This window comes from Clarias gariepinus, chromosome 8, assembly GCF_024256425.1.
Source record: "Clarias gariepinus isolate MV-2021 ecotype Netherlands chromosome 8, CGAR_prim_01v2, whole genome shotgun sequence".
NCBI classification, from domain to species: domain Eukaryota; kingdom Metazoa; phylum Chordata; class Actinopteri; order Siluriformes; family Clariidae; genus Clarias; species Clarias gariepinus.
Window position 1 is genome coordinate 3,002,246 of NC_071107.1, and position 72,089 is coordinate 3,074,334.

Genomic DNA, 72,089 nt, shown 5'->3' on the forward strand with positions numbered 1-72,089 from the left:
AACTGATGTTCAACTGTTATTGAATAAATGACCCCAGAGGAATGTACTGTAGCAAAAACCTCAAAACAACAAAATATCACACAATAAATTGTGGTGAATTGCACAGAAGAGAAATATTACTGTATATATGTTAGATTTTGTAAAATGAATCTGATGATAAAAACAATGTCAAATGTGCTAATTAGTAAGTACAATTTTTTTTGTGGATCAGTAATAGTTTTTTAAATAATTATTTTTAATTACTCCACTAACAATGGAGTGCATACAAAATTAATATTTCAACAGTATGCTTTTTCTACTTGGCCGAAGTTAATATGTAGATGACATATTCATATCCCATAAGCCCATGAAAAATGCACCACACACTTAAAAGCAACTGAGAGTCTAAAGAAAGACTTGTTCCCTCCTCTGAGATGGACTTTGACTACTTTCAGCTGACAAGAATGGATATTTTCAGTGCCAGTGCCCTAAACTAACCCCCCCTGCCTCTCTTCTATACGTACATATTTTGGGAAAGAAGATGGATGGAGTGGTTTGATGGTGAAACATTATCTCCTATTTTAAATCTTATGCCTCACAAGCATTCTTCTAATGTAATAAGTGCTGAATAATTTAGTAGTCCCCCAAAGATCAGGGATCCTCGTCGCTGTACGGTCTGATGGCTCTCTGAAGTGAGCAATGCACTCAGGTCTACTCTGCATACATGGAAAATAGAGAACCGAAGCTGACAAGGCCTGTAAAGTGAGCATCTGTGCTGTCTGATGGGTCTAAAAAAAGGACAATGTTGTTGTGAAATAAGCAAAAAGGGGAAAAATTAAAATATTTTGCTTCACAGACCTCTTTGAATGGTATTATATAAGCTATAACAATGTACTGGTTGGTCATTATTTAATTTGTAAGATGTAATAAATATTAGTATAAAATATAAAAATTTATTACATATTATTATATACAGTATATATCATCTGTCTTTTTGTTCAATTCATAGTTTAATATGTTTCAGCAAAACTCGATAAATGTTATAGACAACTCTATATAGACTGTTATAGACATGTCATCTCTAACTCATAAGGTTGTCTATGACAAAACCAATGTATATCCCTTCCATAAAATAGGACATTATGTGATTTGGATGGCGTGGTGTAAACACTTTCATGAAGCAGAGAAATAATGTAACAAAATGTCCATGTGCATGATTGATTTATGTACAAGAGACATAAGATGCACACTCTGTGGGTAAACAGTGCATACCTATGATAGTGAGGTGTCATTATGTACTATTGTGAAATTAAAACTGGCTAAGGAGGAGGCTGATGATGCTGTAAACTTTTTTTTTTTTTTTTTTTTTACTATTAAAAATGTTCTGTGCATAATTAAATAACCACAAACACAACTGCGGGCAGATGTATTCATTGTGACAAAACTGTGGGAGATTAAATACAACATTTATACAAAATTCCAACTTACATCAGCCAAACAATTTCAACAAAATACTTTGCCATTTTTGCTTTTTGCATTTGAAAAATGAAAAAAAAAAAAAAAAAAAAATATATATATATATATATATATATATATATATATATATAGAGAGAGAGAGAGAGAGAGAGAGAGAAAGAGAGAGTTTTTTTTTCTTCTTGAAACTGCAAAACTGGAGTTATCTCATTTTGCTGTAAAACCTTTCATGTATCCTAGCTACATTATTTTATTACACCTGTGAATGTATTTTATGCCCGCCTTCTCAGTCAGCGCTGATGATATGCTGCATAAATCTGAAACTGCACTATAAAGAATTGACAAGCTAAAACAACCAAGCAGGTTGCCTGGTGGTCATCAGGTTGATAGACAGATATTGATGATAATTAGAATAATCAGAAATGCATTTTAAAATGGAAAAAAGTGCTTATAATTAAGTAGCAGCATACTTACCTACTTTCCTCACTAGTCTCTTACGGACGTATAAAACAAAACTAAAGAAAAAACAGAAACCTCTAAACATGATCAAAAATGCAAAAGAAAAAAAAATACCTTAGCAAACCTTAGCAAATTATTATATATTCATAGGAGATTATATATATATATATATATATATATATATATATATATATATATATATATATATATATATATATTATCTCCTATAGTTAACATAAACCAAATGCTTTTAATAAACTCAATCCTAGTCTGACTGTATGGTGATATTCCAATTTATCAATATCTCACTGATGCAGAGAAAACACCTTAATGTCAGATCATCCACCTGACTCCACTAATGTATTATCACATTCCTTCGTCAATTAGCAGTGGATCTGTACTGTATGTATGTATGTATGTATGTATATATACTATTATTGCACATCTTGTCTGTTTGGAGCAACATAATTTCCTTTTGGGGTAAGTAAAGCACCTTTGGGATATTTAGACTGCTCTCCATCTCTAAAATTCTCTATTTGACACTAACTGTACTGTATATCAATATTATCAAGCTATGTTTCTATTTAGGACATTTAGCAGCAAATACTTTTATCTCATCATATATCTCAGACGCTGGTGGTCGAGGGTCTTGCTGGCATCCGCAGGTCGATTCGATTTATACTGCGATTCCTTAAATGATTTCGTGATTTTTTTTTTACAAATCCAAATTTTTCAGATCTTGTTGCAGCTTTAAACAAACTTTAGAAATAACTATCACTCCTACCACACAGGATACAGTGCTGTCTGTCAGTGTGTAAATAGTTTAGAGTGCACCACCTGTAGGATTATAGAAGAATGGAACCATTTTCCCGCCTTTAACGCCAACATACTGTAAAATTTATTAAATTAAAATGTAATTTTAGAAAAAAAATCAATTATGGAGTAAATTTTGCCAATACAGGAATTGCCACACACACAAAAATGTGATGCGTACTGTACTGTAACCAGTAAACCAGTTGTTTTGTCATCTCTCCAGAACACATTCATTTCCTTTTCTTGATTCTGTAAACCCATTGCAGCAAAGTGGGTGGGACTGTGATATCTTTAATTTGTAGGTTAAGCATTATGTAGCTCTGAAATAGAACTTTACAGTTTATTTATTTTTTTATTGTTACAAAAATGTCAAAATATCTTGGGCAATAGTATAGGCTAGGGTGACTGTTTGTTATAAAATGCTTTTTTTCTTGTGTTGGCATGATTAAATTATCATAATGCATTATATATAAAATACAATATCAATAAATATAAAAAAATGATTTACCTAAAGAATTTCCTACTGTATTTGATAAATGAAAATAGATTCATTCTTTATAGAGAAATAGAAAGAATGTTTATTGTAGAAACAAATATATATATAAATGCTTATCCAAGCAGCACTAAGGATCCGTTTTTCCTCTCTTGTGCTTGTCTTCTTTGCATAATGTATGCTATAAAAGCACAATTTAATATATTTATAATCTACTTTAACCTTCTACATGCCTCAGTGAAAGCAAAGAGGACACCAAATTAGCCCATATTGACCATCAAACACAAATCCCACCAAGACTTGTGAGCTATTTGTGCTGCTGCTTTGAGGGACACTTCCAATTTTTATGGACTACACTTGAGACAGTCGAGCTTTAGAGTTTAATATGGGCCGACGGTCGGCTCGGGGAAAGAAAGCATAAAGCCTCTGGTGTAAATGTTTAAAAGCAGGCTGACTCCTACAAAGGTCCAGTCCCAGAATTATCTCACATTAAAAAAGAAAATCTGGTCATAGACCTCTCTAAGAGGTTTAAAAATGAGCCCTGGTGTGTATACCATGGTGTGTGTGTGTGTGTGTGTGTGTCTAATAGACCACCATGCTGCACAGAAATGGCTTCTTTTTTGGGTTCAGCCACTTGGCAATTTCCAGACATGCTCATCAGAGACAAAATAAATGGAGCAGCGTTTAAAAGGGAAGATTGCTAACAGGGTCACGCTGCAATACCTGAAAACACTGTTAAAATATTAAAGATAATACACAAATTCAATTAGGGGGAAATTGTGGAGAGGCAACTGGAAAAGCAGGCTTCTGTGGTTCGCCACATCTCGAGAAAGACCATCAACTCAGCAGCTTTTTTTTTTTTCTGTAACGGTGCTGTTTTCTCTGAGCTCATGTGACGCATCTGCACACACTAGGATTTTTAGGCATCAGTTCAGATAATGATGGTGGATGGTGTTGCAGTAAAATGAAACATACAGTACCTCCGTCTCCTGCTCTAGTCAGGCAAAACATCTAGCATAAGTATTCACCACCTTTTTTTTACGCAATCTATTATTATTATATTATCATATAATTTTAATCTATCCACTTATCCTTTGTAGGGGCACGGGGGAACCTGAACCATACAGTATACAGATGTTACTCATGCGGTATTCTGGTTTTACCGTCACGCCTCACGGTGGCGACATTTGGGTTTGTGCGTTTGCTGGCTTCTACCGCTAAGTGGCACTATATAACTATAGACTAACGCCTCGGGTATCAGTTTATTCTCTCAAGAATTAATGAGCCGCGCGCCGTTAGAGCTGCACATAGTAGCGGATAAAATCAAGTGAAACTTTGTGGTTAAACGAATTCATAATCACAGTATTAAATTTACAGTACAAATGTAGAATTTAAATTAAATTAAATCTTATTAGGATCGAATTTAAGCAAAGTAAACGTTAACAAAGTGAGCCTTTAGATTTTATCATGTGTAATTAGAAAAGCTACGCATGTATGTTTTTCATCATCTTATATTTTGTGTTCTTTAATTTTGTAGTAGATTTATTAACTGAAATAAACGAAAATAAATTACCATAAAAATTAAAACATTGTCAGGCCGTGCTACTGCGTCAGCAGATGTCGATGTGTTTTTGTGTTATTATAAGAATTAAATGCAGTAGGCTTTTATGATCATCATAATGTTCTTTAATAAATAATAAAAACATTTTAACAAATTACATTTTCACATCCCAGCACCCCCCGTTGCGCTGTACCACTGCCGGCAAAAACCTTATAAAATACAAGTGAAACGTTAAACGAATTTATCATCACAGTACTAAAATTACAGTACAAATTTAGAACTTAAATATAGGCGTTTCTTAGTTCCATCGAATTTAAGCAAATGTTATGTTTAAGTAAATGTTAACACAGTGAGCCTTTATATTTTATCATGTGTAACACTCGCGTAGCCAGAAAATTCTGGCTGTGTGTATCAGAAAATGTGGGTGAGTCACAGGTGTTGTCAGATTGATGAGCAAGAACTATATAATAAACCTATATAAGCTACATAGCCTTTTATTTAAGTGCACGCACAATGATGACAAAACGTTATGATGTTGTAAAATAATGAAAGCAAACAGGGATACATTCAATCAACCTACAGAGCATGTTTTTGGACTGTGGGAGTACCTTAAGGAAATCTGCCAGCATAGGGAGAACATGTAAACTCCACAGGACCAGAGGTGAGATTTGAGCCCCCAACCTTGGAGATGAGAGGAAACTAATTAGATTAGATTAAATTAGATTCGTTAGACAACCAACCAAGAGGACATGGGTAAATTGTAACATGATGCTACCACCACCGTGCATTAATTCATCGATGATAAGCGGTTATGTTTTATTTGCAACACTTTCAAACATCAGACAAAAGACAGCATCAATTCAACATGCTAGAGATGTGAAAGACTAGGACACGAAGCTAAGATTCGAAGCATCAGCAAACTAGCATCCGGATAGGAGTCTCCTACAAGGACAAATCCCTTCCCTGCCAGCAGACATCATAATCACCATTATAACCCTTTTCTGTCTATTTGTCTCTGAAAATACAGGCTCCCTGATATATAATAAATATATATAAAAAATAAATTTTCAGCCGATTTTGGTTCTATACAAGAACTGGCCACTAAAGGCAATATAGGGTAGCGGTAAATGGATCAGCGTAACCACTGCTTTTTTAAAGCTAGTTGTTGCAATATATTAAAACTTAGATAATAAAAAATAAAGATAATAAACACTCAAATATTGGCTCTTTTACCACTCTCTTCTCTCATCATGCTTGAGGAATATGATTCTTAGCTTAGCCTCATGTCATAAACTCAGGAATCTGACGAATTCCACAAACACTGCATCTTTATTCCTACAATCCCACGATCCCCTCCTTCAACATTTCTCCCTTTCCATCACTATCCCAGTTGGAGAGTCTAATGAGCTAACAAACTCAACTCCACCCTTTAGTTGTCTCCTAATGAGGCCACTCATCCTGACGTCGCAGCCGTGGCCCCATTAAACCTCCCAGGAGCCTCGGCTCCTCTGTTGATTCTAAACGGAGGCATGCAATTACTGGTGTATCCCTTTTTTGTATGAACAAACAAGAGAGAGAGAGAGAGAGAAAGAGAAATCGAGAGCGATAGAGAGTAAGAGCGAGGGAGGAAACACCAGTTTTGACATCTCTGGGAATTTCACAAGCATGGCTAATCGAAAGTGATCAGCGGAAGAGTTTAATATTTAACTAGCCCGCGACGCGGCCCAAAGTTTCTAATGAAATTATAACTCATGCTTGAAAAGCAAAAGTGTATGTGTTGTGGGGGGCGTAAATAATTCAGGCGGCCCATATCTTCTCGCTTTTCTGTTCGGGCGAAGACAAGCAGCACTCGTGAGCTTTTAAAAGAGGAGGAGGAAGTGGAAAGATGGGAGGCTGTGACAAAACATGAACAACGGCTTCCAAATTAAAGAGACACTCCATCTGAAGGGTAACGTCGTCGTAATTAATTTATTCATTAAAAAAAAAAAAAAAAACAACCAAAGTACATTGCTAAAGCACGGACTAACCACAGCTCCTTTAGCTGGTCTACCAGTTCCTTTTTTTTTTTTTTTTACATGCATATGTTTAGTATTCAATTACCCCGAAATCAATTAATTAGCTCTTTTTTTGAGAGGTCAGGATGATGAGTCCACTATCCTATGAGGGCTGGTGAAATATTTAGGCTGACGGCATTCATATTAATGGTAACATTACACATACGTCTCCTCGCCCCCCAAAATTCAATTAGAATTCAACTCAACGTTGATGTCAGCGCCACGTCAGGCATATAAATGTACCATGGCTTCGGGTGATAGTGTCTATTTTCATACATTATTTTTCAGATAGCTTAGCTTTTGGCTTTAGCTTTTTGACCTCCCTTGCGGCGTTATTCCAACAGAAAGAGAAGAAGAATTACATATTTGATGGGAACTAATTAGACCGGCCCTTTACCTGTGGGGCGCTTCAGGTGCTGAGTTATTGGAGATGTTCTACTCAGTATTCAACTTCATGGGGAGAATTTTTTTTTTATTTTACGGGAAAGAGAAAGAGAGAGAGAGAGAGTGAGCAACAGTCTTGTATTGAATAATGTGCACAAAAAAATACAATATTTACCAAGCATCTTTATTTCCTCCAACGAGGAAACGAGGACGAGTGTTTGCTTTTCCACCAAAGTGCAGTACATACGTGTGCTTTGTCTTTGCTGGGACAAATAGCTTTCAATTATAGATTAAAAAAAATGATGATAGATCGGTATTCTTAGGTTTGCTGTTAAAAATAAGTATATGCTTCGAGGCAGTGATACTGTACATCAGTATTCCGACTTCAAACATCATTACAGAATTACAAGCTGCTCAAAGAGTTATTTAAAAATGTAGATGTGGCTTAAACCAATGTATTTGTGCACAATGTTAGCTAAAGAGAGGAGCGGATCAGCATCATGAGGAGGTCAAAGAATCTTCTATAGACAGAATACAGAATCACTATACTTATTTTAGTATGCAATATGAATAAGTTTATATTAATATAATTATAAATGCACAGTCTAGGGGCAGTACAGACTGGAACAACAGGTCTAAATTGAGGGAAGTTAGTAGAAAATTCAATTAGTATTTATCACACGAGCACACACACACACAATCATACACAGTATGACATGCAGTGAAATGTTTATTACTATACCCTTTTCTTCCCTAAATATACTATTATATGATTTAATGCAAAAATACAAGAAATATAAGAAGTTGGGTAGCAGCAGCAGTATAGTTTTAAACACGCAGTTTATGATAATAAAAAGCAAAATTATAATTACTGTATATATAGCATAAAGTGCTATAAGACAGTTTGTTTCCTCTCTTTTCTTTCCTTTTTGAGTAGGATCAAATTATTCTTCTTTATCACATTCCCAAACAGTTAAAGAGATCTGAAATGACTGGAATTGGGTTTAGAACTGTCCAACCTGTTATTAAAACCTGGAAGGATAGTGCTGAACCTTCAACTTTCTGGGAGAAATGTGTTCAGAAAAAAAAATAAAAATCAAGAATGGAGATCACTTAAATGCTTAGTAATGATGTATGGTTTAAAAAACAAAACAAAAAAAACAAAAACAAATGCTGACAGTAGAAGAGAACTCACAGGATTGGGGCTAAACAGCCGTGCAGCTACTTGTGAGATTCAAGATTCAAAGAATCTTATTAATCCCAGAGTGAAATTGCTTAATTAAAATTAATTTTAGATGAATTAGGAAATATTAGTCTAACTAACAAGTTGCTCACGTCTAGGCTCAGCAATGTTATGTGGCAATAAAATCAAGCCAGCTAACAACCTGAACGTACTGAATGACCAGGTTATCACATCTATGGAGTTTTTTCTTCTCTCCAGGATACAACTTGTTAAATTTGTGGTTCCTGAAAGCATGAGGAATCCTTTTTAAACATTATTTGGCCATCACAATGCGCACTAAAATGCTTTTTGGCTGGACAGTGTACAACATTTAAACCACATAACATTAACACACAAAAAAAGTCGAGTTTTTGCCATGTTCAAGAAAACGTTGTCATTCAGATGTCACAAGTTCTCACAACGACCATACGTAGGTCCATATTCCACAATGACGCAAGACAGCATTAAGTTTATATAGTATTATTATTCTTACCATGTTAATGGCATGCATGCAGCAGGTTATCAGCACAACTACAGTATGTCATGTTCAGAGAATTACGTACAAATATGCAATTCAGCTTCTTACACCATCACTTCATGTTGAAAAGCATTGCACATGTCGCGTTATTTATTGTACACCAACCAGCCGGACATGGTGACAATGTAGTAAGTATGTGATATACTTGTGAGCACCTGCTAGGAGCGTAGTGCCATCTGATAACTCGGTTTGATCTATTTGGACCTGGTGAATGCAGACAACACACTCACTGAGACCATGACAAGGACGTGGCTGTGAAGTAGTATGAACTCGATAAATGCACATTTTCCTTTTTTCATTCTCCATGCATTCTTTAGTATGTTTAGGACGCCGTGGGAAGTTCATGGCCTTCGTCACAGTGTGACGGGCCTTAGCAGGGAAGGTTGTAAAACAGGGGCTGAGAGAACCGGGACATAGTAGCAGTAGTAGTAGACCGGCACCTGATTTGGACCAATCTGTAGAAATGTTAGATTGTTCCAAGATTGAGCTTTGAATCATCAATTGATAAAATCAATACCCAATAAGTGGCTTAAGAGAAGAAACGTTGCCACCTTTGTGTTCTTCCAAATACCAACCCCTTCAAGCACATTCTGTCTGAATCGAGGTGGCATGGCATGGTGACTCAGTTACGTAAGCAGCAGTACTAGAACTTAGATAGAAAGAGGCCCAGATTTAAATGATCCTAGTTAAGAAACCTCTGGTCACCCTGGCGGCATGAGGAACATGAGGAACATGAGGAACATGAGGAACATCCGCTCAGGAAGCAACATATTTCAGTTCTGAATACATTGAATAAATTAAATGTTGACAAACCATTGCACTTAAGACACTAGCTTTAAATAAAGCCCTGTAGTTGTGTCTGGTCTGTTGGTGGAGATTTAGTCATGTAGTCTTTAAAACAGCGCTGTGGTTGAACCGGATCAAATGAGGAAATGTCTAGTTATGATCTTTATTTCCATTTCTTAAGTTCTTTACAAAACTTATACTTGATCATTCAAGAAAAGTCACAAATCCACAAGGTTCACACACCCACTTTCCGCCTAAAGTTAAAGTTTCTAATTGTTCTGATGGTGGTGAAAAAAAAAAAAAAAAACAGAATACCTTTCAAGAAACTTCTGATTTGGGCCTGCTGATTAAAGAGCGCAAGTGATACTTCAGTGACAAGGCAGCCATTATTAATTCATCGCAAACAGTGGAATTTGGGGGGTTACTTTGAAAAATGTTCAATACTGGCATCCCGTAATAAAAAAAAAAAAAAAAAAAAAGCAGTGGGGGGAGTCTAATTCATTAACATTTCATTGGCAAATCCACTTTCATATGAACTATCTGTAATATACAGCTGTCACAATCAAACAGGTGTCCAGAAAAGAGAGTTTGACAAGCGAATAAAGGGACGGGGAATATGTCAGCGGTGGCGCTCGCTGTTTCTTCTCTCTGTCATGTTGCCAAAGCCCAGTGTTAAGCAGAAACCGTCACAAAGGAACAGCGATGCTTGAGGCAGTGACATGAAAAAGGAAAAGGAAAAAAAAAAAAGTTCATGTCCTCCTTACTGTGACAGAAGTCTCTGAGTAATCTTGTAAGGCATGAGAGGATTGTTCAAAGGAGAACATTTCTCCAGTTTTGGGATCTTTCGGGAGCAGAGGATGTGCCCAGCTCATAATTGTGTAATCGCGTGCTCGGCTCCGTCCCTCAGCTCCGTGCAACTTCTTTTACTTTCACCTTGAAAGTAAGCATCAACTCTTGAAAGGGTGTGAGTGGATGCGAAGGGAACAGGAAAGAGACACAGGGAGGAAGAGCTTGTGAGGCTGCATGGCACCATTCTAACAAAAAGCCGATTTAACATCTCAGGAGTTCAACAGGAAAGTTTTTTTTTTTTTTTTAATTAATATTGTTAATTTTCTCAACTGAAACCTTGTGGCACTTGTTTTTGTAAAACTGAAGGTGCATTAACTTCCAGAAATCCACATGGTCCTAGTGTGCCTAATGGTAGGCCCTGAACGCTTCAGACTGTATAAAATTTAACACTCAAGTGATTATAATGTTTCAAGAACAGTGAGTATTTCTCCTTCTTCTTATGGAACAACATCTTTCCATCGGGTCTTTGCCACTTATCTTGGATCTTTTTCCACCTTTCAGGACACTTCCCGTTTTCACTTCCTCCAGGCTCTCTCTCTCTCATGTCCCTTTTCCGCATCCCAAAGCCCTTTCCTAGTCCCTTTTCCACTTCTTTCCACTTTTGTTTTCCACTTGGTCCTATCTCACTTCCTTCTGAAACCTTTCTCCTCCACACAGGACTTTTTTTTCTCCAGGGCTTTTCCATATATCATGCACCCTTCCCTTTCCCACTTCCTGGAAGCCCATTCCCACATACTGTACCATATTCATCCCCTATTTACTTCTTTCTGACTATTTCTCACTTCCTTTCGTCTCTTTCCTACAGTACTTCCCACTGGTGATTTCTCTATTCCTTCTGACACTTGCCTACAGACTCTTTCCCTCCAAGTTTTTTTTCCCCCTAACATCCTCTCCTTTCACTTCCTTCTGACTCACACTGAGAAAAATAGACATTGCAAGTTGGATGCTTTTGAGATGAAATGCTATGGAAAGATTCTAAAAATTGGCTGAGGTGACAAATGAAAGAATCCGAAGAAATCTCGGGCAAGAAAATTTTATCACGCGTCTTTGCGAGATGGGAGAGGAAAGATTAATCAGATTGATGTTGGAGCATCAAAAACAGCAATTGGAAACAGCTAGTAGGAAGACCAGCAAGAAGATAGATTGATGCATACTGTAATCTTTAATTCCTTAGGACAAAATATGAACTGACTATTTCAATCACATTTGTTTACCTCCACTGCCTTTGTATGTGATGTAATCCAAGCTAGAGCTTGTAAGTTCACACTAGCATGGAATGTGCAACTATTAAATATTTTTGTAATCAGTCCAGATTTTAGAATTTTGAAAAAAAAAAAAAAATTTATACACTAATGCTCAAAAGTTTTGGATCACTTGCAAATTTCTTTGTTTTTGTTTAGTGATTTACACTGTATATACACTACTGTTCAAAAGTTTTAGAACACTTTCTATCTCCATATCGTCCTGATCAACCATCGTTCCTGATTTTTATTTCTTTCTACATTGTAAAGGAATGCTGAAGGCGTCCAAAAAAGTGCATTAATCTCCTTTGAACAGTTAATGGTGAGATGTTTCTGCTACTTCTGCTCTGTAAAGACTTCATAACGCCTCTAATCTGATGTGCTGGTTGTTAATTGGTCATTTTTCAGGCTGATAACTCTAAATGAACTTCTCGTCTGGGGCAAAGGTAGGTTTTGGTCTCGCCCTCCTGGGACGGCCTTCATGAGAGCCAGTTTCATTATGGTGCTTGACGGATTTTGCGAATGCACTTGACGATACTGTTCTTGCAAGAACTATTACAGAAAGGCCGACCTCTGTGTCTTAAAATAACAACTAACTGTCGTTTTTGTTGTTGTTACGTAATTACCTAATTCCATTTGTGTTATTTTATAGTTTTGAAATCCCCAGTATTGTTGTAGAATGTAGAAAATAAATCACTAAACAAAAAAAAAGAAATTTGCAAAAGACCCCAAACTTTAGAGCTATATATATATATATATATATGAAATAACACATATGGAATTAGGTAATATGTATAAACAAAAAACAACAACAACAACATTCAGTTGTTATTTTAAGACACGGAGGTCAGCCTTTCTAGAACAGTTCTTGCAAGAATCAAATACTGATCGCACCCAATATTAATTTAGTTTCGCGTTTCACAGTTCATTTTAGTTTCATGCTTTTTATATACCGTATATTTTATCTATGCAGTACATATGCTGTATATACTAATCCACATTTCTTCCTCCGTCGTTCTTTCAGTGCGGGGCTGGTTCTCAGGTGGGTATCACGGGTGCATCAGCAGGAAGCCGATACGCTCTCATGCCTGTTGGGCAGGAATAATTCTGACTGTATATCATTAGCGTCTGAGTTTTTTTTTTCTAATTAGCACAAGGCCAGAATAATGAATCCAGCTCCATTAATCAAAAGGTAATATATGTAAAAGCATTGTATTTAGCCTTCGGTGAGGCTGCAGAAGGTAGACAGGAGAAAAATCAAAGAAGAAGAAAGAAAGAGAACGAAAAAAGAGAGAGAGAGAAAGAGAGAGAAAGTACATTTAGCTCGGAGAGCATTGCTTTAATATTCTTTTATACACATCACTTCCTTTTATTGAACATACAGCGATGGTACATTAGCACTCGTACAGGTGAAAGGCAAAATAGGAAAAGTAAATAGAGGTGAATGGAGATTATTTGCCTCTAATGAGTTAAATTTTGTTTTTTAGGCTATTAAAGTCTTTTTTTTTAGCTTTTAATGCATGTCGTTCTATACAGAGTTGAAGTAAGACATCATATGCCACAGACGGAGCACTTAACACCCACAGAGGTTGCAAATAAAGACTAAAAAAACCTTCTTTTAAACATCCATCTTTTTCCCACTTTTCAAACACTCCCCCGAAAGTTCACCTGACTCATGACTCGAGTGTAGCGCCTACAAATGAGCTTCTCTGTGCTCAGGACTTGTTCACTGTTCTTGCATGCACTTAAATCATGGCACCTGCTGTATAACGACCTGGCTCCCTGACTCTGTTCTGCACACTGAGGTTAGCCATCCTCACACCTCATACTCTCTATAAATAATCCGGCATAAAAGAAAATGTTGTTGCCTCGTAGACAGAATTATGGCGTGATCGTCGGCTTTCGCTAACTATATATTTTACTCTCTCACTCACTCATGCTCTATAATGGTCTATCCTGTATACAGGGTTGTGGGGGGCCTGGAGCCTATCATAGGAGACCTTGGGCATGAGGCGGGGTACAACTTAGACGGTTTGCCAATCAGTCGCTGGGGACACACATATACACATACACACACTTACATGCTTATTCACACATTACGACCAATTTGAGACCGCCAATTAGCCTAATCTGCATGTTTTTAGACTGTGGGAGGATCTACTTGTACAGTACTTGGAGGAAAACTTCCAAGCACAGAGAGAACATGTAAACTCCATGCACACAGATCCTGAGCAGAGAATCAAACCCAGACCCTAAAGTTGCAAAGTGACAGTGTTAACCACATTGCAGGAACTTGGCTGAGAGTTATTGCCAAGTCCCTCGTACAGTCCCGACCTCACTCCAAGCCATTTACACATGTTTGGGTTATTAAAGGAGTTCCTGGGAGGCCAGGGTTTCAGATGTGAAATGTGCAGTCAACTTTTTACCTTAATGGTGTCCGAGAGCTATTGAAACTCTGTAAAAAGTGCATTAGTGTAGCAGGGAATTATATACAGTAGAGTAATAAAGGGAGTTTTACTCTCAGAACTGTGTTCGGTTTAACTTTTTTGACTGGTAATGACAAAATTATTTTGTGATGCTTTTGGGAAAATTGAATTGAATTGAAACCAAGGAAGCACATGCAATCAAACAGAAAGCATGGATCTGCACAATATTTTATCTGTGTAGTTGAAATTAAGTATATTTTTTATCATATTTAACAAAACAGTTTGATACACGAACAAAAAGGCGTCTCTGAGTTTCAGTTGCTAAACAGCACGGAGGTTTATGTAGGTCACAGGGTGCAGATTGAGCGAGCACATGGCATTCAGGTGACGTGTCTTTTTTTCAGAACTGCCACAACAATCATGACTACTGACTGCTGATCTCTGGCTTTTTTCATACATTTGCACCTCTGCGGCTAAAGTGGAAATAATTGCACGCTCTGTGTATCTATGGCAATCTCTCACTCACACACTCATGCATGTCTCTGCTCCGGCTTGTATGGTGGCACCAAATTTTGAAATGCAATGTAAAAGTAAAGTTTGCGAAAGCTGCAAATGCATTTATTAAAAGATGAGTTTGAGATGAGAGGATGGTCACGACGGCAAGATTTTAATTTTCCGAAAAAAAAAAAGGATTAGAAATACATTCATAATGTGCTATAGTATAATGCATTCATATGATATGATGTATATAAATGCATTAATGAAAAGTTTATAGTAATGGTTAAAAATTGTTATAAAAGTGGTTGGAACACATTATTGTGATATTACCGTTTCTTGTGGTTAGCACTGTCGCCTTGTACCTGCAGGTCCTGGGTTCAAATCCTGCATTAAGTCTTTTTATGAAGTTCATTAAAAAAAGAAAATAGAGAGGAACCATCCATTGTCATTATGACTTGACTGTAATTATGGTATAATTTTTTAGAATAATGTTTAATTATCATATCTACTGTACATTAATCATGCCCTGGAAATGATAAAGCGTTGAGATTTCCTCGGTAAAGCTGCCACTTGTTATCTTTCCAGTTAGATTAATTTTTTTTCTCTGTTTTTTCAAGCTTTTGATTAATTTTCCGTAACAGCAGCTTTGACTTTAATTCTAGTCAAAGATTTTTTTTCCCATTTATTTTTAATCAACTATTTGTTGTAAGGGGATGTAGGAAGGAGTCTCCAGTGTCAGTTCTTTGTGACACTCAGCAACTTTTACTTTTTTAACTTTTAAAGGAAAGTTATTTATCCGTTAACAATAAAGAAATAAAAGAGCCTAGTGTGTGGAATGACTCTGTATATTGGCTTTCACGTAAACTAACTTGTAATTTTAAACAGTTAAAAAGCAAAAAGTGTCAAAATTTATTTATATTTTGTTTGCATTAAAGAACTGTAGCTAATGGTTTAGGAATATTTTAGAAAATATTCATATTAAAATTCAAAATGGGCCATATTACACCATGCTGTTATCGATTATTTTTTATTCTATTCTTGTTTTTTTTACTTGTACTTTAAAATTAAACAATAATTAGGTCTGTAATAAACATTAACCTGCAATGTCAAATAAAATATAAAATGAAGACTTCAGTGTTTATGATGCAATGTAACAGGAGTAATTAGCTGTTTTACATAAGCATAACATCAAACACAAAGCAGAATAAATAAAAACAAATTATCTATGGAACTAAATTGTCTATGGAAGACCACTAACCAGAATATATTGAACTTTTTGTACATTTTAATAATTTTATTTACATTTTAGTTTTAGCTGCAAAAGCTTTGTTATATAAAAACAAAAACAAACAAACAAACAAACAAACAAAAACATGTAGTGTCTTTCTTTCTCTCTTTAAGATAAATCATGAATTGCTGCATGAAATTCCAGTCGTGTGTATGTGTGTGTAAGTGTGTGTGTGTGTGTGTGTGTGTAAGAGAGAGAGAGAGAGAGAGAGAGAGAAAAGGAATATGCCAAAGAAACGATGACAGGAGACAGGAAGTGCACCCTGTATATCTTATTTTGTCTCATCAGTTGCATTTAACACTTTAACAAGCTGCCTGGAGGAACATATTAAATGCTGGTACTGTACATTCCCCTCCTTCACGTCCCGTCCTGTCCTGGTTGTTTTCTTATATGCACAGTGAAAGATTATGTTAAGACACACACACACACACTTAAAATTTCACCTTTCCTGATTTTATTCACGCACATGAGCATTTGAACTGATTCACTAAAGATGAAAGTCTTTTCAGACATGAGATCATGGTCTTTTGGTTGCTTTATGGGAGGAATTAATTGTGGATTTAAATTGTATTTTTAATAACAATCATAAAAAAAAATATTTGTGGAAAATAAAAATATGTAAATAACTGAATTACGATTTTGTCTAACTATCTATCTATCTATCTATCTATCTATCTATCTATCTATCTATCTATCTATCTATTTATCTATCTATCAGCATTGCATTATATCCTTTTATAGGTTCTCCATAGAGTATGACATCATGGATGAAAGTACCTACAGTAGCTTTTACTCGGGCAAGATCCCATAATTATCAATTATACCCTCAAAGATCCTGTGAAAAACCATCTCAAACATACACTTCCAGTTAAAAGTTTGCACACCCCTTCTAACTCCATGGTCTTTCCTGATTTTTGTTTTCTGCTACTTCTGCTTTGTAAAGTCTTCGTAACAGCTCTCATCTCAGCTGCTGCTTGCTGGTGATTTCTGAAGCTGGTAACTCTAACTGAACTTCTCCAGCAGATGTACAGTAGGTTTTGGTCTTTCTATCCTGGGAGGGTCTTCATGAGAGACGGTTTCATCATGGTGCTTGATGGGTTTTGTAAATGCACTTGACACAATACTGTTCTTGCAAAAACTGATCCATAACAGCTTCATGTCTTAACATAACATCCGACTGTTGCTGCTGCTGTTATTTATGATGTTGCTACTTAATGACCTTATACAATATGTGTTATTTCATAGGTTTTAAATCTCCGGCATTGATCTAAAATCTAGACAATAAATCACTGAACAAAAAACATTGAATAGAGGGTGTGTCCAAACTTTTGACTGGCACTGTATTTAAGCTTTCTGGTATCGAGGAGAAGATGATGATTTAAATCCATCTGCTTTAAATCAAAAGCTTATTAAGATACTAATGTCTTAAAAAAAAGCCTAATCTCAGAATTTTTTTGATTATTTCTTTTTCACGAACAGTACATTTCGTTAGTAAGAGTCGTCGTCCAACCGATTTATGTTTCCCCCCAACATTTTTAGGGAGATTGTCCGGGTCCCCTTTTCTGAATTCTGCCTGTTATAAAGAATTTGAAGGGGAAATAGTTTCGCTGTAATTCTTCATGATGGATGTTGTCTGGCCTCAAGATGGCGCTGTAATCCTTTAATTCCTGAGGAAGAAGGCCACAAATCACACTCAGTCTGTCTGTGATTAAACACATTACTTTTCTCTTCACTCATTTCTTAAGGAAGGAGGAATTCCTGGAGAAATGTGTCAGTCTGTTTTTACTCAGCAACAGTTTAATTCCTGACCGTTTCCCCCAGCTTTATTTCACAGCACTTTAATTATGATGTACTGCCACTTTGTGATAATAAACTTACACACACAATAATAATTTTATAACATTATATATTTAGCATAACATTCGATCATTAAATTAAATAGGATTATATAAAATGTAATTAGTTAATTACCTGGTAAAGAAGTTGTGCTCACCTGACCATCACAGCCATATCTGCTTGTTGAACACGCCATAACAGAATTCTTCCACCTTTCCTTGTTATATTGCGCTCTGCTCTTTTTGGGAAGGCTTTCCGCTAGATTTTGGAGTGTGTCTTTTGGGATTTGTCCCCATTCATCTACAAGAGAGCATTACTGAGCTCAGGCACTGATATCTGGATGTCGAGGAGGCTCCGATTCCAGTTCATCCCAAAGGTGCTCGGTGGAGTTGAGCTCAGTCGGGGCTGTATGCAGGACGTTTGAGATCTTCCACTCTAAACTTAATACACCACGTCTTCATGGAGCTCGCTTTGCCAATCTCACAGGGGAGCATCGTCGTGCTGGGAGAGGTTTTGGCTTCTTAGTCGGAGGTAAATTGTATTGCTAGAGTGTACAAAGACGGGGCAAAACAAACACAGGCAATAAAAAGGCAACAGTTTGCGGAAGAACCACAAATGGGTGTGAAGGTCAGGTGTCAATATATTTTTGCTCATTTAATGTACTTATAGAGTTTAAGAGAAGCCTTCTGGAAGATGCTGAGAGTATAGAAAGCTTCCTAAGGAATAATGATTTTTCAGATATTGAAACATAAAATTCATTATATGTTATTTAACATTAACAAAGAAAAAATTATGAATTCTAATATAAAATAAGAGACAATAGAAAACAAATAAAGATCTTCTACAAGAAGGGGTGCACAAACTTTTGACTGGTACTGTCAAAAAAAACAAACAGCATCAGCGTTTGTAGTAAGATAGATCACTTGGGGAATTGTTTGAAAGAGAGAGAGAGAGAGAGAAAGAGAGAGAGAGAGAGCACTTCACTGTGAATAAAAGCAGTCGGTTGAAGGAAGCAATATGAGATCGATACGCTTGCTTTGCCTCTAAGATGAACACATTCACACTACAACAAGAGTGTATAAAAGTCCTACTGTATGTCCATCAATGTGAACGTACTTATATCCACACACAAACACACACACTAGTCATAAGTGTGACCAACCATAACATTAAATCCATTTGCAGAATATTGTGTAGGTCCCCCTTGTGGCACCAAAACAGCTGTCACCCATTGAAACCTGGACTCCACAAGACCTCTAAAAGGTGTGCGTGGTATCTGGAACCAAGGAATAAGTTGTGAAGCGATGTGGTTCAGACTTCAGCACATCCCATAGTTGCTTGATCCAATTGCGATCTGGGGAATTTGGAGGACAATGTCAACACTTAAGACTCTTTGTCATGTTCCTCAAACTGTTCCTGAACAATGCGTGCAGCATGGCAGAACGTATAATCCTGCTCAAAGAGCACACTCCCATCAGGTAACACTGTCTCCATGAAGCAGTCAAGAAACAAGAATTGGCTAAGAATTGTTTAGAAACAATGTTCAAGTAAGAGGTATGTTTCGAAGTAACATCCATGAATCCATATACGCCATGACCCTAGGTTACCCAGGAGAACATCGCCCAGAGCATCACACTGCTATTACAGGCTCATCTTAGTCCCATAGTGCATTCTGGTACCATCGCTTCCCCAGTTAAGCAATTCAAACACACCAGCCATCCACTTGATGTAAAGGAAAATGCAATTCATCAGATCAGGCCACCTTTCTTCCATAGTCCAGTTCGGGTGCTCACGTGCATATTGTAGGTGTTTTTGGTGGAGGACACGAGTCACCTAAGAGGTCTACTGCTACACAGCATCATATGCAACAAACTGTAATTACAATTGTATATTCCGATGCTTTTTGATGTAATGTCACCATTCACTTCTTGAACAATTTGTGCTACAGGATCTGTCTTGTGGAATTTGATGAGAAAGCTTCCATTCCATATCAATAAGATGAGATAAGATAAAGATAAAGCAACAATAAGATAAGATAAAGATAAGATAATACTTTATTAATCTTGGAGGAAATTCCCATTGGTCCCATGACCTTGTCATTGGTTTACTGGTTGTCCTGCCTTGGATCACTTTCTAATTGGATCATCTACTAATCAATTGCATAGCTACTAAAAGCGCTATGCAATTAAAATTAAATTGAATTGAAATTTACAGATTGTTTCAGTCGAACAAATCACTGCAATGTTTAACTCTGACTGCTGTCATGTGTCGAAGAAAACAGGGTCGCAAGGCTAAGCTTGTGTTTTCACACAAGAGAAGAGTGTCACTTCTTCATGGGAGTGAAAACCAGAGGGCAGAGGTCAAACCCATTATGGCATCAAAAAGGACGGTGACATTCGTTCAGCTGAGGCTGACGAGGCGCATTGTTGCCATGGAAACCGAGGGCAGAGGGAGTTACAGTTACGTGGCCTTCTCTCTTTTACTTTGATATCCTTGTGTGCGATGCCTTTGGTTTGGAATGGGCGTCAAATTCTGTAGCCGCAAATCAGGGTTTAAGGAAAAATATCGAATTTAGAAAAGGCAGATAAATCCTTCCCTTCCTTCCTTCCGCTCTTCCTTCCTCGGAGAAACCCGTAGCTAATCAGACCATGGAGAGTAAATGAAATAAAACACATCTATGAAAGTCTGAAAAGTCTTTCCTTTGCACTAAGCCTCCAGGTGAATAATTTACATAATGTAAATGCATGTTATTAACCACAGTAGATGATCTACCACAGAAGCCAAAACAATTTCTAAATAAATAAATAGTCGGTATCCGGGCCGTGGTTCCCTAGTTGATGACCCGATGTAATGAAAATATGCACCGAGTAAACAGTATCTATCTATCTGTTTAATTACCACACTGGGTAATTAATCAAGAATATAAAAGATAAAACGGTCCATAAAGAATCAGGGTGTATGAATAAGCTGATCCTTATAAACAATCCCCCAGTAGCAGAGTACATGGAAGACATATATAAAATCTAATAAGCCTCTGTCTGTAAAAATGGACTCCGTTCTCTCGGTATGTCTACATCTACGTACATCACGGACGATGCTGCTGCAGCCATTCAGACAGATGAGTGTTGTTGTGGTTCAGGCACAGAGCAGGATCTGAAACACAGAGAGAATCCATATTACATGTGTTAGCATGCTGTAGCGTCAGCTCCAGCTCAGACCATCAATTATGAATAGAGATATACATGTACAGCTGACCAAGATATGCAGCTACCGAGCACCGTGTCACAGGATAGATTAAAAGCATTCCACCTGTGAAACCTAAAATATTATACGTTCATAATTATTAATTTAATTCATGTATTTATTTTGCTTTGACAAGGAATCTGTCACCTGTTTCCTCAATAATGGTTTTTAAGGAATCTGAATTAAAGATAATCGAAGCTGATTCACTGGAGCCTTGGTTGAGGTGCCAATCTATTGCTGGACACACACCCATATACACACACTCATTCACACACTACAGGCAATTTGGGAACACCATTTAGGCTAATCTGCATGTCTTTGGACTATGGGAGGGACCAGAGCACCCAAAGGCAATCCAACCAAGCAGAGAACAAGAACACAGACCCTGAGGTGGGAATCGAACCCGAACCGTGGAGGTACAAGGTGACAGGGCTAACCACCAAGCCGCCATACTGCCCAGCTATTAGTTGTGGCTGCAGTCGTACAGTAGGCATGAGGGCACATCCCGAGCACAACAGCATGGACTTAAGCATGATTATTGCTGTTATATAGGCCTATCAGTTCCCCAAACAATTTATTATTAACAGATTTTGGTTTGTTTGTTTATTTAACCAGTTATTTTGCGCCACCAACACTTAACCTTCTATGCCTGGCCTAGAACTAACTGGCCACGACTGGCCGACCTGGCGACCGATGAGTGTAATTAATAGAGGTGAAGGTACTGTGGTTTCAAATTCTTACCGGTACCCTGAAGTGAAAAGGAGGGAGGAATAAACCATGCAGGAGGTGGAAAGTGCTTTAAATCTTGTTTCTTTTTACATTTTTGCTTATTTCACTTTAAAATATTAGCTCTGTTAACTTCTGGGTTCTGGGGATAAATCCCAAAGAGTGTTAAATGGAAAGCTAGTGGACTTTTTATGGTGTACAAACCCTTGTTCAGCACACCAAGTAGTTCCCTTGATTAGGGATTTGGGATTCAGTCTTGTGTTTAATGCTAGGTAGCTTTGAAGTTTTTTTATTTCTCATTATACACTGTTCATGATTTGTTAATAGTAACTAATATAATAAACAGTATTAGCATATGCAGCTGTGATCCTGTTTGAACTGTATGTCCTTTCATGTTTGCGTATTTGCACTTAGAGTGTGTAATACTGTATATAATAATGCTCTCTTACTCAAAAGTTCCATGCGTTTGCCCTCTAGAGATGCCTGCGCTCAGTCGTGCAGGTGTTTACACTTCGAGCTGATATGGCGTCTGATATACCTGTGCATGCTGAATAACAATAAGAGCTGTCACCGTGATGGAATCCTAATAGGCAGGAAAGCACCAGAGAGGTTAACTTCCTCCATCGCCTGAGCCAGGGGAATACTTTTCCTTCTGCGCTACATATTGCCTGATCTTTTTTTCACATAGACGTACTAAAGAGACATTCCTGCTTTATAGGCAGCCATTTAAATATAGAAAAGAAAGCTTTATTTTTTTCCACCTCCTGAATATGGGGTTCCCTTAACAATAAAAGGTTTACTAAAAGGTTCCAGGTGTAACCCCCTAGGGAAGAGGAAAAGCTTTACCTATTCCAGGAACATCTATGAATTCCCTTTACTCTGAGAGTGTAGAGTACAAAAGTGCATTTCTATATACAGTATATATTACCCAAACAGAGTGTTTTCCCATTTCAAAAAGGTTCCACCAAAAACCCTGGAGAGACGGGTCCTTGTGTTTCTAGGAGTGTAGAATACAGGTATAGAGTAAAACAGTAAATTTTTATAAAAACACTTAAATCTAGAACATTTTATTTTATTAAAATGTTTACAGTCGTACTTTAATAAAGTCAACGACTTTTTGGAAGTAAGTTTTCCCCCCTGATAGTACAAGTAAAAGCAAAAGGACAATTTAAATGTCTATATTGATTTTAAATCCAGAGCTCTTTAGAAATATTTAGTTTATTCTTATCGGAAAATGGTTAATGATCCATTCTTTATTAAAGTATACTTTTAATTTATACTTATAATTTATTGCACCTCCAGGGTCGAGGCTTCGATTCTCACCTCGGGTCTGTGTGCATGGAGTTTGCATGTTCTGCCCATGCTTTTTGGGTGTCTTCCCATTGTCCAAAGACATGCAGCTAAATGGTGTTTCCAAATTTGCCCAGAGTGTGTGAATGACAACAGGCATCAAAGTAACAACCTAACCCCTTGTGTAAGGGACATAGAAACAACAGGTACAGTATATTTCCGGGATGGGAAGTTTCTGTCTCCCAGTGTGCCGGATGGCAGTGAACGGACCAAAAAATGAGCTCTTGTACAGGGTGATCTCTCTTGGTTAAAAAGACCTCCTGTGTCATCCCTTGCTACTGTATTATACTGTACATCTGAGCCGAATGAGTCTTTTGCCTAAGGTGCTCCTTTGTTTGTTCGGGATCCATGTACTGTAGGAACTTCTGTAGTCCAAATAGGGACAGTGAAGACCAATGGTGACCATTGTATTTATTTCCATTTTTACCAACTGAGGTAGAACCTACGGCCAACATTCACACACACATTCACAAACTTATGCAAACTCCACATTATACATTGCCAAGGATGGACTCTATTTCGCTTGGTGTCCACCTTTTCATCACTGCATCACAGCTGTCCAGGAAACATCCTTATCAGGATACAGCCAGGCTTCTTAATCAGGTTGTTGACTTTTCTTGCTCCCCATGTTCTAATGCTGCTTTGCCAGCATATACTGTAGCCACAAAGTAGACAGAGCTCACAACAACACATTGATAGAAGCAGAGACGGTCCTAACTGCCCAAGTGCCCTAAGCAAAATCCTGTAAACATATAAACACCATTGTTCGTTTTCCGTTTCTTAAAATGCAATAAATTGCTGTTTCTTCTCTCACTTTTGTCAGGTCAAAGGAGCCAGCTTTCGAAGTGACTGGCAAACAAGCTACACATAGAGAGAAACCAAGGGCTAGACAAACAGACTAGAGAGATGCAGTGCAAGCTAGTGCATCAACTTACCTATATGGTTACTACTGGCAACACAGACATACCCTTTGAGACAAGAAAGACCCGGGCCCATCTGAGTATAAGATCTCCAACATTCTGCTGGAAATACCTAAGCTTCCTCAGAAAATAAAATCTGCTCAATCCCTCTCCCTATACGCAGCATCAGTGTTGACCTTTAGTCTGTTGTTGAGGTAGACATCGGGATATTTAAAGGTGGCACCCAGATCAACATCCTGTCCCATGATACTTACTGATCTAGTCGTGGACCTCTGGAGGTTGATCTAGACTACTCTTGACCACTCTGAGATGGAGATGGTTCCATATGAAATGGTTCGATACCCTCTTGAGTTGGTCCTTATATCAAACCTTAAAAAGAGGTTCCTTTAAGGTACTTTTATTCCACCTGATAAATGAAGGCCCTGGGTTTATGATTCAGACTAACATAGCTTTAACAGCTATTGCAACTATTGTCCGTAGTCCTATTGCTCGTTGCTGTAGATTCTAGTTATTTCGATGACCATCAGTGTTGTTTCATCGGCGAGGGCATTATAAAATATATTTATATAACTTCACTAGGAGCATAAAAGGTGTCTTCTGCAGTAGGTAAATATATGAACAAAAAGTGTCTGTTTATATTACGTTTACATCAACTCAATGATAATAAAGTTCTTTCCACCATGAGATTAATTTAATAAGTTTGTCTGTTTTTTTTTTCAATGCAATATTCCATCGCTGTCACCAACTGCTGCCACACAAATTCATTTACCTGAGCACCTCGGGCTCGTAGGCTTCACGTCGGGTCGATCTGAAGTCCGTGATATTTCCAAAGGTCACTGTCATTATTGTTGCCTAGCAACCTGCTTCACACACTGTAGATGTAAACATCTGTAAATTGTGATGCGTACACTATCAATGGGGAAGTTGTAGTTTCTTAGATTAAATATGAATTCAGAAAGCTTCATTACCCTGTCTGAGTAGAGTACATTATACATTCCATTAATCTACTGTAGGAATCTCTGTAGTCCAACTAGGGTCCTTGAAGGACAAGTGTGACCATTGTATTTATTTCCATTGTATTTATTTCCATTTTTACAACCCTGGTAGGATCTCTGATTAACTTTCACACCCTACAGGGAATTTGGGAATGCCAATTAGCTTAATCTTTATGTCTTTGGACTGTGGGAGGAAACCGAAGTAACTGAAGGAAACCCACTGAGCATGGGGAGAACATGCAAACTCCATGTATCCCGAGGCGGGAATCAAATCCGGACCCTAGAGATGCAAGGTAATATGGCTAACCACTAAGCCCCTGTGCCACCAACAATGGCGATAAATAATCACAATTCCTAGGGCCAAATGACCAGTGATATCCATCAGCATCCATTACTAAGGTCAGCTCTGGCTAAAGTTTAAATAAATGACGATATCATTGGTCCATTTTAACAGTTCATTAGTCACATTGCAATTTCTAACGAATCTAACGAATATGAACACTTCAACATAAACAAAATAAACAGCAAAAAATGTAAAAGAAATTTATATAAATAAATTACAAGACATAGGTCACAGTTTCTGCGCCGCTCTAAACCAAACTACATCACATATTGAGGCACAGAATGAAGAACTGTTTTGATAATTATTCACAAAACAGGTGATGATTGATTTGTTTTACTTGATTAGCTCTGACAATAGTGTTAACTGAAATCCAAATCACAGATTTATAAGTTCACTTCTATCTAATAGTGTGCTATTGTGCTTTGATGTATCTTGGTAAATGGCAAATTGTATTATTTGCTTTTTATTAATCCATCCTGTTGCATTTATTAACTTTAACCGAAGCAGGCAAGGAAATGACTGTTTAGAGCTGCTGTAATGTAAGTGACAGGAGAAAGTGAATTTTATGGCTGTTCTATAACATGAAATGTAATTACAACTACAACTCACCTATTTTAACGAAAACGAATATAAATCACAAATAATATGTTACAATTTTGATGTTACAAAATATAATACAATATTTGACTATTTTAGAGAGCTACAGACCTAACAGGGCAGAAAGTGTGGAGATGGGAAAGTGAGGTGAATGATTACTTCTGTCTAGAACCATATAGACTAAGCTGTAAAATGTTAGACATCTTTTTTTTTGTTGTAACTCTCAGATAAAATATAGACATCGTGTTGTTTTCAAGTAAAATCTTTTAAATGTTCATTAATGAATTACTTAATATAAATATAAACTATGTATAATATATATATATAAAGCCTGCTACAGTGATATTGGAAATGTCCTAACACAGCTGTGGACACACTACACCTCCTATTCCTTGTAACTGATTTTATTCCCTATTAATGAACCCAAATTGTCTCCTGGTAACATCCTCTTTTCTATTTTGTATCAATAAGCATCATTTCTTCATTCTGTGGCACTGTGGACTCGTGTATAGTTCAGATCTCCCCTGTGCGGGGTATTGCTGATTTCCGCCTTTCCCCTCCATTCCCATCCCCATCCCCATGTGCCCGACGTGATGGATTTCCCCGACTGCTCTGTAGGGGAAGGCAGGTCTGATAAGGTGATTTATCTCAGCCCCACAGCTTCTAATGGATGGGCTGCACAACATTGCCTGAAAGTTCATCATTGTAGCACAGCACTCACAACATAAGGAAAGATTGTAAGTAAAAAAAGACAGGAAAAACAGGTGTGATGAAGAGATCAGCTGTGCATGTTCCAAATAATTCTGTTCTACTTTCTAATAGTAACATCGCTTTTCTGAGAAACGCATGAACAAGATGTGAAGATAAAAAGTCAAATACATTGACGTTCGTTTGAAATTGATTAGAAAGAAAAGTTTCTAGAAATCTTTGATTCAGAACGCTTTCTAAATACATTTACATCATTGCTGACTTATGGATTTTGGCTGTATGAACATAATTATAATAACTTATATCTAGATAAAAAAGAATTGCATATGTAACTATATTGTATACTGTATGTGCTTGCATAATAATAAATAATAGATCTGGACAATCATAATCTTTGGTTCATACAGTATGTACATTATATGACACCATAATGTCAGGATCGTTTTATATGGTTAAATTCTTCTTCTTCTACTTTTAACAGCTTTTAATGGCAGTTGTAATTCAGTAGGTTACATCACCGCCAACTGTAGGTCTCATTCTCCCTCATCTACCCGGCCTCTTAAAGCCGATTGTCCGGTTCAACCTTCCTTAAAAAACATCAAATGCTTCCTCATCTGGTATCTTGTCTTGTTCTATGTCCAGATCTCTTTGTGTGTTTTATCGGGTACTTCCACACACTTGTTCTTCTCGACACATTTCCTCTCAGTGCCACTCTGCAGCTTTAGTTGGAGTTGCATCACCACCACCTATAGATCTCACTCTCATTCAAATTCCCTGCCCTTTAAAGCCAACTTTCCAGTCTAGTCTTTCTCAAAAACAACAATAAATTCTTCCTTCCCTGATCAGTGACTCCCCATTGGAAAAGACTCTTTAAAATTGCCTTCTTCTCTTCCTAGTTCTTGGAGCTGTGCCACCATATCTACCCTGTCCTGCATACTGTACATTTCCTGTATGAATGCAGTACTGTACATGCTCGACCATATGGCTTCATTATGCCTGATCCCTGTATATACAGTGAGGCGTCATGTGTATATTCTGTAGGTTCACCCTTATATGACCTCACAAAAGAGCTTTATGACTGCAAATCTTGAGCATGTTATAATATAAGAATGTGCACTAATAGCACTAATAGTAAATACTATACAAATAGCATATTTCTACTGTACACACACAGTACTGTGTGAAAAGTTATTTAATTAAATGAATGGTGGATCAAGACTTTGGTATAGATAATTTATTGGTATAAATTATATATTGATGTAGTTGATAATATAATAATAATAATAATATGATAACATTATTAATATTATATTAATATAACATACATAACACTATTTGTAGTGTTATGAGGTGTGTATAAATTTTCTCTCATATAAATACATTATACACACACTCAGGAATATGTCCCTTTTTCAGGACTGTGTATTTCAACAGTAATGTAGTAAAAATCCAAATAACTTTACAGATCTTCATTATAAAGGGTTTAAACAATGTTTTTCATGCATGTTCAATTAACCATAATCAATTAATTAACATGCACCTGTGGAATGGTCGTTAAGACCTTAACAGCTTACAGAAAGTAGGCATTTAAGGTCACAGTTCTAAAAACTGGCAGTCCTGATTCTGCTGTCTTCAGCCTGATCACTAACATTGCTTAAATAAATGATTAGAAAAGGTACTTTTTCTCCCCCCTTACAACGAACTGATAATTCAACCTAATGAGGGTAATTTAGCATGATCTCATTTGCATCAGGCTGAGTACCTCATTGATTCTCTAGTACTACCATTAGCATTGGTGGGCGAGACATTCCTTCGGTAGAGAAACATTCTTCCAGACATTGACCTCCATTTTTTGTATTGCCGACTGGCAGTTTATGTTTTCCTTCAACGTAATTATCCAAGCTTTCCTGTTCCTCACTGGAGAGTTTCAATCCAGCACCAGCGCATGGTGCTAAATCCGCCGCCTCCACGCTTTCCGCCATCGGTTACACGATGGGCCGGGGAAACCTGAATCAATGTTTTCTGCTAATGTGTACAGAGAGGAGCGAGGATCTAATCAGCTCAGACATTGTTTACTCGAGAAGGGTTCCCACAGCGACAAAAAAATATACTCTGTGCTTAGAGGCGAAGGCGAAGACGCCGCTAATACAATGATACAGTTTTATGAGCTGATGCTGTGATGGGAGTAGGATCTCTTCTCCACCTTATGACTTTGGAACGAATGTCTATGGAGGTTAAATTACCAACCACGGCATTGCGTTACTGATATGATAAAAAAAAGAAGAAGGCCCGTGGAGTTACAGGGGTTTATAAGGATATTTAAATAATAAAAAAAGAAGAAAAAGAAAGAAATCCATGTTTTGAATATTTAGATGTATAGTGAAGTAAGGAATAAAAAAAAAATCAGGTTGTTCTGTTTGTGATGGTTAGGGGCTTTGCTCCAGGTTCCGACAGTGGTAACTTGGTGGTGGTGGTGGGGTTTTGAACTGAAGACCTTCTGATCAGCAGTCCAACTCCTTAACTGCTCAGCTAACCCAAAAAGTAAGCTTGTTACCGATAAACTGCCAAACACACAATAATCACCATTAAATACTTTCCACTTACTGGCACTGGAGACTCCTTCCATTAATTTACATAAACATCATATTTTTCTTTGTGAAATGTATCCATAAACATATGGTTTTGTAATCCATAAACATAATGAACATATCAAACACAATTGCTTTGATCTTTTCCACAGATTTAAAAGACTAATACCATTGGTAGAGATTTATCGCCTGCAGTAAAAAAATAAGAAAGAAAAGAAAGAAAAGGAAAAAAAAGAACCTTTGATGATGAGGTCTCTATCTCATGCTGAGTCATCCTAAGAGGCCTTCTTCCTGATGTCTTTCAGCTGTGGAGGTGACCTCTCCTGTCTCTCCTGAGCTGTAAAATACTGTCTGAGAGCATTGGGGGCTCAGAGGCAGCCAGAGGCAAAGGCCACTAGCCCTCGGGGCAGCCATCAGGTGGAAAGCCCCTCCCTGGAGTAACCTCTTATCCAATGGGAATCCGATCTTTCCATTAAACGTCAATCACTGGCGGTGAAATTGGTTCTCTTCTTCACTCTGTCCATTTGATTCTGTCCTCTTTTTCCCCCTTTAGCCTCCCCTCCCTCAGTCTCTTTCTCTCCCGCTTTTTCTGTCTCTGCTTCTCTCAGAGCTAAAGTGACCACACACACACACACACACACACACACACACACAATGTCGCAAGCCTGCCAAACCAGCAGTGATTTAGCAAACAAGCACTCAATCAATGGTGCGCCGAGGCGTATAACACATGCCAGTCAAAACCTATTACATTCAAAGTGGGGTCCCTTTGAGTTCCACTTGAGTGGCCTGACCCTGTGGAGGGCAGCCAGGCATGCCAAGGCTCAGAGGATGGTGGCAAGAGGACCGATTGCAAGCAAAACATACAAGCCAAGACAGGCAGAGGTCAGTGACGGCTCAGTAAACTGCTGCTGAGGTTTTCTTTCAGATCCAGCCATTGGTTACCGTTAATACATTAAATATTTTGCTAACGCTTCCTGCAAATTCTTCATTCATAACTTGTTTAGTCAATCACCTGGAGCACCCGAAGGAAACCCACCAAGCACAGGGAGAACATGGAAACCCCAAGCACATAGACCCCAAATCAAGGAATCAAACCCTCGACCCTGGAGGAGTGCTAACCTCTACGCCACCATGTTCTCCATCATTTATTTAATGGTTTATAATAATAATAAAAATAATTCTTGTATGCTTATTTCTATTTTAATGCAAAAATGTAGGAGCCTACATTAGAGTTTTTGTTTCTATCTTAAAACTGGTCTGTCATGTAATATGGTGCTTTCTTTACAGGCATGAAAATATTCTTCTGTATTCTTATTTATTCATTCATTTATTTTTAGGATATGTTTGGAAGTAGTGAATGGTTTTGTACACAATACAGACATTTTATATATATACACAGTCAGGTGGACCAAGAAGGATTTCACCCACTACTGCTAAAAGAATTGTAAAAAAAAAGAAAAAGAAAAAGAAAAACACACAATTAAGTCGGAGAGAAATACATGCCACTTTCGAAAAAAGTGGTGTTCTTTTAAGGAGCACAATAAGGAGGTACTTGACACAACTGAAGTGCATGACGAATTGCCAGGAGAAAGCCGTTACTGCACCCATGCCACAAAAAGGCCCGCTTGCAGTACACAATACAGCACCTGGACAATCGTCACACCTTCTAGATCCGAGTCATTTTGAGTGATGAAACCAAAATTAAACTTTATACTGTAGTCACAACCAATACTGGTAACCTTTTGGAGAGATTGGAGCCTGTTATTAAAAAATACTGGCAGACAATTTGCATTCTACAGCACGGAGACTGCACCTGGGATGACAATGATCCAAAGCACAAGGCCAAGTTAACCCACTAATGGCTACAACACAAAAGGTTCTGAAGCGGTCATCACAGTCTCCTGACCTTAATATCATTGAGCCAATTTGGGAAGATCTTACACTTGCAGTCCATGCAAGACAACCAAAAGATTTACAGGAACTGGAGGCATTTTGCTAAGAAGAACAGGCAGTTACACCACCTGAGAGAATTACAGACCTCATGTACAAATATTACAAAAGGCTGCAATACTAGGAAGGAATATTAGGAAGTGAAAGGTATGCAAACTTTTAAACAGGGATTATTCCCTTATTTTCTTTGTCATGTTTTGTTTAATGATTGTGCTATTCTGTTATGCCTTACGTATGAAACTGAGTCCAATAAGAAATAAGATACATTTGCTTAGCCTTCTCATTCATGTTTTCTTAAAAGAAAAAAAAGGTACACATCTAGCTAATTGTATTTTCTACACCATAATAACTCATATGCAGTACACTGAACTACTACAGTAGATGTAGTTTTTGTCTCATATTTACAGAAAAGACGTTCTTGTCTTACTGTGTAAATCATTCGCCCTGAATTTCCTTTAAGCGGATCTCCACCAAATCTAAAGCCAGCTATTTTAGGATATATGCCGCAATCAAAGCCCTAATTCTGAGCCTGTGTAATATGTATTGTTACACTTTGTTATTCCTTTCCACATGTAGGCTGGTAACCTGTTGTACATCCGAGGCCCGTGTTCATGGAAAGCCCAGAGCAGATTGACCCAATGCTGTCCATCAGCAAACACATTCTATTATTAGCACATGTCTTGAGGATGTAAGAACTGACTGTCGGTGTAAAAGAGTTCGGAGAGAACAGCCTGAAGACTTCAACGGGATTAGCGTTGGGTTCAGCACATTGCTGGTGAAATCGATCGCGTTGTTATCCTATCTTTTCCCATACGTTATCCTCATCATTGAAGTTGTCTTGCTATATGAATTCATATAGGGGGATAGCTGGGAACGGGGCACAATCCTTAAACGTCTTCTATAGTTTATTGTTCCGCGTTTGGAACAGGTCAAAACTTGGTTGTGTTTTGGTTTTGGTCAGAAAGAATAGAAAATAAATAAATAAATAAATAAATAAATAAAGTGAACACTTCCTGAAGTGTGTTTCTGTTTTTTCTTTTCCTGCACTAAACCCAGCATTCCATTTGTTTGGGATAAATATGTACATATACACTATGACCAAACGGATCTGGACACCTGAACATTCCACCCATATGTGGAACTTCCTTAAACACTTGCCTTAAGATTTAAAGCAAACGCTTTGAGAATGTCATGTGTACAAGTCGCCCAGCATCTGGCTGAATAAGTGTAAACCCCCAGAACCACACTTTAAAATCCGGTGGAAAGCCCTCCCTAAAGAGTGAAGGTTATTACCGCAGTAAAGCAAGACTAAATCTGGAATCGGATGCTTGAAAGCAAATGCAAATGTGGGTGTGAGAAAAAAAAATCGCCTGGATTTTAGGGGTTTTAAAAATGTATTTTTATTTCATATAATTAGGGAAGCTTAAGTGTTCTTGAGTTTTGTTATCATAAAGGGTTCTTTGGTTTTGGAACTTTTTATTAGGTAATATTACTAATTTTTTGAAAATGTTTCCCTAGAGGAGCGAATCAAGATATCCTTTAGGTTTCTAGATTTATTAATTCCTTTAATAAATTTCTTGGTTCCTAAAGCAGTATTACTTTAAAGCTGCTTTAATAAGGAAACCCATTGTTTTATAATTCTACACTCACAGTAAAATTAGCTATAAGTTTTAAATAATATAAACACTAAGGAATTTGCTGTGTATATTTTACCAAGATCTCCCTTAGATTCAAGTCAAGATGGTTTTAAAGAATGAGCATGATAAATTATTGAATGATTATTAGTTCTAACCTGTAACCTTTTCAGATACGCCAACTGGTCTTTGAGAGAACCTTTAATGGGTTACCTTAAGAGTTATGCCAACATACTGTGCTTTCATAATTGTACTGTAGCACTTTTGTATACTTCAGGCTACACTTTCTTAGAGAAAGTTAAATAATTTCTAAAGCAGTACTGGAAGGTACCCCTAGTAATCCTTGGTTCTACATAGAAAATTTCCCAAAAAGCAAGCTGAGAAATTTTAAATAGATTTCTTACATAAAGTATACTTATAGGTTAAAAAAAAGAAGATTCAACATTTGACTGGTTCAAGAATCATTGGTATCCAAAAGCATTACAACTTGTACGTTTCTCTGCTGGGTAAATCTGCTGTTATATGGATCTACATAAAACTTTCAGGAAATCTAATAAATAAACAAATAAATAAATAAATAAAGTTTAAAACATGTTTTACACAGATATATTTGTACTCCAGACTTTCAGAAACAATTACAGTAAAACCTTGGATTGCAAGTAACACAGTTTGCGAGAGTGTTCCACAAGACAAGCAAAGATTTTTTATACATTTTGACATAGAAAAAGATCAAGTCTTGGTTTACGAGCACCGAGTATCATTTATCATGCTTGCGCTTCTTGTTTTGACACGGAGTGTCACGTGATCACAACTGAGCCAACGGTTCTTCTCTCTCTTGTTCTGCGGAATAGTGTGTAAATGTCTGCTGGGTCTTAATGCCGTCTCTTACTGGTATAATCAACATCCGTACACATGTATACTGTTTACTATAACACTGTGACTACGTGTCTGTACAGTATGTGTGTGTACAGCGTGCGTGTAAAGCAAAAGCAAGTCTCATTAGAGAGGTTAAAGATCCATTTTCTCTTTTTGCTAAAGGCTTAGCCTGCTCTTTGTGTCTGTGTGTGTATGCATCATTGGACACCATGCCACACACACACACACACACACACACACACACACACACACACACACACACACACAAACCCATCCTACTTTCGCCACGTGTGTGTGTAAGTCTAAACGGAAACACTTATCTGTCCGGATTTAGTTTTACTTTTTTTAAAGGTAAAGTGCAGGTTAATTTGTTTTATTTTTGCTTTATATTTTGTGTTAGTAATTTTTATGTATTTATTTTTGGGGGCTATAGAACGAATAATTTGAGTTTTCATTATTTCTTATGGTAAAACTCGATTTGGTTTACGAGTGTTTTGAAATACGAGCCCAACGAATTATGATCATGATCCAAGGTCCCATATCTCACAAAAGTGAGTACACCCCTCCTAATTATATATCTTCCCAAACCACAATACTATAGAAATGAAAGGTGGATCTATTTTAAAGATGTCAATATGCAGCTTGTATAACACTATACTGTAGCTTTCTTGTCCTCTGAAAAAACTTAACATACAGCCATTATTGTCAAAATAACAACAAAAGTGAGTACACCCTAAGTGATTACAGCTGTACATTGTTTAACCTTGCAAAATCACATGTCTTATTCATAATTTATGTGTTTGTCAGCTTGATAGGACCATAACAAATTACAAAGCAACATGAGTGAATATGTGCTGGATTTAATAATCTACTTTAAAATAAGCTCCTAATAAGCTACATGCTCAAAGAAGCATTTGCACCAAAAGATATTAATTACACTGGATTTTTTTTTTTACTGACATGAGTTGCTGAAATAACAGCGCTGAAGTGGTATAAGTGAATTTTAACATACTGGAGTCATTTTAAGACAAAACTTAATCTTTATCCGATCTACTTTTTCCATTTCTCATCTCTGATTTACTCTCTGATTACTGAACAGGGAGTGTATTTGGGTGATGATGAAAAAAGGACAACTTAGTGTAAACAAGGCATGATTAATAAAGAGAGACAGACATACTTATATGTGTGTATATATATATATATATAATTAATTTTCTGATTCGGTAAATGAAAATTGGAACATTCAGGCATATAATTAATAATAATCAAAATAAATATTTTGGCATGACTAATAACAACTTATTTCCAAAGTACAGAGCAAAGCCATTTAAAATCATCTAAACCATATCTAATTAATAATCCAAACCATATCTAACTAAAATAGCCTCTTTGTAATGGATTAAAAATGTATTAAAAACATTATTTACTTTAAAAGGATCTTTTCCCCCCGTCATGTGTTCACCACGCGTGTGCTTGATCTACAGAGATCATTTATGTTATAGACATACACAGATTCACATCATGCCCAGGAGCAACACCGCATCCCAAAGCCTATTACCATCTTCAAAACACACACACACTCTCACACTTGTACACTTATACACTCAGTGTGTGTCCCACAGAAGGCTGATGCCGCCCTGATCTGCTTTAGCAGCGAATAAGAATGAGCAGAGCAGCAGCGAAATGAACGCTTTGAGTCAAAGATTAGCTGGGGGCGTGCTGTAGGCGAGCACACACACACACACACACACACACATACACAGACCTGCTGCTGAGAGCTCACACACATCTCATGGCAGGAATTGAGTCACACAACTGTCTTTTCCCTCTCGATTCCTGTTTTACTATTTTTCGCTTTTTTAGCGTGCACAAATTGTTGATTGATTGAGGGAGAAAAAAGGAGTTAAGACAGCTTGTGCTTAAAGAAAAGGTAAAATATTTGAGTGTGTGTGGTTATAGGTAAACCTTCAATAATCAATGACAGACTGGTGGGATTCAATAACAGTGACAGTGGAGTTTTCACTCTGAAGTAACGTTCCTCTTCTACCCACTATTGTTTATTTAGGTTTCTGGGTGAACTATTGGTTGCATGTGGCACTGATACTGTCCAGGTTTGATTCCTGGCCAGGGACCCGACCTTGGGCACTGGGGGATTTGCATAAGTCTTATAGCGCAGTTCCCAAGACTGGATAAACTGGGCATCAGGAAGAGCAGCCGGGATAAAATATATGTGGCATATTAAATATATGCAGATCTGATGATCAAACAAACAGAGGTAAAAAACAAACAAACAAACAAACAAACAAAAAAAAACAAAGAAACAACAACAATGGGAAAAAAATATATTTTTTTTTATTTAAAGACAGAAAATACATTTTATCTATATACAGTATTGTTACATTTAATGTTCTGGAGTATCTGTAACTTTTTCTCCATGAATTGATTAAAATTGTTTGTCATTAAACAGTGTGCTTCTTGTTAAGAGATATTAATAAATAATAATTTATTTGACATTTTTGAAAGGAGTTTACAGTATTAGAATTGTATAACTTTCTTTAGGACTTAAATCTTTATGAGTCGCTCAATTTCCTACAATTTTGTACATAATTCTCCAATAACAAACTGGACTCCATATCAACTTAAAATCTGTTCTAATAAACTTCCAGCCTCCTAACACACAGTTTGTCTGCAGATCAATCCCTGTTATCCTTTTTGACCTGAATAAGGATGGGTTCCCTGTTGAGTCTGGTTCCTCTCAAGGTTTCTTCCTATTGCCAGCTCGGAGTTTTTCCTTGCCACTGTTGTCCTCAGCCTGCTCATCAGCGATGATCGGATCATTTAAATTCATATGCATTTTCTCAAATTTCAGACACATTTCCATAATTTCCTTTTGATTCTGTAAAGCTGCGTTGCAACAATCACAAAATAAAATGAATTTGAATAACAGACAATTTATGTTTTTTTCAGAAAACTTGAGAAGCCGGATGCGGCGGGTGATGGGACGCGTCAATGACAATACGTGTAATTCAATTCAATTCAATTCAACTTTATTTGAAATGTATTGTAACATTAAATAGATAAAAGAAAAAACAAAAACTAGGTGGCAAATTGCTTAAAGGAATACAAAAATAAACTACTGATGAACATAATGTTAATAATCTCAGGGGTGGGAGGAGAAGTTCTGCTTTACGTCCGGTTTTTAACTTGTTCATTAGTACAAATTTAAACCAATTCTGAAACGATGCAATGTGCTCAAATTTCATTCCTTTTTCCCTAAATAATCTGCACATTAATGCTTTGTGTCTTTTCATACAAGTTGTGCTACATGTTATGAATTTCCTTACCAGTTAATTATGCACTGTTATGTTAATAAGTTCATTTTCTTTGGCCATAAAACACATGTTTAAAGAATGCTTAGCATTTTTTGCTAAGCATTGACAAAACCAGCTATCATGGAAACACGTTCAGCGGGAAAACACATCTGATTACGGTGTTATCTTAAACAACATGCTGTCTCCCTAGTAATCACTTCTAAGTTATGCATCAGCAATGGGCTGATGGTGAATGATTTTATCAAATGGTGTGATGAGTCTCACCTGCAGCTAAAATGTTTCTAAAACTAAAGACATGATCATTGATTTGGAAAAAACGTGGTCACATTCGTGACTCCATATCGATTAAAGATCAGACTCTGAAGCAGTTCACTTTGTACAGATACCTGAGAATAATTATTGACTTTGAATCCAGCTGTGAAGCTGTTCATAAGAAGAAGTTTAAGCACTTACACTGTCTCAGGAAACTGTTTGTATTTAATGTATATCGAACTCTGATCATGTTTTTTATTTTGCTTTTATGGAGTAAATTTCATATTTTTGTTTAGTGTCATAGTTCAGGAGTGTTTCTATAAACAATACGAATTCTCTGGACTCATCACTTATCATCTATACTGCTTTATCCTGTATACAGGGTCGCAGAATCTAGAGCCTTAAGACTTAGGGCATGAGGCAGGGTACACCATTGACAGGGTGCCAATCCATCGCATGGCACACACTACAGGCAATTTGGGAACACCAATTACCCTAATCTGCAGTCTAGTCTTTGGATTGTGGGAGATAACCGGAGACCATTCAAACTCCACGCAGACCCTAGAGGTGCAAGGTGACAGTAAAACCACTGTGCCAAAGCGCCACCATGAGTTCTTGGGTTGTTAAATTGGCAAGTAAGCTGATCGGACAGCCACCGCTGAACCTAAACTCACTGTACACCAAACAATGATATTGACTAGGGAAGAGTATTAATAAATGGTAATTTACAGGCCTTAAGTAGAAATTTTTTAGCTTCTCCCATCTGATCAAAAATTCTCCGTGCAGAATAAAGAGTTACACGAATAGTTCGTCAATTTTATAAATCAAACGACACAGCGGTTTGACTAAAACACTTGTTCTATGAATCGTATCACATTGTATTTATTTATCGCGTATGATTGGATGCCTCTTACATCTTTTATGCTGCAAAACAATTGTACCTATTGGTATAAATAAAGAAACCTGAATCCGAACCCCGGAACATTTAGGTTTCATTACCAGTGCCGAAAAGAACTTAAAATTACTTTCACCCCTGTATATCAGTACTATATTTTTTACCCAACCAATTTTTAGCCCAAACCATCACTAGACATTTTTCCAATCAGAATGAACTCAAAGTGAAATCTATAAAAGCTGACCCAGAAGACAACTTAACACTTGCTGTACTACAGAATCGCTTATTATGTTCCTTTTTTTTTTTTTTTTGTGTGTGTGTAAGAAAATGACTTTCTTGAGATCGTCTCACAGATAGGTATATCTGCATGATTTTGCTTGTTGCGTCAGAAGCTCCACCGAACGAGCATCACGGAACGCTCGGCGTCGAATATCAAATGATTCAGTATGTCTTAACTGCGGGCAACCGGGGCGCTGGTGCGGCAGCCCTGCGCTTTCAGGGAAGAGAAACAAAAGAACTTGTCCCTCTGTCATCCTCTGGCAGTGGGAGTAAAGGATTGCTTTGATGAAAGAATGGAAAAAGAGAGGGTGAAAGAGAGAGAAGGAGGAGTGTGTGTGTCTCGGTGAAGCCAATCTAGTGTACGCACTGGAGTCTGAACAAGGGGATTATACTAAAGAACACTCCCTCTCCCTCAGGGCACGGAGGACATGAGAGTGTGTGTGGTGTGTAGTAGTACGAAGGACAGTGTGTTAGTGTGTGTTGTATGCATAATGTGTGTGTGTATAAAGAAACGAGCAAGAGATGGAGTCTTTCCCTCCTCCTGGACGTGTGTGCACCCTGCGTGTTTCAACATATTGTGCCCTCGAACTCCAAAAGATGATTAGGAGGATTTGGATTTGGCCAAACAGCATGCCTGTAGGAGGCAGACGGCTAGTTAAAGAAAAAAAAAAAAGAAAGAAGAAAAGCCACCTCATGGCAGTTTTTTTTTTCCGTATCTCGTCCCACATCATCTTCAATCCGTTACAGTCGTGCTTTAGTCCTACAAGTGTAACACGATTAGCATTCCGTTCTTTACGTCCCAACATGCTGATTTCTCTTTTTTAACAGACACAATCAGAAAACCAAACAACATTCCAGACTGATGCTTTGATCCTTTTTCTTTTTTTAAATTAATAACAAATTTTCATCCTCCTTGTGTGTGAAAGCCAAGCGCACAGCTCGATGTTTTCATATCTAACAAAGCACGCACGCAGCTGACGAGCAATAATGATTTATATATTTCTCGGTGTAATGCTTTTAATAAACACTCCGTCAGTGGAAACCGAATCAATCTGGGCCTCGAGCATGTAAGGAAATCAATTAAAATGAAGTCACGGGTCTGGCTAGCGAATTGTCTCTGGCAGTTATTTGATATAATATGGTTAATATCTCTCACTGGGTAAATTAACACGATTTTGCCACGCTAGATGGAGTCCTGCATGTGGGAGGAGTGTATATGTGGAATGTGTGTGTGTGTGTGTGTGTGTGTGCAGTTGGGCTTGTGGTGGCGGTAGTGTGAGGGTTCCCACAGGGTGGTGGCGGAGGCGTAATAATAAGTACTTTGTGTAAACAATGGGCTGAAGTGACCGCTGAGCCACATGCAGCCGAAATAATTAAAGCTGCTTTCCTCTCATCTAATGCGGCCTTCTCGCTGCTCTCGCTCCTCGTTCGTTCCCTTAATCTTGCTCTTTCTCTCCTTTCCCACCTCATACTGTGTGGTGGGCATGTCATCCTTTCTCCCACTCGCACACTGTGTGTGTGTGTGTGTGTGTGTGTGTGAGACAGGAGATGCCGTGCAGTCGCAGCTCGTTTGTATTGTGTCACTCTGGTATCGATCCTGAAGCTGCTGGAGGAAAAAAAAAAAAAAGAGAGGCGGCATCCAAAAGCTGCTCCGTGCCAAAAGTCAAGCTGTGTGGGCGGATCTGGGGGCGGAGCCCAGATGCAAAGCGTATTGTCTGAGTAGCTGTAAGGGGCCGTCTGTCTGTCCGTGCTTGATTGATGAGGAGGAAATGAGGGATTCGGGAAATTGTAGATGGATGACTGCGTTTTTTTTTTTTTATAGCCCTCTTTATTTAAAAAGGAACCAGAAGTGGTTAAAAAGTACAATTCTGCTGGATAATGTAACGTTATTTGTTTTTTATTTCAGGCAATCTTAAAATAGATTACACAGCAGTCTTTGAGCCTTGATTCCGATTGGTCAGAAGGCGTTGATTAATTTCCTGGAATAGATGCTGTGACAGTGGTTTCACCATGGTGGTTTATACTAAGGTGGTCATTCTGAATCATTTTTCTTTTTGGACGCTCCTTATAGACACATTTAAAATGTTCCCTCCAGCTTTTATGGAAGGAGTCTCCAGTATCAGTGCTTGAGTGCTTCTTTTTGTCGTATTGTATTTTTACCAAAAAAAAATTTCACTTTGATTATTTATGTTGCACCATCATTGATTAGTTTCTTGTAACAACACTATAATCCCCAGTCATGTTTTATTCCTTGCACAGAACACCCCGTGTGATGAAATAATTAATAAATCAAATCAGAGGTGGGGAGCGCATTGTTTTCTGATGTAGACATGCTTGAAATAAAACTTGAAATACTGTAAACAAATTTATATGTCATAACAATAAAGAATATACAGTACTGTTTAAAAGCCTTGGGACGTCCTTAATTTCTTCATATTAAATTAAATCATGTAGATTAAATTGATAAAATGGTAATGCAATAACTTGGTTGTTTATGCTTAGCAGCGACCTCATTTCCCCTCTCGTCTGTTTCAACCACTCAGCATTCAGCATCAGCAGTATACGGTACGAATCACTGGCCCAATCATCTGTTATCATCTGCACCTGTTTCTCCTTGGTTCATGCCTTAAGTTTGATGCTTTTTATGCTTAAATGATTCATAGATCACTGTGACTTAACAAACAAAAAATGAACACATGGATATCTCTGAGTAAATAAAAACAGGTGGTTTTCTTGAAAGTAGGAAAGCTCTTTAAAAATGACTTTAACATGAATAGTAATTCTCAATATACAGAAAGTAAAAAGCAGCAAATCCAGACAAGTTTGATTTGTTCATCCTAATGACGGACAGATGGATGGATTGATGGATCTTATTGATCCTTAATGGGATGTTTGTTGAATGACCAGAGCAGAATAAAGATTTGGTAGAAAATCCATAATGCCCACAGAAGAGCAAACTACCCTTTGGTATATTATACATAAGGTCACTTAAAGGTTTGGACTCTAAGTTTAGCGAGAGTGTAGATGATTTGGGGATTAAATGAAAGACTATAGAGTTATAGCTAAAAAATGCTATTTATATTTAACAATTGAAAATATTATATTATATCAATAGGGTTAAATTGTTTTATATTATACTAGCATACAGGAAGTAAAGAAATACAGTAATTTAAAGCCTAAAGCTAAGAATAATCTGATGATCTTTAATGTAATCAATTATATTATTATTATTTGAGGTTGAAGCCCACGTACATGTCTGTGTGTCTCTCTGTACAGCAGAACTCTACAGTATAACTTATTAATACAAATAAATCCCATTCTGTAAGGTTGAGTATCTTACGCCTTGTTTACACTAAGTTGTCCTTCTTTGGTGCTCAGACAAATACACTCCCTGTTCGGTAATCGGAGAGTGAATCACAGATGAGAAATGGAAAAAGTAGATAAAAGGATAAAGATGAAGTTTTGTCTTAAAACGACTCCAGCATGTTAAAGTTCACTTATACCACTTCAGCGCTGTTATTTCAGACAAAGTGGAAATATGAACTAATCCCAGTAAAAATATTCAGTTTAGCTTTTCGAATTAATATCTATTGGTGCAGGTGTTTGTTTACATTGAGACAGTAGAGAATTAGTAGCTTATTTTAAAGTAGATTATTATACCTGACACATAACTTGTCCCAAATGGCTAAGGCACTGAGTTACTGATCAGAAGATCGGCGGTTCGATCTCCAGCTCCACCAGGTTGTCACTGTTGGGCCCTTTGAGCAAGGCCCTTAACCCTAACTGCTCCAGGAGCGCTGTATCATGGCTGACCCTGCGCTCTGACCCCAGTTACGCTGGGATATGTGAAGAAGGAATTTCACTGTGCTGTAATGTATATGTGACAAATAAAGGCTTAACTTTAACTGTTCATAACACATCGCTTTTACTCTATATTTTGATTTCACTTATGGTGCAGGTTAAACTTCAGGCAGATATTCAACTTCAGTACTAGAAAAGTTTCCCTAAACTCTTTCCTTAAACCCCAGCGATCGATTTAAGACACATCCACAGGCACAGGTTTAACTTCAGATACCGTAGATACTAAAGTACTGCCAAAGTTTCATAAAATTCCAGTTTTGTGTGCTGCTATGACAAATTCTTGCTGGGCAGACATACAGAAATTTTCTGAGACTGGTTTCTGATCCTTTAACCTCTCTTTTATTTATATGGATTGTATATTTTGTTTATAATATAGCACTCATGCTGCTGATGAGCACTAGTCTTTATTCGTACATCAGTACATATTTAAGAAATAAAAAATAAAAGCAGATTCCAAACACTTCAGAAGTGTGTTGATTGTGTTACCATGACATGCTGATATTAATCTAAACGAACACTTTAACAGTTCTTGTATTACACATGATGCAACAAGTTCATGCCAAATAATTTATAAGCAATATTTTACAATCAACCCCTATTTACAGTAGTTACACTCAAATCAATTCAAACATGATATTTCTGATTGTTCATAATGCTGGTCAATAAAAATCATAGATTTTTTCCGCGTTCCTCACGGTCTTCAGTCGTTCACTTTCTATTAGAGTGATGCTGTGAACTTGCCCTGCTTTGTAAAAACATCTTAGAAGCACAAGAAGGGGCACCTTGAGCTCAGGTTTACTTGAAGATGAGATTTACAAGTGACATGCAGCCATCAGGAAGAAAGAGAAAGAACACAGACCAGAAAAACAGAAGAAAAACAGAATAAGCAAAGCATAACCGGAGGCGAAAAAGCCAAACCAATATTTTCTACTCACTCACGGCTCTCTCGTTGTTTCTCAGGCATTCAGGGCGACGTGAAGCAAAGCAGGGGTGTGGGGAGATGAGGGAGGTGAACAGGTGCTGAACAGAGTAAAGCGGCTTTTCATCTCGTCCCAGACGCCCTGCCTGGAAAGGAACGGTGCAAAGACAGGCGAGGATGAACCACAGCAGCAGGCGAACTGCACTTTCTCTGCCACACACTCAGGATGTGCGTTTAAAAGAACTTGCAATAAAATGTTCTCCTGGCTAACTGGGAATATAAATATGCATGAATTGCTTTGCTTGGCTACATGGCCCAACTTTGTTATGAAAGAAAGGTCTCTATGGACCCAAAAAAAAAACAATAAATGGTACGAGAAACAAATGTTATACTCTCTGCTTACGAATAAAGGTGCCGGAAGAAGAACCACTGGTTCGCTTGGCTTCATAAGAAGAACTTTTTTTTTTACTGGTGCTGCCACAAACTAAAAGGCCAACATAAAATAGGCCCAGGGATTTTCTGTTTTATCTGTTGGAATTTGATTTGAAGCACTCCTTTGTAAAAAACTGCTTGCCTCCAACACCATCACTGGCACTTGAGATCCTGTTAATCGATGTCTGCCCAAAAACAAAAAATGCACACTGTAATACTGTATTTGCCTGGTCATTGGCATTGCTTCTTCTATTGATGATGGGAGAGTTGAACCACTCTGTAAAGCCTTTCGCAGCACATGCCAGAGACATTCAATTTGTGTATGAAAATGATTCTTCATACTAACAAAACCACTTTTTCCACAGTTTGAGTCCTAAACTATGGTCTTTGCATCAAGGAAGGAAAACTTCATAGATATCATGATGCAACCTCAGTATATTCAGGTCATTAGCTGACTTCATTTTATTGCCATTATAACCTGAGCAACTGAAGCAACCCCAGATCATAACACTGCCTATAGAGGCTTGTTCGATGGACACTATGCATAATGGGTGCATCCCTTCATGTACTTCCCTTCTTACTCTGACATGCCCATCGCTCTGTAACAGGCCCAATATGGACTCATTAGGTCATATGACCTTTTTGATTGCTCCAAACCCCCAAGCTTCATGACAAACTGTAGCCTTGCCTTTTTTTGTGATTAGTCTCACTAACGAATGGTTTTCCTATGGCTACACAGCTGTTTAGTCCCAATCCCATGAGATCTTCTCACACTGTAACATTCACCAAGAGTATAAGTCATCTCTTATCATTCATTATTGTTCATTATTTTGTTTAATTACATTTCTTTTATGAAGTTAAAAGTTCTAGACTATCATTCCAGGTTTTAATATTGTCTTGGTCAGTTCTTAACCCAATTCCATTCATTTCATGAATCTCTTTAGTTGTTTTCTTTGCGTCACACAGGCCAATAATTTGACTCATCTGAAATACTGACATCCATAAGCATGGGATATTTCTTCTGACATGGCTGTGGAAGAAATGAGAAGCTAGCTCTAGGATCAGTTAGTGCTTATTTAAAACCAATTAGGGACTTTTCTTTTTATCTCAGGCAGTGTAAAATAATTGCATTCAGTGCTATGTGACATAAACCCTATAAAATATGTAGCAGTTGTGGAGCTTTTTAGATACATCAGTATAGTTACAAGTTGGTTTTTGTGTCATACCTTTATTCTCTCCACCCTTTGGCTGCATAGTACAAGTAAGAATTTAAAACTGCTTTTATCCCTGTTAACTATACTAAATATTCAATTTAATAAAATTTTATTTGTATAGCGCTTTTAACAATTTACATAATCACAAAGCAGCTTTACACAATCAAAAGAATTAAGTTTGTATGAAATGTGAATGTGTATAAATCAAAATTATATGATTGTCCCTGATGAGCAAGCCTAGGACGACGGCGACAGTGGCAAGGAAAAACTCCCTGAGATGGTAATAGGAAGAAACCTTGAGAGGAACCAGACTCAACAGGGAACCCATCCTCATCTGGGTGAAAACAGATAGCAGGGATTGATGTGCATAATAATATGCGAGACTGGAAGTTCAGTATAAGAGGAGATGTGTAAGATTAAAGTCCAGTTTGTTCCTGGAGGCTCAGGTAGACTGAGACTAAATAGTGGTCACCAGCTCCGCCAGTCGCGGTTAGCTCGTTCCAGCAGACAGGGAAGGATATGTGTTAAAAAGAGCTGGTTAAATAAATAAACAAATAATTCATAATCTGGTGATTAATAAATTCTATAAGTATAAAATTAAATATCACACTTAAGGTTGTGTTGGGCTGAATATCAGCACGGCACTAATGCAGCCACATCCCAGCCATGCTTACTGTACATTCACTATATCAGGATAAAAGGTCAGTTTTATTTTGGGTTGCCTTTAAAAGAATGTTCAACCATAAATATTATTATTATGTGAAATTATGTCTGTGGTAGAAAATATTGTATAATAAAGGCCAAAAAAATGACTTATTTGGGGAAAAAATAAGGTTCTGCTTTATTATTACCTTAATTATAGATTGAAAAGAAGTTATGATTCTTTTTTTAAAGGTTTATGTGAAGTCCTGCTATTAGAATGAAGGAAAGTCAAACATTTTTTAAAAGTATGGATATTTAATGCAAAAAAAAAAAAGAAAAGATGTCTGAGATAGGTTAAGATGTTTGGAACTTTTCTACATTATGTATTTAAATGAAAAAGTAGGAGAAAGGTTTTGTCTGTAAATTGGTCAAAACACACTCTTTTAATTATATCTTTATATTCCATATATTGGAGGACCTAAAACCAAATTTTTTTTAACATGATGGAGTTGTTTTAAGACAAAGCCTTTAAAATCTGTATCTGATCCCCTTTTTTTATTTTTTTAAGTGATTCCGATTTCAAACAGAGAGTGTAATTGGCTGACAGATTATTTTTAGCTTTAAACTTTTAACACCTTCTACAATTTTTTTTCCCATCAACAAAGTACTTACACTAGAGATAGATAAAAATAAATTACAGTGTCTACAATAAGTGACACCTCAGTTATGAAATCACCCAGTTAGGATTGTTAAAATCTTAAAACGTAGGCCCAGGCCAAAGAATAAAATTTTTTTTTAAAAAAGCAGCAATAGATTCATTTTCAATCTGTCTGTATACAATAAAGGCACAAGAGATAAGACTGATTATAATCTCTGAGCAACATGTATTAAAGTGTTGTAAAAAATCAGTGGTTTAAATATCCTTAATATGTATCTTTATATTTTGTGAAATAGCATACTGCAGATCAGCGAGTAACACTAAAATTTGTTCAATTTAGTGGCAATATCATATGTTAAAAATCATAAAATATCTGTATCTAATTTTATAATAGTCTGCATTTTAACCCGAAGCACCAAAGTGCTCGGTTATATTTGTATATCTCATACAAATTTATATAAAACGCTAAACACTTTAAGCTTCTGACTGTCATTTTTTATAATCACACATACAAAAACTAAAATTTTAACTAAATTAAACACTTTCTAATTACATTTTTACTTAATTTTCTTTTTTGTGCTTTTTTTAACCTTTTTTGATGCCTCACATGAGTTGATATCACCTGATTATTTATTTCACCTGAGACTCATTTAGCTGATTTTTTTAAAAGCAGATCTCTAGGGCAAAACCCCCATTTTTTTATTTTTTTTTTATTTTTGCAGAACTGAGTCTGTTGTGATTTCTAACATGCACGCAATTTGTTCATGCAATATCAAAGCAAATAATTTGATGTGAGCAAACATGAAAAAAAAAAAACAACTTACAACTAAACATTTCAAAGCAGGATTAGCTCATTATGCATGGTTCATTTTTTTTTCATTTTCTTTATTCTTTATTTAGATTTTTTAAAAATCTTGGACATGTTTATTAATTTATTAACTGCTTAATATCAATTTAATAGCTTTTTGAAAATGAATAAATAAACAAACAAAAAAACAACTTTAAGTGGCCAATATTCTTGTTTACTCTTCTGTTCTCCACCGCTAGCAAACCTTTTCTTAGCTTTTAGACTTTAGATTTCTTCTTCCTTATTATATGATTATAGTAAATGTAATGTTATCATGATGTGGAAATTTAGTTGTTTTCACTATGTCTCCGAGATGTTTTTATGTCTCCTCCGGCATGAGTGCTAAAATGTTTGCAAGATTTATATGGAATTATGATTATAACCACCAGATTTTTTGTTTTCTTGAAGCATCCTTTTAGTTTAAAGTATACTTTACAGATATTTAAGGCACCAGATGGGGATTGATAAAGACTAGCCTTGTAGGCCAATCAAGCTCTACTTGGTCCTCCTGGTTTTCTGAATAAACTTTTGGCTTTATACCCACATTCTCTTGACATACAGTATTGTAAAAAAGTGTTGAACTTGAGTTGGGCTACTTTTTAGAAGGTCCCAGGTTCAAACCTCAGCACCACCAAGCAAGGCTCTTAACCCTTAACTGCTCAGATGTATAAAAAGATAAAAATGTAAGGTCTGGGTATGTTTAAAAACAGAGATTTTTCTCTGCTGGTTTTCTCTCCGTTTTCAGTGGTGTAGTGTGGACAGGCGAAACGAAGATATGGATTTTTGGACTTTGGACTGTAACGTCACTTTGTGCCGATAATGTAATTTTCTGTGTGCTAGTCTTTTTGATTTGACGTCAGATTGTTCATAAAGATATGTTGTGCAATGGTAAACTTACATATAATAAATTAGGGACTGTGTTAACGTAGGACTTTTTATATGCGTGTACACACGCACTTACTCACACATTATGTTAATGAACAGAGGAGCCTGAATGTACTACAAAGCTCACTGCTGCTACATACAGTACAAAACTGTGACGACACACAGACCCCGCAGACAGTGACAGTGGTTTTGGTCGAGACCCATCAGACTTCTACAAAGTGCAACAGGTATTGTTGTCTGATTGGCCCCCTGTTGATTAGGGAGGCTCTGAAGAGCACTTAACAAGGCATTTTAAGTTTTCACGTGGACAAAGTTCAAGTTCAAGTAGGCTTTATTGTCACTTCAACCATATACAATTAGTACACAGTAAAACGAAACAATGTTCCTCCAGGACCATGGTGCTACATGCAACATAAATTTACAACATAAATTAACAGAAAAACTAAAACTAGCTAACTGAGAGGCCTAGTTAGATAACTAGCGGAGACAAGACAGATTGACCTGACAACATAAATTAACAACATAAGTTACAAAAAAACTAACTAGCTAACCCAGAGAGGAAAACTATCTACTATACGCTTTTTTTGTTTTTTTACAGACAACACGAAGTGCACATGCAAATGTGCAAACCAGAGCAACAAAGTGATGGTGCGACGAACACAACATAACATAATACTTTGTGGTGTTGAGGTAATAAGTTGGGGTAGTGAAGAACCAGTAAACGTTCCTTAACGTAGCAGCAAGAATTAAGAAGTTAGTGCAAAAAGTAATCCAGTAATGAATATTGTGCAAAAAAGAGCATTTACAGGTTGGTGTGTACGATAGTTTGGTAGTGTGGGTCAGTGTGTTTGCGCTTGTGTTGATTAGTCAGTCCAGTCTCAATGTTTTGAGGTAGTTGAGTTAAGCTGAGTGATAATGTTTGTGTGTGTGTGTGTGTGTGTTTATCAGTCCAGTCCCTTTTTGTTGAGGAGACGGATGGCTTGTGGAAAAAAGCTGTTGCACAGTCTGGATGTGTGTGCCCGAATGCTTCAGTACCTTTTTCCAGATGGCAGGAGTGTGAAGTGTGTGTGAGAGGGGTGTGTCCGATCAGCCACAATGCTGGTGGCTTTGCGGATACAGTGTGTGGTGTAGATGTCTTCAATCTTCTCTGCTGTCCTAACTATCCGCTGTAGGGTCTTGGGGTCCAATATGGCACAATCCCCAAACCAGACAGTGATGCAGCCGCTCAGGATGCTTTCAATAGTTCCTCTATAGACCGGTTTCTGTCAGATGGCAGGAGGGAGGAGCCTCACCGGCGCTCTTTCCCCTTTTTTGACAATTTCCATGACGAGTTAACCCGTACATGGAAGATGCCATGTTTCTCTCGTATTTTTGTACCATCGACATCGATTTATTCTAATGTCGTGGATGCAAAGGCACGGGGTTACATGATGATGCTCCAGATAGAAGAGACGCTTGTGGGCTATCTCTCTCCTGGGATGGCATCCTCCCTGGAAAAGCCCACTCAACCCTCCAATAGACCCTGACTCCGTTCTGACTGATTGGGTTTTGTGGAAAACACCCTTTAGTTGCCATCTTATTTGTGGGCTTCATCACCCTTTCCATCTTGCTTAGGTTTTGCCAATTGGGTAGCCAAAGCTATTCTGCATCCTCACCCAATTATCTTCCGCAGTTGTTCTCGAAGCCTCTGTCCATCACAGCTCCGGAGCAGGAGAAGTTCATTTACTGCGTCCAGTTTATGCTCTTAAGATATAAAGTACATCACCGCACTAGCTAGTGGTGTATATCAGAGCAGGTTTTCATATGTTATGGGGCCGCGGCCGAAGGGCAGCTACCCCTAGACAAGTCGGGTGAGAGATGCTAGTGTCCTAGCCTATGAGGCGCATGGTACACTTCGCCTCTGGTAATTAGGGCCCATTTGACCGTGCAACTCCAGGCTCACGGGTCCTCGAGTCAGCATCCCAGAATTATGTCTACGACTCCTTGGGAGGACTGTGCGCACAATACACAACCCTGGGGGTACAGACACTTGCAGTACAAGCATGGGCAGAAATTGCAAACACCATGCACACAAACCCAAATTGAATCCAGGACTTGGAGGTGTAAGGTGACAGTGCCAATCACTAAGCCACCGCTACTGCCAAAATAGCACTTATTAAACTGTGAAATAAAAAAACCTCTCCAAGATCCTACAAAAGGTAGTAGTGCAGCAGCTACTGTATGTTCATATATATATATATATATATATATATATATACACAGTGGTGTGAAAAACTATTTGCCCCCTTCCTGATTTCTTATTCTTTTGCATGTTTGTCACACAAAATGTTTCTGATCATCAAACACATTTAACTATTAGTCAAAGATAACATATTTGAACACAAAATGCAGTTTTTAAATGATGGTTTTTATTATTTAGGAAGAAAAAAAATCCAAACCTACATGGCCCTGTGTGAAAAAGTAATTGCCCCCTGAACCTAATAACTGGTTGGGCCACCCTTAGCAGCAATAACTGCAATCAAGCGTTTGCGATAACTTGCAACGAGTCTTTTACAGCGCTCTGGAGGAATTTTGGCCCACTTATCTTTGCAGAATTGTTGTAATTCAGCTTTATTTGAGGGCATGAACCGCCTTTTTAAGGGTATGCCACAACATCTCAATAGGATTCAGGTCAGGACTTTGACTAGGCCACTCCAAAGTCTTCATTTTGTTTTTCTTCAGCCATTCAGAGGTGGATTTGCTGGTGTGTTTTGGGTCATTGTCCTGATGCAGCACCCAAGATCGCTTCAGCTTGAGTTGACGAACAGATGGCCGGACATTCTCCTTCAGGATTTTTTGGTAGACAGTAGAATTCATGGTTCTATCTATCACAGCAAGCCTTCCAGGTTCTGAAGCAGCAAAACAACCCAAGACCATCACACTACCACCACCATATTTTACTGTTGGTATGATTTTCTTTTTCTGAAATGCTGTGTTACTTTTACGCCAGATGTAACGGGACACGCGCCTTCCAAAAAGTTCAACTTTTGTCTCGTCGGTCCACAAGGTATTTTCCCAAAAGTCTTGCCAATCATTGAGATGTTTTTTAGCAAAATTGAGACGAGCCTTAATGTTCTTTTTGCTTAAAAGTGGTTTGCGCCTTGGAAATCTGCCATGTGAGGCTTGCAGTTCTATATATGTTGTCGTGGGGGCTTTTGTGGCCTCTCGGGTGAGTTGTCTCTGTGCTCTTGGGGTAATTTTGGTCGGCCGGCCACTCCTGGGAAGGTTCACCACTGTTCCATGTTTTTGCCATTTGTGGATAATGGCTCTCACTGTGGTTCGCTGGAGTCCCAAAGCTTTAGAAATGGCTTTATAACCTTTACTAGACTGATAGATCTCAATTACTTTTGTTCTCATTTGTTCCTGAATTTCTTTGGATCTTGGCATGATGTCTAGCTTTTGAGGTGCTTTTGGTCTACTACTCTGTGTCAGGTAGCTCCTATTTAAGTGATTTCTTAAATAAAACAGGTGTGGCAGTAATCAGGCCTGGGGGTGACTACAGAAATTAAACCCAGATGTGATAAACCACAGTTAAGTTATTTTTTTAACAAGGGGGGGCAATCACTTTTTCACACAGGGCCATGTAGATTTGGAGTTTTTTTTCTCCCTTAATAACGTAAACCTTAAAACAGTTTTTGATGAGCAGAAACATTTAAGTGTGACAAACATGCAAAAGAATAAGAAATCAGGAAGCTGGCAAATAGTTCTTCACACCACTGTGTGTGTGTGTGTATATATATATATATATATATATATATATATATATATATATATAGGAATAGCATACATGGAATGTATCAGTCAGGATTTAGGCCTCATCACAGCATAGAGACAGCACTTGTTAAAGTAGTCCTCCATGCCTCTGATCAGGGTCTTTTACCCTACAGCTTTTGACACCATTAATCATAATATTATCTATCACAGATAAAAAAAAATGTAGTAGGAATTAGTTCCTGCTTTTGGTTACGCATGGTTACAGCAAAGAAACCTGAGACGTTCCCTTTCAAAAGCTACACTCTATGCTGCATGAAAACGCTATGGGAACGAGAATACCAATGCCGCACTGCAAGTGTCTAGACCTCGCAGGATTGTGTAGTGTGAGCACAGTCCCCCACCAGGTCTCAGACATAATTCTGGAATGCTAGCATTGCATGGACATCCAACTATAAAATCTGACAAACAAGAGGCGAAGTCTTCCATGCACCTAGGCTAGGGCAATAGCATCTCTTACCCAATATGATAACATTTGACTAGTGTCGGCCGCCCTTCGACTACGGTCCCCAAAACGTATAAAAACCTGCTCTGATTTACGTCTAGTGCGGTGGATGTACTGTAAATCTGAAGGACACGAAGTGGAGACAGTGAGTGAAGTCTTTCCTGCTCCAGGGCTGTAAAGGCAGAGGACAGAGGCTTCGAGAACAACTGGGTGCATAGTCGAGAATGGAACCTTCAGAAGATGGTTGGGGTGAGGATGCAAAATAGCTTTGACCAGCCCAGGGGCAGAGACATGACAAGCCGAATAGTGGCTACGTACGTTCTGAGAATACTAGGGCATGAGCCCGAGGTCAATTTTTTTTTGTAGGAACTCCAGCACTGAAACAATTTGGCAGTGGACTGGATCTACATCTTTTGCTGTGTACTGTACCAATTTTTAATACATTCCATTTAAGGTGATTAGTGCTGTAACGAATAACAGGGCTCCCTGTTTACGACAAAGCCCTTGCGGGCGCTGCGCCGCCGCTGCTGGCGTCATCCGCTCTTCAAGAACTCTCAACGAGACGTGCCAGAAGTCCCGCAACAAAGGAAACCTCAGGAGAAGTTCCAGAGCGCAGCCATCGGTAACCAGGCAACCAACGCCTCACCGAAGGGCTTTCACGACTGACGCCATCTCTACAACAGCGCACCAACCAATTAGCAACGCCGTGATTCCCTTCGCTGGAGGCGAACCCACGGATGAGAACGAAACATAATGCAAGTAAACAAACAAAGCTGCATACCTTGCTGAAGTTGGTGCTCGTTTCATAACTAAACCGTAAGATTAAACCCAAGACTCTGCTCTTGTGACTTTCGTTGATCTAGTAACCAGTACTAGAATAACTTTATTCATTTTCACTTGCCAAACTGTTTGTGTGTGTGTGTGTGCGTGCGTGCGTTCAAGTAGTGTAGTTTCATGTATCGTAGATTAGTCAAATAAATCCTTGTTTCTTTATAAAGTACTCTTGTCTTGGTCATGTATTTTAAAGTCTAAACATTTGCCCAGATCGTGTTACCTTGTTTATAATTGCTAAATACTAGATTTTATGTTATAGCCGTTGGCCGTTGTTATAACCAGAACTGGTAAGATACACAAAATGCTGGACGGGTAGTCGATAAAGTGTACATTATAAATTTTGACTCAATCAAATTAACCCGAATCGTTAAAGATTCGATACAACTCTGACCCAGAGCTAAACATTACTTATTAATGATGAAGGATGCGTTGGCATTGTGTCCACATTAAAATGTCTATATTTATTGGTGGACAATGCAACCGTCATTCGTTGTCTTTATTATGTAAACCCTACGTATTAATGATGAAGAATGCCGGAAGCTATTCATTGTCATTATTACGTTAAAACGCTACAGTGCTTTTGGAGGACTGACTACTTCGGGGTGGGGTTTCCAAACCCTGTGTCTCACAGCTTGCCTGGACAGCAAGTCTGCTCTCATATTCATCTGCCCTGGAATGTAAATCGTCCTGAGGGACAGGAACTTGTCCTGTGCCCCAAAGCAGAATCTGGTGCCCTAGCACAGTCTGCCCAGGTGATTACTTACGAAACTACCGTGGTGTTGCCCACCCACACTAGGACATGGTAGCCTCTCAACTGCTGGAAGGAGTATTTTAGGGCCAGAAATAGTGTCATCGTTTTGAGGCAATTAATGTGCCACGCGAGAAGATATATCTTCAGATCCCATAAGCTGGACGGCCATCTAAGACTGCACCCCAGCCCGTGAGGGAAGCGTCTGTCGTTAGCAGCTTGCGACGACAACACGGACCTAGAGTGGGACCTAGAGTGGGACCTAGAGTCAAGGTCGAGGGTCTGAACCACATAGAAAGGGTACAAAACTCTCGGCGCGTAACCCTTATTGCCCATGGGGATTGGCCTTTGGATGAAATTCCCTGGCTTTTAGCCACAACTGAAGCAATCTCATATGCAGAAGGTCCAAGGATATCACCATGGAAACATCTGCAATTAGACCTAACACTATTTAAAAGTAGTAAAAGTTACTTTCTGGCCTAGCTTGATCTCCTTTAGGGTATTGAGAATGGATTCGACACGCGCAGGAGACAGCTGTGCCCGCATTGCGGCCGAATCTCATATGACACCCATAATATGTCGTATTGAGCAGGAAAGAGAATGCTTTCCATGGCGTTGAATCTCAATCTTAAGAATTGAAGTTAGCTTCGATGTCCAAGAGCTAGCTGCTAAGACTAAGCCAGAATTGGCCAGGCGTCTGTGTAGTTCAGGATACAGATGCCCTGGAATCATAGAGCCAGGGGTGCATCAGTACATTTTATATATGTGTGGGGTGACATGGCTAGGCCAAATGGAAGGACCTGATACTGGTAGCCTTCACCCGAAAGCCCAAAAGCCTGTAAACTCTGCAGTGCTTTGTGCCTAAAGAGACATACCTGGCAGTAGGTTCCCCGTTGCCGGCTTCTCAAAAAGGTGCACAAATTTGGCATGTTAGATGTTTGGCATCCTGAAACACGGCAGGATGAAACATTTCGAGGGAGACCACTGCTCCTTGAAACACCAGTGGTGGCAGAGATTGTACCACGGCCTCCCTGAAGCAGACTGCGAGGCACGGCGAGTCCTGTCCCCAATTTACTGTACGAGGGGGTGCTTCGCTTGACAAGTCCTGTCCCCAATTTACTGTACAAGGGGGTGCTTCGCTCGACACACCCTTTGCGCTTCACGCCTGGTGAGAACTGGACCTGGTCAGGACTGGGTGGCCGACAGTCCTGACCCCTGAGCACGGCGGGGACAAACCTCACAAAAGCCTGCTCATTGAGCTTTGTCTCTCGAAACCTTAGTGCTTAGTGGCACGGAGAAATAATCTGTGGTTCGGCGTAGTTCCGCATCATTGACAGACCCGCTAGGGCTCAGATCTCCGAGTAGGTCAGCCTGGTATGCCTGCAAAGCCATTGTGTGCAGGGCAGCACCAGCCTAACCCACTGCCTGAAAAAGCTTTTCCCACCAACGAAGATGTTAGTCTACACGGCTTGGTGGGAGTGTGTGTTTTTTTTTTTTTCAGGGAGGATGAGCTTCCAGGAAAGAGATTCAATCTGGGGCATCATCATATAAAACTGTGCTTTTCGCATCAACGACATTCGAACAAATCAATGTCGATAGCACAAAACACGGGATGAATACGGCTTATTTCATGAAAGAGTTAACTCATCATGGAAGTTGCCAAGAAGGGTGGGGGCCATCGTTTGGGGGATTTTATTATTTATTTATTTTTTACGGCGAATCGAGGTGTTAGACCGCGCGTTACCACATTTAACAACAACTAATACGCTTGCTTATCACTAGAGGAGCGCTCTGAAGTGATAGTTTCCATGTCCACGGAAGCGAGAGAGAAAGTTCTTCCCCCCTTTACAAGAAGCGCCGAAGCGTGCTTAAGAAGGGGATGGGCTCATGATCCGGCGAGAGAGCGAGAGAAAAGGAAGATTCCGTCTCGTGTGCTTCGGTAAGATTTGCTCGCAAAAAAATGCGCTGCGGTTTCATTTTAAAAACGGCAAGTCGAGCACGAGGGACTTTAATAGGGAGCAGATCGCAAAACTCACATGCTCCCTAAAGCCCGAGGAAAGCGTGCTCTTCCCCAAACACTGAAAACAGAAAGTGTGGAGATCGCCCTCAGCGAGATATTCTTCTACATGGAGGGACGGACTCGTGTCTAACTCTGCCATCTTTCTAGTGGGTAATAAGACACTTTCTATTTTGCTTTCTTTTTTGAAAAAAGTGCTTGCACAAACACACACATACACACACACACACACACACACAACAATGCAGTCTTGAAGACAAAAGGAACTGAGGATGTTTCCGGTTCATGCCTAATTATAACCTCCAGGTGCACCTAATTAAATGACGTCACCTGACCGAGGTTATATATGCCAAAATCTTTGGCATGTTTGACACACATGCTTCAACAACCGGTCATGCGGAAAGCGTTCCTATAGAGTTTTCACGCAGCATTGAGTGTAGCTTTTGAAAGGAAACAGCCCTCTTCTAGCTCAGATCTTATTTGACCAATCCTTATCAGTTTGTAGATTTAAATGATTACTGTTCTGCAAGTTCTCAAGTGAATTTTGGTGCTCCACAGGGCCCGGTTTTAGGCCCACTGCTATTTTCTCTTTACCTGTACATGCTTCTTCTGGGCAACATAATTCATAATCATGGTAGTTTTTACTGTTATACTGATGATGCAATTATACATCTCAGCAAAGCCAGCTTAACAAAGTCAAGCAATGTGTGAAGGACATAAGTTAATGAATGTTAATTAATCTCCTTCTGCTTAATCCTAACATGACAAGTGTTGGTACTAGGATCACATGCAGCTACAGTACAAGTAAGCTTCCTGATCATACAGTACCTTTTGAATGGACTTTCTGTTTCATCATATACAGTAAAAGATCTTGGTATTTTTATAGATTCTGGTCTTGCATTAGAAACTCATGTACATAACATTACCAGGATAGCATTCTTCTTTCTAAGAAATATATTGTCACTAAATGATGCAGAAAAAATTGTTCATGCTTTTATCACCTCTAGGTTGGACTATTGTAATTCCTTTCTGTCTGGATGTTCTAGGTTAATAAAGAAGCTTTAGTTAGTTCAGAATGCAGCTCTGAGTCCTCACTTGAACCAGAAGATACAAACACATCACCATTATCTTATCCTCACTGCATTGGCTCCCAATGAAATCTTGCATTGATTTTGATTTTAAAATACTGTACTTTGACCTATAAAGTACTAAATGGTCTCACGCTACCATGCCTGACTGAACTGCTAATGTTACGATTAATTACGATCCTCCACACCTATTTCGATCAAAGGATGCAGGCTGCTTATCAGTACCACATATTATGAAACCTACAGCAGGGGTTAGAGTTTTTTCTTACAAAGCCCCTAAGTTATGGAACAGCCTTCCAATTAATGTTCGGGACTAAGACACAGTCTCAGTGTTTAAGTCTAGGCCAAAAACCCATTTATTTAGCCAAGCATTTTTGTAAATAGATTTGCCTTAGGTAAAGGAGCAGATTTGGGGGACTCATGGATGTAGAGTATTACAGTGAACCGGTATGTTTAGATTCTGTCTTCTCCTGAGTGATCAACCTGAGTGATCAACTCTCATTGATCACTCAGGTTTGTTGACTGTGAAGTGATTGGTCACTTTACATCTCAGGGAGCCCTCATGTCTGTGTTTCCTTCTGGCGCTCCCTTTTAGTTATGGTGTCATAGTTAGTCCTGCTAGAGTCCCTGCTTGCACTCTGCACTACATATACATTTACCCTATACATTATGTGACTGTGACCAGACCTAACTGTTATCTCTCTTCTCTTCTTTTCTCTTCTTTTCTCTCTGTCGAGCTACACATGCTGCTCCTGAGTTCGCAGTGATCCAGAGCCCTCTGGACCTGCCTGTCTCATCCTGGTGCCCCACTTCTGGTTGGAGATCTCATCCCATGAAGGCCTGTGTGGTCTGTCTGGGTTGCGTGTGATGACTGGGGATGGTATCTTTGGGCCAACGCAAACCACATCACAACCAGCCTGATGTTTATAACGCAAACCACATCACAACCAGCTTGATGTTTATTACAACTGCATGACCTCCAGAGTGAAATTGCTTATTTAAGAATAAAATAGGTATGAAATGCCCCCGAAGTCCTTTATCTATGTCAGATCATTAATAGCTTTGTGTACAAACAAACAAACCAAAACAGCTGGTATGATGTTCAATTTTTATTAACATTATATTTTACAGTAAATTCTATACATTGAAATTACAGCTTAATCATGGTAGATATATAGATAGATGGATAAAGCTTGGATGTGATAATGGCTAAGGGGTAAAATAAAGCAGCACAACAGAATACAGAGCGAGAGAGAGCGCGCATAAAGAGCAATCATCCATCAGTCTCTCCCAGGGGAGGACCACAAATTAAAGCCTATAAAAGGCCTCATTACTGACACACACTGTGGTTCTGTCACAAAACACCACTCACTATCTCTTTCTCTTTCTTACACACACACACACACACACACACACACACTGTTTCCACTGTTTATATCCACAGGCATTGATTCATTCCCATTGATTTGCTCTCCTCTCCTCAACGTGTGCTAATGATTCCATACATTCTTGCAGGTATTATTTTTTATCGATATTGTATAATTATAATAATGACACGCTTTGTGCATCTTTTTAATCATGCTGTGGCTACAGTGATAAAATGGCGAATTTAAACATATGGGTAACACTTTATAATAACTGCACACTAGAAGCATTAGTTAAGCATGACTTAATACTTTGTTCATCATTTAGAACGTATCGCTTCCACATTAATTGGCATTAGCAACCACTTTATAAATGCCATTATAAATGCTTTAGTACTGATCACAAAGCATATTTATAATGTCTTTGATAATTGCATTTACAATGCTTTTTTAATGATTAATTTATATTTTTTAAAGAAGTATTAAATTACATATAAGCCAGTTATTAAGAGGTTGTGAGTGGTTCATAAGATCATTTACAAAGTGTAAGTAAATAACTAATGAACTATTTAAATGTACAGTACATCTAGTTGTTTAGACATACTGATACTGTGTTGACAAATGCTTTATACAGTAAACACACATCCCTGATATATAAATCATGATTTATTCAGATAGGTAAAAATCATTTAGTACTTGCTGGTTAACTATTGTTGTGAGCTAATCTAAAGTGAGGACTATTTATGTTTTGTAAAGCAAAACAAAGGACATTACAAAGGACATTTAAAGGCTCAGTTATAGTCTCAGCAGAAAAAAGGAAACACCACAGATTGATACAGAACATACAAATATTTATTACAAGGAATGTAACTTCAACTTAAAATTTAACTCTGCAATCCCATATGAAAAAAACACCAAATTAAAAATAGCTAAAAATTTTAACATAGTAAAAAGGGTACTTGCAAAGGTAAACCTGGTTGTAAAAAAGTGCAACAAAAATTTCACCTGAAATCTTTTAGTTTGGCAAAATCCAAATCAATTCTACATTTTAAACTCAAGAGTTAAATTAAAAAACAAATATACTCAACAAAAGATCAAAAGTTTAAATTTGAAAAAGGTTTCTTGCAACAGTTAACTTGGCTAAGTAAGAATTCAATGCAGAGTCTAAAAGAATGCAAAATTGTAAACTTCCAAAAAAACTCTAGCATAAAATGAAATAAGGGTCAGCAATCTGATATTAAAAATATAATTCTGTAAAATGTAAATATTGCAAAATAAAAATAGTCCAGTTTCAGCACTGGTTCACAGAAGTGCCAAAATACAACAAATAGAATCTGTATAAATACAACAATAATAACAATAGTAAAATTAAATTGAACTACCTGAATACCAACTTTGAAACATTAGATAACAGCATTGTGGATGAGACTCATTGTACCAGTTTAATGTGAATGTTTAATGTTTTTTTTTTTTTTAAAGGCAGCAGCTTTCCAGAAGCCTTGGAGGTTCCCAAAAGCATTGTTAGCCAACTATAGTCGCAAGTTCCATCGTTGCCAACATAGACCTGGGGTTAGAAGCATAGTTCCTTGTTAGTTTTCTGTGTCAACGTCATTGATTTCGCCATGGCTGGGTGTGTTCTATTCACAGTTAACGACCCTACCCCCTATTACTGTAGTTTCTAAAAAAATTTCCCAAACACTTTGAGCGATTTGGAAAACTTAATGTTTTGGTGCTCAGATATTAGGTTATACCATCGCAATTATTCTCCCTTCAAAGTGCCCTACAAAAGCATTATTTTGCCAGTTAGAACACAGCCTTGGTTTCGTTTGTGCGAAGAAAAGGTGAGTTTTCAAGTGAGTATCTTTGTTAAAACATACCCAAAGAGAAATTTCTCAGAACAATATTTGTAGTAGTATGTTAGAGGTTTTCACTTACAATGAATGTTATTCGTATTGTTCACGTATTCAACATATACAGTGCACAAAGTGTTAAGCACTAAGAAAATGTAAAATTTATACACTACCATAGTGTAAGCCTATTTCAAATATTACTCAATATATATTTAATAAATGTACCCAAATAAATCAACAACAATGGTATAAATAAACATGTGGTTTTGTGTTGTGCTCTCAGAAATAGATGTACAGTAGAATATGGATTATTCGTAGGTAAAAAAAAAAAAAAAAAAGTTAGAGATTTATTTAAACAAAAAAAATACAGGATCCAAACTGTAAAAAAATAACTAACCAAACATATTTTGAATTAACAGTTGTCTGACTTCTGCTCCTGCAGGATGCATTCTGCAGTAACTACAATTACATAGCAGCTTTTGGAGGGGTTTAGTTTCAAGCCACCACTGGACTTGCTGATGCAGCGAAATCGTTGTTTCCACAGTCCTATAGCCCTCTCCACTGTAGAGCGTATCCTTCCATGGGCCTGATTAAACCTTTCCTCTGCAATGGTGGCTGGATGCTGCACAGGTGTTATGAGGTATGGGCGAAGAGGATATCCACTGTCTCCCAACAGCCAGCTATCACCAAAGCAACCCTCTTCAGCCACCTGCCAAAATGCAGAATTGGCCCAAACAAAAGTCATGTGTGCTCCCAGGACATTTTGCAACAATGTCAGTAAACATGGCCTGGTGATTACATACTATTTGAACATTAATAGCTGGATAGCCCTTCTTGCAAATATATAATGGCTCATTTACAACAGGGCTAGCCACTAAAATTAGGGTGCCATCAATAATGCCAATCACTCTGGGGATGTCGGCAATTTTGTGAAACTGTCGATTGGCCTGCTGAATTTCTTCTGGTGTTTTGGGAAAAATCAGGATGTTCTTCATAAGCTGTAAAGTGTTACTGCTGTCATAGTTTTGCTGACCGAAGACTTGCTGTGACCTAGGCCATCACCCACCACCTCCATAAAACTTCCAACAGCATAAAAACGCTGTGTAGCTAACAACTGCACCGCTGGACTTAGGGCATAGGTACTTCTTGTGGCTCTCTGAAGGTGTGGTTTCACAATCTGCAGTAAGTCAAGGATCTTTTTTTTTCTTGGAAGCTGGAATTTTCTCAAGATGGCATCATCAGGCGGTAAAATGTGTCCTTATGTAGGCAATTATGTAAACTTATGTAACTTTATGTCTGACTTCTGCGCCGTCTTCTATGCTCAAGCTGTAGAATTCCTTGTAAAGCTGACATTGTTAATGACTTGAAGGACATATGCATGCTGTTTTTATTAGGAGAGTTCTTAGTACACCTGCTGTTGATGCATCAAGGTGTTTCTATCAGAGATTATAGAAACACACTGGCTAATAATCAGTTTAAATTAACTACCTAAACAAGTGATCCATCCAAGATTTGTTATATTAATTTGGTACAACATTATCCTATTAATGCATTAATGACCTTTTTTGTTTTAAAATAGGCTGTTGCCATACAGTTTTTCCATAGTTATGCCATTCTTTTAAATGATATGCATACTTAAAGAGCTTTGTGCCATGTTTGGCCTTCTATTGTCATTGATAAAATGTTGTGAATTGAGAAATCTTACATACATAGACATACATAGACATTTCTGTTATGGTTTTAGTGTATCTGCAGGTGGCTAACCACTGTAAAATAAAAGTTTGAATTCCATTCCATACACATGCTTCATAATTAGGCTTAGTCACATTATTCAGATATTAAATAAAATAAATAAAGTGCTTTAGCTTCTTTAGCTTTGGTTTTTTTAAGTGGCATTAGTGTGCTACTTTGAGTCAAGTCATTTTTTTCACATATTAACCTACTGTTGGAATGCCAAATGTAAAAAAGCACTTACAGTACTGTACATATACAAAAAACACTTACATATTACAAAAGAGTATATTTGGACATAAAATAGTATATTTATTTTGTATTTCAAATCAGCTGATGAAGACTTTGAACTGCTTTATCACTGCAAACTCACACAGCTTCACCAGAGCCCCATTTGCTAGACCCAGTCTGTTTCCACCTCCCACGACAAGGATGAGGGGTTGGATTTTGGGAAGCATGGTGGCCAACAATGTAGCCAAAAAATAAATAAATAAAAATAAGAAGATGAAGTGGATTACATCTGTGAAAAGAAAATACACAGTTTCTAAAAGTTACAAAGCTGTCGGCCATGCATGATTTGACTTTACATACTGAGCAATAAAAGAATAATGCCATTTGCACTTAATGTCAGGTGGTAAAAACATGGTTGAAGAGTGCTTGCTGGCCTGTTGTTGTAACAGTTCTAATTTGGCCCTCCTATAGGCCATTACCTCCTGATGATGTCTGTCTTGCTGCTCCCTCAGGGCTGTCAATTCCCTTCTGATTGCCTGGTGTTTGGGTATTTTTTTTCTCAGACTGAAGCAGCCTTTCACTGTAGCCACAACGTTTCTCCTGCAGCCCTGTTTCTCCTTTGCCAGGAGATTAATAGCTGGTGTTCTGGGATATCAGGAGGACATTGCTCAGCACATGAGGAGGTCTTAGACTGAGGTGAATCAGGGGAAGGGAGCAATAGCCCAGGACCAGGACCCACTTCTCATATTGAAGGGCCAGACTGGAGGCCTGATACTGAAGGACCAGACTGGAGGCCTGATATTAAAGGGTCGGACTGGAGGCCTAATACTGATGGGCCAGACTGGAGGCCTGATATTAAAGGGTCGGACTGGAGGCCTAATACTGATGGGCCAGACTGGAGGCCTGATATTAAAGGGTCGGACTGGAGGCCTAATACTGATGGGCCAGACTGGAGGCCTGATACTGATGGGCCAGACTGGAGGCCTGATATTAAAGGGTCGGACTGGAGGCCTAATACTGATGGGCCAGACTGGAGGCCTGATATTAAAGGGTCGGACTGGAGGCCTAATACTGATGGGCCAGACTGGAGGCCTGATACTGAAGGGCCAGACTGGAGGCCTGATGATGAAGGGCCAGACTGGAGGCCTGATGATGAAGAGACAGACTGGAGGCCTGTTGTTGGAGGGCCAGACTGGAGGCCTGATGATTAAGGGGCAGACTGGGTGCCTGTTGTTGAAGGGATAGACTGGAGGAGGCCTGATGTTTGAGGCCTGGTTGATGCACAAGCATCAATACCTCTATGGATCCCTTTCAAAGCTTCAGACCCCAGGATGGCCAAAACGTTTTCTTCCTCCTCATTCAGAGGAGAAACTAAATTGAACCCCTTCAGTCTTTTTTCCTTCCCTTCTATGTGCTGCAGCCCTACGTTTGGTCAAACTTGCAAAGTCGCTTCACTTGTTTCTGACTTCCTCTGGGCTTCTCTCATACCCATTTCCAGAAGCATTAATTTGTGCGATTTCATTCCAATTTTTTTGTCAGAATTTGTAACTGTGTTTTTTAATTTGGAGAAAAGCAAGATTTGATTGTATCCAACCTTCTCCAAAAGAATTGCAAGCTCTTTTTTAGTAAATTGTGTTGTTTGTGTCATTTTTACATTTACATTTAGGCATTTGGCAGACGCTCTTATCCAAAGCGACTTACAAAAGGTGCTTTAAAGTTTACATCATTGGACACATACTTACACTGAGTTAACTAGGTCATTTTTTCACATCATCTCTCATTAAACCATGGTTGTATGTCAAAGGGACTTATATAGGAAATCATCTTGAGCAAAATAGGTAACAAGTGTTCACAACACAATCCCAGCATTTTCAAAACCCATAATTTCTTTTTATTTTAATTGTATTATATTGTTTAATATATCAATACCAAATAAAAAATGAGTTCAAATGAAATATAACTAACAGTTACAGACTTTGTTTTCCAAAAAGAGCACATTTAAACTGTGTATGCCTATATATGTTTTATTGTACAAATAATGAATGTCACGTTTGTGACGTTATTACACCATTTCTACATAACGTCACTGCAAAAGCTCATTGAATGCGATCCAAAGAGAAAAAAAAAACACTTTACAGGAAGTGGCGATATGTGCCTATGGCACTACTCCGCCATTGTATCGAAGAAGAAGAACGTCATAACGACAGAGCAAAGCAACATAGTTCTAACGATGGATCTGAGACACAGGTACTATTTAGTTACTGTAGTTTCTTCAATGTTGCATCGTACAATGGTGGTTACGCAAAAAGAGCTACAACGTTGTACGGGAAACGCACAATGGCAGCACCACACTGTGTGGCAAACACCCCAAGTTTAACTTGGCTGCTGTGGTTTTTAAGGAGTTCCTGATATTTGACAGGTGCGGTGATGTACAGCTGTGCTATTGGAGCAGTGACCACCACTGTGTTAAATCACTTTAAATAAGACAATTTACGAAGTCACTTTTTATGCATATTTGCACACTCCAGCCATTTCAAACTTCTAAATTTTTGTTTTGACAAATTTCTATTTCCATTTTCTTTTCTATATTTCTATATCTGTTATATTGATATTTTGTTTTTATTTTACCAGTTAAACTTATTTGCTAACGTAGGGTGAATAGTGGTAAAGTGGGACACTTTCTGAAAATGATTGTTAAATATGATGTGCCACACCCCGGAAGTGATGTCACAGCCACAGATTTTTTTTTTTTTTTTTTTTATCACATACTTGCTAATGATGAACTCATTGTTGATTTTTAGTAATAAAAACATATCCATGCAAAGATATAAATTATTAAGCTTAACTGTCCCACTTTACCCATTGTCCCACTTTACTACTATTCACCCTATTTCTTTTATTACAGTATATTTTTCGTACAGCATATTTTACTAGGTAATTTTTGATCTTAACATATTTCTTTTATTCATATTTATTTTCTTATGTATAAGCTTCTATTTTTTTAAGGTCACTGTCAGTCGTGTAAGCATTTCACTGCATATCGTACTGTGTATGACTGTGTATGTGACAAATAAAATTTGAATTTGTTCTGGTCCACCCCAACATGCTTGAAAGCAGCTGACGTGGTCCCTTCTTTACTAAAGTGCCGAAGAATTTTCTTGTATCGGGCCACCACTCGCTGTGGGTTTTGAGCTGTAATTTAGAGAAAATATTAGCATTTGGTTTGAAATTCTCGCTCATTCTTTGACTGAAACATTGTTTTTATCTACAGTATGATACCTTCGACAAAGTTCAGAGCAGATTTATTATTTTTTTCTTTAAAATACTTCAGCTATCCAATAATATTTCTCTTAAGGGTAGTTGATGTAGTTTGCTGTAACTTCTTCCAGAATTAAGTAATCATGTAGAAAGAACCAGCCAACACAGAAACACTTGTACAGCAGTCATAAGCAGAGGCAACACTGTTAGTGTGAAAGGGTGAAAATAACATTCCAACCTCTCTGACATGTCTTTGCTTCACTTTTCTTTGACTTCTTTCCATACTTTTTCCCTTTGATCTTCATCTTTATCCTCTTCTTCCTTTTCTTCTTTCTGTCCCCATCTGATGAAGATGTCTTAGAGGAGGAGTCAGACATAATATCAGAGGAAGATTCAGATGAGCTGTCTCTAAAGGGATTTGAAGACACGGGTATTGCCTGGATGGAACCTGCGGCCTCTCTTCTAAGAGCTGTTAAAATAAATACAACTACATATACATACATAAGGCTCACAGCTAGCAGTTATAGCACACAGGACCACTAAGATAAAATCACATAATGAGATGGTGATAGTACATGAGATGGTGTACTATCATTTGAATAGATGTTGTGTGATGGGAGACTAACCTGATGCCAGTTGCTCCTTTAGATAGTCTCTTTCCTTGGTCAGCTCATCAGTCTTCTCCTTTTGACACTCCAATCTCAGCATACACATCTCCAACTCATGGGATTTTCTCCTGTCTGCCAGCTGTGCAGTGGGGGCCATGGACACCCCTAATTGAAAATAATTGTACATCATTCAATAAATGAAGACGGTTTCATTATCTCTAATCTTTTCCAACAAACTTTCATACTGCCCCGTCCTGTACATTAAGAGAATTAAAATCATCATTACACATTACGTCACCTGTTAACAGGCAGGAAAATGCATGCAGTGTGGCGTGCTCCCGTCCATCTGTGCGCCCCCGAACTTAGGACCTTATGCTACCCATCACCCATAATTCGTGCCACACTAGTGCCACTGACGGCCATGTCATCCAGTTTTTCCTTGTTCAAGTTGGCATTCCTTTTTGCCCGGGTCCACACGCCTTTTCCACTTTGCTTGGGGTTCACCATGGCATAAATGGACAACTTTGGTATTCCTTCCATCCGTTGATGACGTTTAAAAGGGCGAGATAAACTTTGTCCAACGTTGATTACGTATAAAAGCGGGAGTGCGATTTTTCCCGCTCACCAGCTCAGAAACTACCCAGACATCAGCATAAATTCACCACCTTTTACAGCAATTCTTTTAGTTTATTTTGTTTAAAATGAGCAGCTTAAACCGGCTTAAGAAGCTTATTGATGAGTGCAGTTCTGTCAAAAACACACTGAAGCTTATAAAGTGGCTTCAAAAAATTAAACTGCTAAAAAGAAAAATTACATGCAAAATCTCCAAACAGTGGAGATCAATATGCTTAGTAAAAATATATATAATAAATTTATAATATTAAATGCATATGTAAAATAAATTGCAAGACTTGCTGTGTGTGATAATGTTGGTGGGCATTGAGAAAAAACTCCTTTCTAAAAATCAGTATTTTATGTTTTTAAAAATAGGATTTGTCGACAAGCAGCACATGAGGGAAGGGCAAAACAAATTTCTGTCAGGCACAAATCAATCTCAGTGCATCAAAGGTCTCCTTTAGCAAGTGGATGCAATTCATGTACAGGTAGGCAACTAATAACAGTAGAAACATAAATATGAATGTTATAAATTCACTTTGTTGCTGTCCTTTTTATAATTTTAATAAAATGTGTAAAATATGGCATACACTGTCAATTATTTTACATAAAGGCCCACATAAAAAGTACATGTTCTATTTGCCTTTAAAGGTTTACACAGGGTCTACGGTTATGGCAGATAGACATGATGGTTGACAGCATTGCAGGCAGATCTGCAACAACTCTTAGTAAAATGGCAAAGAAAATAAGGGAAGTCTGTGTTACAGCAATTGAAAGGATGAGAAGGCGTACAGAAAAATTTGTTTCAATACATTTGTAGTGGAAATATTCACTTTATTACCAGTTTTTATGTTACTTTTCATCCACCCTGTATCATGTGAGAAACATAGAGATCTGAATGACAATTAGACGTTTAAACAGGGTCAAGTTTCACCTAGTGTCTTTATAATCTTTCTTCTTCTTTTTATTATTATTATTATTATTATTATTATTATTATTATTATTATTAATAATAATAATAATAATAATAATAATAATATTACCCAAAAGTTGCAAGAGTCATTCAGATCCTTTATTAAGGTTTATTAAAATTTTGTTAATAATAATAATAATAATAATGATAATAATAATTTTTAATAAATACTCTTTTGATTAAAATAAAAAGTTGTATGACTGGTAGAATCATGGTACGTAAAAATGCAACTAGCTCCTGCTTTATAAACATGTTCTGTCTGTACATTTGACTACAGACAGAATGTTTAGTTCCATGTTTACATTTTGTACATTTTTGCTGTATCCACAAATATCAGGGCAAAAACCAAATAAAACGTTTCAAATAGGATGTTTGTTCTTGATTGCATTTTCCCATTCGAACATTGCAGAAGTCATTCTGTAAGCTCTGTTTCACATTTTGTTCTCTCCATTTTTATCTTTCAGGTCACATTTTGTTACAGACGGCATACACAATGATTATTTGGGCTTAATTTTTAATATGTCAAGAATATTCTTTGGAGTGAGTTTTTTTTTCTTCTTTTAGCAGAAATCTTATGAATTTTTATTTTAACCTATTTCTAGGAGAAAATTAAATTCTCTTATTAATTCCCCCACTTCCGTTGTGTGATCGCCATGGAAACATATATGTACATCCTGCTGTGCAAATAAATACATACAAACAAATGAAGAAAATAAATAAAGTTTACTGACAATGAAACACAAGCAAAAAAATAATAAAATACAGTATGAAATCAGTACTAAATAAATGAGATTGTAAATACATACAAGTGAAAAGGTAAGGGGGAAATCTCAATTGGTGTCTGGGGAACCAGCTAAAAAGATCATACATGCAACCATGCCCTGCCTTGGAGCATTCATACTCAATAATTCACAATCAATACACACTTCTTGGAGATATAAATATAAATATATATATATTTTTTTTCTTTGAACGTGTTTGTAACAATACAGTGCCAGACTCCGGTGGGAGTCAACACTACCGTGTTTTTCACTCTACTTCTGCTCTGCTCTAATTGGCGCTGCTGTGGAGAATGAAACCTGTCATGTTGAGTTTGTGAGAGTGAAGAGCTGTGTGTTTGGTTGCTTCCATCCAGCTTTTGTACAGATCCATCACCCTGACCAAAAGCTCTGAATATCCGTACATCTCGGGTGCTTTTAGGAATCACATGATCAGAGAGACACCCACATTTTGCATGTTGTAACCCTGACAACGTTTCCTTTATTTCATTTTCAAACATGATTTCCATGTCCTACTCAAACATACATATCTACGGTATATCATTTTGTATTTTCTATACACTTCTTATGTTATATTTATGCTATACACAAAGCAGAAGGTGATTGAAACAAAACCAAAAGCTTGGAGTGAGTAAACAGTGGCATTTCCGAAATCATGTTCATTCCTTAGAATATTAAAAATACCCAAAATACAATTTGACATAATATTGTGGCGTGGGCGGGGCGGCGGCTGACGACCAGCATGTCTTGCGGGGATGTCGGTGTGTGTTCACCATGTTGGGGAAAGGTGTTTGGTTTGGTGGCTTCGGCCCTGTTTGTGTGAGGGGTGTGTGACGTGTGAAATGTGCTCCAGTTCAAGCTAGTGGTAAATTGGATGTAGGCTCCTGAGTGAAGGTGCTGCTCATGCCTTACATGCTGTGTGCTTAATAAAGTACTCCCAGCCATTGCATTGGGTAGCAAATAAGCTCACTCGTCTCTCCACCATCCTTTCCAGCGTAAAAACACTACAATATGATATTGACTAAATTAATATTTACACCTCCCGAATGTTTCTTACAGTTACAATCTGGGAATAAAATGGCCATAATTGAGATTATAACATTTAAATATGGTATTCAGGGATTTTTATAGCTTGTAAAATCATTAATTTATGTATTATCTATACCACTGATCCTCTGTAGGGTCACACTGGAGTTCAGTCACCATGAGGAGGTGTACATCCAGGATTGGGTACGAGACCATTTGCAGGGCATTCACACAATCACACTCTAGAGAGAATTTGAAAAATGCTAATCACCCTACTGTTCATGTCTTTGGATTGCGGGAAGAAACTGGAGTATCCAGAGGAAACCCACCAAGCATGGAGAGAACATGCAAACTCCACACACACTCAAAGCAGAAGCAAGATTTAACCCCCAACCCTGTAAGTGCGTAGTGACAGTGCTAACCACTAAGCTGCTTGCAAAATTATATAACAATGCAACAAATAAAAAACAGTAAGTATTAAACTAAACAAATAATTTTGGGAACAAGGCACAAGTAAAGCTTAACTCCAAATTAAAAGTGATAGAGTGTAGGTCAAGAGAAAAACTTAATCCTTTGGAACTAGCTTCAACTAGCTTGTTTAACAAAACTTTAAACACTTGGCTAAGTTCAAGACCATATCTTGTAAGATTCATGCTCAATACTGAGATTATAAAGGCCAGTAAATACACTAGACTCAAAGGATTATTAAAAAAGGAAGAATATGGCACACAACTAAGACCCACACTGGTGGCACACAAATCAGTGATCAAGTAAGATGCCTGTCAGAGTAGTCATCAAGAAGACAAGAACCTTGAGACATCCATAGCTCAGAAAGGAGAACCACTTGCGGGACTCACCTTAAAGCTGGATCTTTATAAAAGTGTTAAAAATAAAAAATAGAAGAGACGAACTATTTACAGAAGTTCACCCAAATCAGTGCTGGAGGGTCAGCAACAATTTGGAAAAACGTTTCTGGTCTATTGAGTCTAAACCTGGTCAAGATGTTGGATAACTTAGAGTAAGGTTTAAATTCAGCACCACCAATCTACAGTACCACTGTTTAGCGCTCGAGCAAGACCCTCATTTGCTCAGATGTAAGTTTGACAAACATGCAATACTGCATGTTACTATTAAGAACCCCTATTCAGAGCAACTTACATTTTCATCTCATTATACATCTAAGCAGTTGAGGGTTAAGGGCCTTGCTCAAGGGACCAACAGAGACAACTTGGTGGTCATGGGATTTGAACCTGGGACCTTCCGCACCGTAGTCCAATCTCTTAACCACTGACCTAAAGGTACAAAGAGATTTACATTGAAGCATTCTGCAGACACCCTTATCCAAAGCAACTTACTTTTTTTTATTATTATTATTATTATAAAAACTACAGTGAAGCATGGTGGTGTTAGCATCTTATTGAACTTACAGAAGAATTCAAAAAGAAATCCAATTCCAGTTCATAAACCTAAATCAGACTGAGGATTTGCCAGAAAATACCTACTTCATACAATCTTGAGCAATGCAACATAGGGAGATGTATCATATACTGTATATATATTTGTGATTTGAAGTATTGACTGATTATTGTCCAGGTTGTAAAAAAATAAAAAATAATAAACGAGAGAGGGTGGGGGATATTTGTGCTAGGAACCATACGGTGTATACAGTATGTACTGTACATTATCAGATAATATCTTGTGCACATCATATCGTGCATAAGCATGCATTCACTCGGTTCTTTGTGCAGAAACGCACACTTCCTTGAACCGAGCTATTTCATACGTCGTATATCTGTATCATAAATGTGGATTATAGCAGCAGCATTTGTCTCCTTGAGCTGAGCAGTTTTCCTTTGGAGTATTTTGGGAAGCCGGTTTTCTCTGCTTCTTTGCTTGTCACTGCTGTGAGTTTGTGTATGTGTTTGTGTGTGTGTGTGTGTGTGTGTCAGACTTTTGTCTTTGACATTTTAAGAAGGCTTGCTGCACAGTTCAGCACTCAAACCCTGAAACGTGTGTCTCAGACAGAGACGGGCGAGACAAAAATCCCTTGTGAGAGATCCCGCTCTCGCCTGCCTTGCTACTGTCACTGCTTATTTGGTGCTCGTGGACTGAAATCGTGCTGAGGTGAGACGTCTTTCTCATTACACACACACACACACACACACACACACACACACACACACACACACACACGTTTAAGCAGGCTGTGCCATGACTGAGGTATATAAAGTATAGTTTAGAGGGTGTGCAGATGCTCTGAAAGCACTATTTTGTCTACTGAGATTTATATTTTTTCATTCACTTAAGGATGGTAGTATGATTTGGAATCTACAAATTCAATGACTAAGGATTCGCACAATAATACACTAATGAGATCACACAATGTCTACCAAATCTGAAAATAGAAACTAAAATGTTTTATTTATTTGTCTGTATGTATGCATAAACTGGCATTATGGACGAGTTTTTTCGCTTTTGAAATGTGACGTTTCTGAATCAGCACAACACACTCTATAGAGAATATACTTAAGTAGTGAATTGTAACATAAAGCATTTAAAATAGTAATCATGGGGAAAAAAAAATAAATGATTATTATAATATATACATTTTAATCAGCTATTATTCATGTGTGCTCTTTTGTTGTGCTTTATGATGTTCAGAA